Source organism: Glycine soja, chromosome 17 (genome assembly GCF_004193775.1).
Source record: "Glycine soja cultivar W05 chromosome 17, ASM419377v2, whole genome shotgun sequence".
NCBI classification, from domain to species: Eukaryota; Viridiplantae; Streptophyta; class Magnoliopsida; order Fabales; family Fabaceae; genus Glycine; species Glycine soja.
Window position 1 is genome coordinate 11,069,806 of NC_041018.1, and position 70,074 is coordinate 11,139,879.

Consider the following 70,074-nt stretch of genomic DNA (forward strand, 5'->3'; position numbering starts at 1 on the left):
ATAAATAGGTTGATAGATAGATCATATCCGGGTTAGGAATTTCAGTCTTCGAGTAACGTACATATATTTGTACAGAAAATCTACATATACAAATTCGCTCACTATACAAATTTATTAATTAGTACAGAGTCACAAAATTAATAGGTTCTTTCACATACAGTGTTTAGATTGATGCATGAAGTCAAATTCATATCACATCTTTTTCTTTTATATCAAGTTCTCTTCCATGTCATTAGTTAAGTATCCAAATCATATATCCTTTTGAGTTACAGCAATGATTGAGTGAATGAATTATTCCAAAGGAAAATCTTATATACTGTGTTTGATTCCTCACATTCCCTACCACACAAGAAACTGCGAGGTAGTTGCTAGTGCTCCCTACGCTCTTAGTTGGTGCCACAACATAGCCGCGTGTCGAATTTCAATTGGATATACATCCAAACATTGCCGAGATGTCGGTTCCGAACTAATATATATCTTTCTCTCTCCTCTCAAACAAAAAATCGCACATAACAAAAGCTACGTTATCGTTACATTATCTTCAGAAAAAAGAAATACAAGAAACAAAAGACAACAGACAACATAACTTAACCGGAGCCAGCCCAAAGATGCTTAAACATGACTTATTAGCTTTTTTTTTAATTAGAAATATCCTTCACATGAGATAGTCATATTCCAATAAAATATAATTATGATTATTATGAAGATAAAATTCTTCCTCCGGCCATATTTAAAACTCAAATTTAATTTTTTTAATTAAACTTAAATAATCCTATCTCAATTAATTTATATATAATTATATGAAAAAATAATCATATTTGAATCAAATATAATCAAATTCTCTTGAGAGACTCTAATCCGAAATAACCATCTACTAGTTATAATAATAAACGGGACATACCTCACAATTAAAGAAAATCAAAAGTCTCTCTAATACAAGAAGACCTATATCAAGATGCTAAAACAAATGTAACAGGTGCTCTTATCTATACATAATAAACTTAATCTTGCTAATAACCTCTTATTACAGAAACTTGATAATCCTCAAAAATCAGCTTGTTCCTAGACAGCCATGCAGTAGAGACTATAATTGTTATAGTCACACAAAGTAATTTTTCTTGAACACCTGATGTGAATCTGTTCATAGAGAATCTTTCTTATAATGAAAGTCCCACAAGATACGAGAAAGAAGCACAAGGTTCCACTGCTTGATATTAAAAAGCCTAAACCCCATTCTTTTTCCAGAGAACAAACTACAGACCAGGACTTAATCTTGTCAATATCCGTTTTGCTACACCGAAAATTACAGATGATCATGCGCTTGGGGTCAGCAATAACAGCTTTGTTAAAATTTAATTCAATAGTTGTAGAAAATAAATTATAAATTATTAAAATTAAAGATTAATGGCGATTATAAAGTTCCCAAAGAGTGAGGTCCACGTAGTAGTAACGGCAAAGAAACCAAACTCCACGCCTCCTCCTTTGAAAGTAATCAATCCATCATCGATCGATGCCGTTGCAACACCCGTCACTCCAAAGCCGCGTGTCGTTCTAGAGCGAAACGGCAGCGTTTCGAGCAGGTGATTTTATTGCAGTGCCTCAACTCGATTAGATCAACTCACCTGGATGCTGGGTGGGAACAGAAGAGAAAAACCGAAATAGAAACATAAAAAGTAGCTGCCAATTTCACGTTCTCATTCTCCGAATTAAAACCTCATTCCTCAATCCGCAAGTTTCTCGTGACCCTTCTCATCATCATCCTCCTCCTCTTCGTCGTCTTCGTGCCCTAATCGGTTCTCACGTTGCGGGTGCAGATGATTGATCGATTGATTGGGCTATAAAACGCTGCCACCGACCATGATCAACCATTCATAATCCAAAAAGAAAAAAAAATTCTTGTTGTGTGGTGGGTTTTTTTTTTTTTGGATTGTTTTGTTTTTTGCATTTCCCGATGACGTATTACGAGACTGATGGTGGTGGTCGGAGAGAAGAGGTCGTGCCGGACGTTACCCTCACAATCCAATCCGATGATGGCAATGGGGACTATGTGAAACTGAGGGCCAACGCCGACGACGGTTCTCCTCCGGGTGCGGCGGCGGAGCTTTCTCCGCCGACGCTAAGAGCCGCCGTGTGGTATTGGGTGAAATTGGTGGTGTTGTTTCTATTCCTGGGGTTTTTGGCTGTGGTTGTGCTCGTCTGGGTCGGACCCTATTTCATAGACAAGGTTTGTGCTTTTTTCTCCCACTAGCTATTATTGGATTTGGGGTTTGTTTTTCCCTTGTAAAGTTTTGATTTTTGGGAATGAAATTGCCGAATTCTGCATTCTTTATGCATTAAAATGTTACTGAATTATAATGGGTACTTCAATTTTTTGTTATTTTTTGCAGGAGATTATTCCGATTATAAATTGGGAGACAGAGACTTTCAGTACTCCAGTGTTAACTGTTTTGGTGTTTGCATCTGTGGCAATATTCCCAACCCTACTTTTGCCATCTACACCTTCCATGTGGGTGGCTGGAATGACATTTGGTTATGGCTTTGGGTTCTTGCTAATTATATCTGCAGCAGCTATTGGTGTATCACTCCCTTTTGTCATCGGCAAACTCTTCCACCATAAAATTGAAGTACATGCTTTGTCTTGAATTTTAGTTGTTTTTTTTTGTTTGTTTCTGTGTGCAGGTGTTTGTCTTGCCTCTACTAATATGAATCCAATGTTTTGTGAATCTATTATGCAGGGGTGGCTGGAGAAGTATCCGAAAAAAGCTTCTATTCTAAGATCTGCTGGTGGAGGGAGCTGGTTTCATCAGTTCCGGGCTGTTGCCTTTATCAGAATTTCCCCATTCCCATACTTAATCTTCAACTATTGTGCTGTGGCAACAAATGTTAAGTATGGGCCTTATATAGTTGGGTCCTTGGTAGGAATGGTGCCGGAAATATTTGTTGCAATCTATACGTAGGGTTCCTCTCTCTCTCTCTAATTCACTCTTTTTTAGTTATACTAGGAAATTGTTTGTGTTTTACTTGGTTGCATACATGCTTATAATATCTAACATTGGCATTTGGAATATGTCATGTATACTTAAAGTAACGAGTGAGGTGACCATTTTTTGCTCACTTTTGGTCCCTTTGGATGTCCATGCCATTCTGTGCATCTAGGTTGTGTAATTGGCTTGAATAACTCTAGCTCCAGCATGATTATGTTTAGCATAATATGATTGTTTCTAGGAACGACATTGTTTACTCTATGCTTTTTTTATCTGGTAAGAACTGTTTTGGTTAGATATATGGTTTTGAATTTTTAATAACTGATACAATCCAGAGTCCTGCAAACTCTCTTCATCTTGCCTTACCATGTTTTCATGTTTCCCATTGTTGCAATATGTTCCTTTCATGATTATTCTTAATTAATTAGATCCAAGATTGATTTGTGAACTGATGAATCTTTAATATATTGGAGAAAGTGAGATATGCCTTCAAAAGTCATTTCCATTTTTGTGGTGTGTTATTGTTCTTGCCTTCTTTGTAAAAAAAAATTCTGGTGGCATTTAGCAGTATAATTTCTTTATGCTCATCAAAGTTTCACACAAGTGCAATTTTTAATAAGTGAGCATCTTCGTATTGTGTCCTCACATTGTGATCTTCTGTTAATTTGACCATGGATAATATAGAGTTGGAGAATTTGAGTTATCTATGAGGTAGATTATTGTTTTTCTTGGAGCAGTTGAGTGTTTAGTTCACTCTTGTTTCCCTCGTTTTAGGAATGCTGTCAATCGCCTGAGCTTTATATCACAAACTGTTCTATGACTTTATATAGAAGTAAGAGATTGATCTGTTTCCATGCATGGCATGTGTGGCTTCTTCTTAAATACATCAATATACTGGCGTTTTGTCTGCTAAATGGTTATGGTTGTGTATTTATGGGACTAATTTACTCAGGAATGCCTGATTGCATACCTACGGAAACTCTGAATTGCAACTGGTTCCACAATTCAAAACTTAAGACTTTCAATCATATGGCTGTCCTCCCTTGTCTAATACCATCTATCACTGTTTGTCACCTATGCTACCATAGTTTCAATGCCACTCTTGACTCGAGAAAGGGCAGCCATAACTGCCATGCCATCAATTCAGCATGCAGTTGTTTTTGAATGTCACTAAGATATTTTCATTATGTCATCAACTCACCATATTTTGGTAGGGGGTTTAAGGAAAGCAAATGTAAGTGCAGCATAGATTATTTGATTCTCACTAGCCAAATACCTAAAGCTCTAACCAACGAGGGTTGTTCAACTGGTAGGATTGGTTTGAAAAAATGGTCTAGGGACTAGGCTAGGGTTTGATTTCTACCTGTGGCCTATCATCAAGTTTCTGTGTAAGCCTTTGTTGTGGCTTTTAGATTGCTCTGACCTTGTACTAGGGCTACTTCCCCTCCTAAACTTTTTCTTACTGGAAGAAAAACTTATGCTCTTATGGGAAGAAAAAAAAGAGGCTTGCACCATAATATTCTTTTTTGCTTTGAGAATGTATCTTTACTTGTTTAGTAATAACACTGTAGCTGTAAATTCAATATTGGATTTTTTCTTTATCTTTAGTTCCTCCTCTCGTTTTTTTGCCCTGAAAATTTGTCTTTCAATGCCATGCTTGAATTTATTTCCTTCAAAAGCGTTTTATCTAATAATGGTAATGACTTTGCCATTAGTTAGTGTTTTTCCTTTTCTTCATCTTTGCATCTGACATGTATTTTATGCTACACCTGTAATCCATTATTGCAGGTTACCCCATTTCAAATGTTGGCTGGTTTAAAAATAGAAACTAATGTTGCAAATTATCTGGACCCGCATGAACTCATTGTATACTTAATTTGGTTATTTTTGCAGTGGAATATTGATTCGGACATTAGCTGATGCTTCATATGAAAAGCATTCTCTATCTGCCCCACAAATTATTCTCAATGTGGCAGGCTTCTGTATAACGGTGGCGACAACCATCTTTTTCACAGCTTATGCTAGGAGACGGCTTGATGAGTTACAAAGGGAGGAGGATCCATTGTTGCAGTAGTCCAGAAATTTTAGTCTGGCTTCGTTCATTGTTTCCTTATATGAAATTGCTTTTATGAGGAAACATTATTCCATGGGAAGAGTTGACCGTCAAATGTATTATAACTAGTGGGATGGGTTGACCAAGGAAAGGATATTGGAGGAACAAGCTAACATGGCCAACACCTATTTTTAGTTCAGCATTTCCATTCCTTGTTTCCTTATATTGTTTACAGAAATTGTTTTATTTGTTAGCGCTTCTATCTCATTTATCATTGTATATGAATGAAATTCCCGATTTATATAGCATTTGAATCCAATGCCTCAATATTTGTTGACTTGCTACAGGAATTATGTTTTGTCTGCATGGATTTCTTTTTCTCAGTTTAACATTTCATTTACTGGGGCAGACAAATAAATGCTTTTCGCAAGTACTACTCAACTCATACCATACTCGGCAATAATATGATGGCATTATGAAGGGAACACTTTATTTGGGGGGACACATCGTGGATATGGTGGAGGGGCCTCACCATTAGAAGGGTGGGGAATAGCTAGAGACAAGAATTTGGATATAAATAAATACGATATGGTTTGGAAAATATTATTGGTGAATTTTACAGTTAATCATGGTGGAATTTTACGCAACAGTAATTGTCTTTCTCTTTAATGTAGTTATACATACTATATTATATTAATCAACAACGTAAGAATGTCTAGATTCGCGAAAGAAAATCAAGATGGAGATAGAGAATATTTATGAAAAATAAACTTTACTATTCTTATTCTTATGTTGTCTTCTATAAACAGAGCTGTTAACAAGATTGAAGAGACACCTTTGATGAGATTTGCACTTACAAATTTTCTAAATTACATCTATACTTTGTTAATGTTTTTTTTATGTAGAATGGTAACAAGGTTAGAATCTAGAACATTACGAATATTACCTAAACCTTTTTATCACTAATTCTAGTGGTTTAATACTTTGATAATGTTAAAAATTATATTGAAAATTTTAGTTTTGATAAAGTTCACGAGTTTATTTTGATATAAATTAGAAAGGATTTTGAGCTTTTTTTTTTACTAAAAATAAACTTTGCATATTTAGTAGAGAAATTTCAGAAGCTATTCGATTTATATTCACTTAATTACACTTAATTACAAAGAGTAAAAGTGAAATTACTGATATATTTAATGTAAAGAAAGAAAATGGAGAAAAGAAAAACATGAATAATAATATATTTTTCTATTTGGTTGAAAAATAAAAGAATTATAAAAACAAAATTTTATTTTATTTTTCTATTTCTATTTCTATTTTCCCTTTAAAATAAAGAAAAGTAAAATATGAATGATAAAATATTTTTTATTTGGTCGAATACCAAATAAAAATAATTTATATTTATATTTTTCTCATTTATTTTAACTTTTATTTTGTTGAAACATAAAAAAACATTATTTTTTTTCTTTTTTCATTTATGTTCTACAAAATTAGTTAAAAAGTTAGTTAAAAACTAAAAAATTAACGAATAATAGAAAACTTTTAAGATAACTTATTAAAGTATTTTAATAAAAATAATTTTTAAAATAATTAAAAAATATAAAATGATATATTTAAAAATAATAATAAAATATAAAAATTAGAGACTATCATTTTTTAAAAAAATTACCTTAAATAATGCTTCAAAAAATATTAAAAGTTAATTAAAAAATTTATTTATCAACCAAACAAATTTATCGAGTAATAAACTTTTTTTAAAATAAACTGAAATGATTTGGCGAAGTTTACTCAGAACATAATTCTTAATTCTTCATTGGATTCGCATGTTCCACACTAGCTAGGAGTTTATACTAAAAGGAGTGGAACCCAGCTAATACTAGGGACCTCCAATACTGGTCATCATTGCCAAGGACAAGAGAACCATCCAGGTGCAATAAGACAATACTTTAGGTTCAATTTGACTTCATGTCCAATAAATAAGTTAAAGTTGTCTATTTAAAAAAAATTAAAATTCATGTATGTTGGATTATTTTATTACAGAAATATATTTGTTTTTATTTTAAACAAAATAAAAATAGCTTATTCAAAATATTTTCAAACATATTAAAAGATTTTTAGATTTAAACACCAGTTTAGTTAATTAAATATTTTATATAATATTATTTATTGATTTAGTGTCTCTTTAATTTATATTTTGATAAAAATAATTTTAGAATGTTAAATATAATTAAAATATACATCTAAATTAATTTGAATCATTTGATTTTATTGAAATATGTATTTTTTTTTATTAAAAATGTGAGTCTAACTTGTACACAATTAGACTCATTTTAGATATGTTATTTTAGTTTTATCAGGCTTTCAAAAAATCTGCCACAAAATTGATATACTAAGTAAATTTTATATTAAAGAAAGATATTAAATTTATTTAAGCTAAACATTATCAGGATACGATGTAATTGTAGTTATATTTTTAAGCTACATTTTACTACTCAACCGTAAATTTTATTACTTAAATTGTTTTTTCGTATTTTATCATTTTTCAATTTTTTTTTCACATCACAGCAAATTTCTTTTTTTCACAAGAAAGAGGGTTATATATGGACAATATAATTTTTTTTACACATTGTTTTAATTATAATTATCATGTATAATAAATTTATTAACTTTTAAAATAATTATTTTAAAATAATTTAAATAATAAATTATGATTAAATAATCATGTAATTTTTTTATACTATTTTATATTTTTAATACATGAACATTAATTCTTTTTTTCATATACTAGTTTATTAATATGTTGGTAATAAAATAATATCATTTTAAAAAAATAAAAATAATGACAAAATAATATATTACTTAGATGTGTCTAGACTTATAAGTGATCAATAAAATATGAAAAATTGAAATAGCAAAATGTGTAAAAAAAAATTGAGCGATAAAATTCAAAATATAATAATAATAAAGTGATAAAATATATAATTAAATTTAGTTTTAAAATTAGAGTACAAGTAACCAAGAACAAAATATTGCAAATTTTTTTTTAGTTTGAGGAAAAAAAGATTACAAATTGATGTAACAGAAAGGCCAAAATGAGCAGGCGCCGAAATTGCAGAGTCGTCTCGTGGACAGGATCTCGCTGCCCGAAACATATCCCAAATCTTTAATCTAATCCTAAATATCACAACATAATGTCACCCCAGAAGTAGCACATCATAGACAAACACAAATGAAATTCCCCATTTTCTATACGGATAAAAAACTACCAAAATTCCACCAACTTCTTTCCCTTCAAATTTTAAACACCCATAAATCGGTCCTATAATAGTAAAAACCAAACTCTTAATAAATTCAAATTTTGGACCCTTTCTCCCTCTTCACACACATTGTGTTTGCAGCACAAATTTCAGGTCCTGGGGCAATAAAAAAACAAAAATTGAAATTGAAAAACAGTTGAAAAGGCTGCAAGAGCTCTCTGCTTTGTCTCTTGCTGGCTCCTTCCAAGTAAAGAACGGTACCTTCCTCTTCACCACGCACTAATTAAATACTTTCCTTTTAAAAAACATTAATAATTAAAATTAAAATCGTGATTTGTGTTAAAACCGCTCAACAAAATCCACCTCACTCTCACTCAGCAGCAGAAACAAATTCTTCATTGTTCGGATACGGAGCTCCATAACATAACCCGCATTGCTCTCACTCCACCTACTCAACGACGCCGTAGAGAGAGGTAATAATGTCCATGACGATGGTGATGGAGGAAGACGAAGAAGACGCAGAAATAGAGCACGTGTTTATTGCTCATGAAATTGACCTCGATTACGAGTTCGACGCTGCAAGGTTCTTCGATTTCACTCGCCCGGAGACTCCCGCGGAAGCTCACGAAGCCCAACACTGGTTTCAAAATGCCGCTAGTTACCCTCCTTCGCGTTAGTCTTCTTCTCTTTCTCACACATTTCTTCCAAGCATTTCGTTTTTTTTTTTTCTTTTTTCATTTATCGTTCTGCGAAACTTGTTTCGTATCTTCATTTTCCCCTTTCGTTTCTTCGTTGCACATATTCTCTTTTACTGTTTCTTCTGAAATTGCACATTTCTTTTGCTTCAGCTTTTGTGAGAAGGCTGCTAGTGGTGAGAGAGGATTTGTTCTTGGAAGATGTTGGCGATTCGCCGAAGTCCGAACACGTGGAATGCGCGAGTAATGTGGATGATGAAAAATCTACTGTTCCGTTAGGGATTGGATTTTCGGACACGGCTTTTGAGAATTGTGGTATGGCTTAATAATCTTACTTTGTAGAACGCCGTTTACTATCTTCATGCAACTCTCGTTCTCATTGAAAGTACACTAAAACGGCGTTGCAATCAACTTGCTGGCTTATTAAGTTATTATATTTGTATATTCTTTTTTTTTTTCTTGAATTCTTGATTTTTTTTTTATTATTTACACTTTAGGTGATCTGATTGAGCTGTAATTAGTTATTATATTGTTATTAGCTTAAAAATTGGGGAAAATCTTTCAGAAGCTCCCTCACCAAACTAGCAAAATTAAATTATTGTTTCTCTAAAATAAACTGAACCAAGCACACTAATATATGGTTTAATGTTTTGTTTTTGTTAGTGTTAAAAATATCGGAATATTTTTTCTGGCCCTTGGATGTTCTGTATGTACATCTGCTCCCGTAGGGTCCCTCTGTTTGGATAATTTGTTTGGCCTGTAGATTGAGATGTTTCCATTTTTAAATGAAAAGTTATGACTGTTTGATTGTGGTCATGTTTTTGCCACCTGCTACAGAGAGCAAAACTGTACCAGGATTGGATTTGTACAAGTGTTGGCGTAATTTTTAAATTATCATACTCTCGTTGAGGACCTTCTCAAATAACTGCAAGTACATATGTCTATTCCTCTGGAAGCGATAAGCTGAAAACTTTGTTATGTAATGGGCTAATATAGTAATCCTGTTGTCATGTATCCAAGCTTTCTATGCTCAATACATACTCTTGACTTGTTGGTGATGCCTTCTCTGTAATTTTTAGGTCCAAAAACACTTGGTGAAAATATCTCTGGCTTGTTGGCTGGAATTCTACAAAATGATGGTGCAAGGTCCCTACAAGTACCTACAGGTAACAATCTGATACCAATACCATGATCCAGATGCTAATATGAGGACTGTAAATTTGTTTAGTGGCTTAGCATCTTATAATCCTTGTGTCTATCAAAGTAGTATCAATTGATTAGTTTCATGAGTGCAATTTTGGCATCATCAATTTCTTTCTAGAAACTCAATTTACAATCTGAGGTGCTCATAATATTGTTTGATATGTAATCCTTATTTATGTTGCAATTGTCTCTTGTGCTATGGTAACTCCTGGTATGACCTGTCGTTTCATTTTATGCCAAGGATTAACTCTTCCAAAGCTTAAGGTGGAGACAATGTATGATTCCACTTTACCTTTTGCTGATATTTGATTTAATTATGATGAATGATGGTGGAAGGGATCACATTCCTGTAGTCATTTAGGTTCTAATACTATGTCAATAACTTCCTCTCCCAAAATTTTAAGTTGTTAGGTGGAAGTACTTGAGTGGTTTTATATCTTTAACACATGACATTATTTTTTACTCTGCTTCTGTTATTTATAACTTTATGTTTTTGTGGTTCTCTCTCATTTTCTCTATCTATCTGCCTTAATCCTTTTCCCTCTGCCTCAGCTTGTTTATTCTATTTCTGCTTGACATGTATTTTTTTTCTTTTTCTAGGACTTACCTTTGGCAGTAAGACAATTAGCAACAATTTGAACTCTAAGGCTAAGTCTGCTGTACCAAAGAGTTCAACACTAATGAAACCTACCGCTAGTCAATTGGCCAAGCAAAATCACCCTGCTAAAAACATCGGTTCAAGGTGATGATTAATTAGAATAATTTTTTGTTTTTATAGTTAAAGAGACGTTTTTTTTCTTGGGTGGGAGAAGTAGAATGACAATATGAATTGCCATTTATTTTGAAATGTAACATTTTATTGCATTGTTCTACATTATCTCTGTTTGCTCGAAGCGGTGCATTAATTTAAGTTCTCACTAACTTGGATGGGCATTTTATTCATTATGAAGTCATATTCTTTTAATAAGTACAGCTATGGGAGTATTATTACTGTATATCTTTGATTTTATTTTTTTCTGTTTCTGGAAAAAACCCATACAACCTTATATCTGCAACTCTTCCTTTCTCAGATTTCAGAAGCTACGAACTCAGAATGAACAAAATTTATCTATCTCTACTGGGGTAGAAAATCAAGCTGCCAAGCGGCAAAAATTAGAGAGTGGTCTCTTGTGTAAGGTTTGCAAGTTGTTTTAGCCTTTCTTCTCTGATATTACAATACTTGAACTTGAAGAAAGTTCATATTTGGCTTCTAGAAGTATATACCAGAAATTGATCATAAAGTTGAATATGTAATGGTGTGAAATTTTATGCAGTTCCTTGTAAGTTACAAATGATGCATCTTTTGAAAAATTTCCTACAATCATTACATTTGTGTGTATCAGAATTGCTCTAAGGAACTTATGAGTGCTTAGTTGATATTTTTCATGGGTAACAGTAAAATACACTAGTAGAATTACATTATGATGTGTTTGAGAGTTGGGTTTTGGAGGAAAAGGAAAGGGAGGACAAGTTTTTCATTTCCAATAAATATTCTCTAAACAAAATGATAGACTAGCATAAACTTATGCCATAATCTTTTGTTGTTTTTTTTACGTACATTACATAACTTCCTTAATTAAAAATTAAAATTTTTGTCCTCCCTTCCCTTTCCCTCCCAAAATGTTACTCCCAAATGTACCATTAGTCTCCAATGTTTGGGTGGTAAACATGGACCGGGAATTCAAATGGAACTTGAGTAATGTTGACATCACATTTATTGTAGACAGGGCATTTGAAATGATTAATGTATTGCCTCCATGACAGGTTTCTGATGTGAAGCAGCAAACCAATTTTTTCCACAAGGCACCAATGATGGTATGAATCCTAATGCAGAATTGTTGAATCTTCCCTTGGTTAATGTAGATTATACAAAAATTGTCAAGTATCCTCTTCATATGAATTGCACGGTACTCATATTTTTGTCCTTCATATGTTATTCCTTATTTGATTTTGCAGAAAGAAGTAAGAAATTCCTTTTATTTTAATACTGTTGTTGAGTGGGAATTTGTAAATGGCTAAGGGTATCCTCTATTAAGTGCCTAAACTGCAATTGGGAACAGCGAGTGTTTCATATCTTTAAGGAATATGATTTTGTTTCTTGAGGTGGCAGAAAAGAGGTTCTCATGAGAATACTCTAAACATTTGTATGTTCTTGCAGGCTGTCACTGTTGAACAAAACTCTGCATGTTCGAAGCTAAGGCTTACTATTCCAAGGGAGCCTGACCTTAGAACAGCACGTAGAGCACATAGGATAAGGTTTGTGATTGTGGATGTGTAATGCTCACTGAAATTTTGATGATGAATTCTCTTCTTAAGAGATAATGGACATTGAGAAATACATGTGCTTCACAGACCCAAGAATGTTGGAGAGGCAGAGCATGTGACAGTCGCTGCTCCCAAATTCAAAGCTCGCCCATTAAATAGGAAGGTTAGTTCTTGCTGTAGATATAATTGCTTTTGTCTGGTTAATTTGGTGCATTGTTGCCATCGTCTCCTCTAAATTATGTTCACAATCTAGATTCTTGAGGCTCCTTCAATGCTACCTCCCAAAAGGAGCACTCCGAGATTGCCTGAATTTCAAGTAAGCCCGAGTTCTGATATTTAGTTTCTTTATTCATCCATATGTATCACCATCCAATGATTATAAAGTAAAAGAACTAAAAAATTAATTAGGATTTTTTGTTTTATTTCTGTTATATATCTTTAAGTCCAGGTTTTCTGTATTACTTTTCAGGAATTTCACTTGAAGACTTTCGAGAGGGCAATGCAACACACATCTGCTATGTCATCTTCATTTCACTATGATGATTCTGATAAGGTCAGTTTAATTTTTGTTCATACAATTTTAAATATTATCATTGGTTATGTATTTTTTTATGATTGATTTGCATTTTCTTGTTTTATTTTCCTGTTACGCAATAGATATGATTAGTATTTCTGAGACCAAAGTTATCTGGTTGCAGGGTTGGGACAAGCATACTAGTGTTTCTGCTTTAGAAAATAGAATCAAGGATTTAAGAAGGTAATCACTAATAAATGTGGTGATAGTGATAAATGTTCCTTCAAACAATGACTGTTCATGAAACAATGGTACTAACTACAGAATACTGTCTCTGTCCATAGACCTGCAGCTGCAGCTGCACCAACTAATGATGGATTGGGTTTTACTCATATTTTTAAAGCTCAGCCTCTTAATAAGAAGGTAATGAGACAGCAATGATAAATTTCGATAAGATACATGGCAATAACTTGTTAGCAAAGAATAAATATGAACCTGAACTATTTTTCTGGCTGAGGATGAGATATATAATTTAAAATTTTTTCTGACTGAAATAATTTAAACAATCTTTATGCTTCAATGAAAACATAACAAAACTTGTGCAGACTGTAGTGTTCTTATACCATGAAACATAAGCATTTATCTCCTTCATACTAGTGTAGTAGTATAAGATTCACTCATAGATATATCATTATTAAGCTGATTTATTATAAAAAGGTATTCATATTCATGGCACATCTACATGACAATAGCAGCATTATTTCAGAAAGTGTCAAGAAAACTTTCCTGTAGAACTCAATATTGTACACAATCCTAAAGGCAATATATGTAAAAATATTGGATGAAAATTGGAAGTATAATGTATTATGAGGTAACTCTATTTAGTGCATCTTTCTTTATTATAGAGGAACTGTTATTCTGTATGAGAGTAATGTGACTTCTGGAAGATATCCCAGAGAATTCTGAAGTTCGGATTCTTTTGTTGTCTGCTATTTTATTTAATTTTGTCTTTCCTTCCAAAATGTCTGGCTACAGATACTTCCAAGTAAAGGAAATGGTGGTGTTTTCCATAACAGCAAACAGGAAACAACAGTCCCCATGGTAAGGCATAACAAAACTTGCACAGACTGTAGTCCCAATATGGTTTTTTCATTGATTTTCTCTTCCCATGATTATTTTTCTGGGTAGAAAATTTCATTTATTGTATCTTGCTTCAATTTATATAGGAATTTGACTTACAGACTGAAAAGGAGGTTCAGCATGACCCCCCAGTTGAACTCTTCAGCAAGGTGAATTAACGCTTTCGTTTTTAATTGATATTTTGGCTACCTTTTTTGCTTGATGCACTTTCTCGATTTAACTCTCAAGCCTTGCAGGGCAATTTATGTGCTTTTTTTTTTTTTTTTGCATTATAAGTTTACCACATGAAACTTCTATTGGTATTGTTACTTACCATAAAGATATTTTTTAACGATTCTCAATCTTTAAATATTTTCGGAATGTTAGCTGTCTCTGACATCCGAAGGCCAGCCAAATAACGGATCTCATTTCAAACTGCCTCAGCATTCTGGGATGTGTAGAAAGGTTTACCCTCTACGTTCTTTTTGTTTTTTCCAATAAATTATTCTCTATAATTTTGAATTAAACGTAATGATTTGGATTATTTTTCCTCTTGGCATTGTATTGAGTTCTTTGTTTCTTGGTGCAAGGACTCAAAAGAAAATATATTTAATTCTTTTCGTCTGGACCAAGAGGTAATAATATATTTAAGTATAACATTGTCCGAAGAGCATGACTTCCGTTGAGCCTTTGCTTTTCATATAACTTCTTTAATTAAATATTCTAAAGTTACATTTCTATCTTTTAGTGATTCGTCATAATTCATAAATGATAGATTTCATCATCTAGCTGACACATGATGCAGGAGAAGGCTTTTATGTTAAGGGCAAACCGAACGTCTCGAGGGAATGGCAGTTGCATCAGTCTGATGGGTGCAAGGAGGTATGCGCAGTTGACACTACTCTTCATGTTTAATACGATCGTTATATCACACCCAGAAACAAAAATTAATTGCTTATATATTTAACATTCTAATTGAAATGATCCAGGAGCTTAGGAATTCGATGACAAAAAACGAGGGAAAATGTGCAACCTGCTTAGTTATGGACATCAGACTTGAAGTTTTGCTGCTAACATGAAGATTTTCGGTACATAGTTGAATCTGACAGTCCCCTAACAACTCTATGCGGATGATAGATGTATATTTTTTTACTGTACACAGAATCTTACTTTTTTCTAGAAATGAACAAAATCCTAGGTGCATAGCTGTAACTTCTTTAACTGCCACTGATCATGATCCAAAAAATATAGTATCATTTAAGGCCAGAGTGTTGCGTTGTCTTCAGCTTATGCCAATTTCGCTTTTCGTAGCATTAACGCGTAGTTTTTTTACTCCTAATTTCTAGAATGGTATATGTAACTGAGCCGAGTTCGGCCTTGTCTCAACCTTGGGTATAAATCGACTGTTCTATTAAAGCTTCATTGCTTTTCATAGCACAAAGCTTGGGACGTTGTGTACTGATCCCTTCTCATATCTCAAGAGTTTGGATGGCTATGTACTGCTCTGCTTCACATCTCAGTTTGAATGGCTATGTACTGGCCGCCTCATATCTCAGTTTGGGAGGCTGTGTACTGTCTTAACCGAGTTTGGTCGTAACTCAACCTCAATGCGACTCACTTGTCATTGCTTCCTTTCTCATCTAATTTCAGCTTAAAAGGCAAGCCCAAGTTGGATGACCTGATGTTTGTGGATCCTCTATTCCGTAAGAGTTTCACGATTTCACATCAATTAATTAGACTATCCCTAATTAGACTTAAAAAGCATAAATTAAAATGTAAGTTACTCGACTTTAAAAATGACAAGTTCCAAGTGGGTATATTAAGAGACATCTTCAATCTTGACTTAGCAATTAAATTTAATAAACTGGGTTTGATCAACAGGAAGGAATTAGAGATAAAAAAAAGTTGAAGAGGAAGTTAAATAATTTTTGTAAACTAAGACATTGTCTATTAATTTGATTTAATCTGTTAAAATTCAAATTGAGATTAATTAAATTTAACTAATAGAATTTGAAAGTAATAAATTATATAAAAAAAAAACACATGATATGAGAAAAGTATCTATTCAAATTTAATATACTAGGCTTGACATGCCTCAGTGGTAGGAAATACATTTCAAGATAAAGTGTAGACCAAATTATCGGCATTGGGCAGCCCATATAGTTTGAGACATCGTAAGGGATGCAGAAATTTTAGGGTTTTTTTAAACCCATATTTTCTATTTGCACCTCCTTGATTTTGTCGTAATTCTCTCACTTAGGGTAAGGAGCGTACAGAAATAAATGTCCGGAATTTTATTCCAATGCATGTTCCAAAGATGACAAACGCGTTTCATTTCATGTCCAAATGGCAGGCATCGGTTCAGAGTGCCAGTGAGAAATTGTTTGAATGCCTTTGGCTGAATGATTTGTGGGAAGTTTGAAATGTCACTGAATCTGGCTCTGGCCGGACTAAGTTTTTGAATTTGTCATACTAACACCTGATGGGTTACATCAGAATTATACCACTGTAAACAAGATTGATCAACTTCAAGCACTATACTCCTAAGTCGTAGGGGATTACAAACAGATATGACAGTGTTGAAAAATAATAATTGCTCAATTATTTTTTTTTTTAAATATATTCCTAAGTTTTTACTCTCGTAATGACTATGGATTAGAACTTCGGTGAGTATTAAGAATGAAGAGTGATCATTGTTTAATTATTCGTTTCATTGCATTAGACTTTGATAAATTGATAATCGGTCACTAAATTGTAAATTCGTAACTAAATGAAAAATCTTATATCCAATTGTGCACATTAGCAGGGAAGTAAATTCTGCTGCTGACTGGGCTGCTAAATTTGGCCATCAAAGAAGTTGGGCTTCCTTCCTTTTGGATGAATTATCCTGTGCTTTAACAGCTATAGTCTCTGATGATGTTAAGAGAGCTGCTGCTATTCCCTTAAGTCCCCTTAGTTTTTCGTGGTTTGTCCCTAGTATTGAAAAAAAAATAATAATCTTATATCCAATCTCTAAAAAACATCCAAATGGTTTTCCTATGCGTTTCCCGTATAAAGGTAAATTTTAAAATGAAAAATGAAGTACTCGCGTAGTAAGTTGTATGTCCGACAAATACACGAATTGAATTTTGATCACATGCTCTTTTATTAAATTTAGTCTTTAGGTAAGAAGTCACATGCTGTTTTAGCGTAAACAAAATAGTGACATTATTACAACACCTAACATCGACCAAGTACACAGGTCAAGTGCATATATATTATTCCTGAAACAACTTACGAATGATAATTTATTAAGCTACATAGATTGTGCCATTAGCAACTTCCAAATGAACGAAGTAATACCTAAATAGCAATTTGACCGGCTTCAAACATGGACATCTCCCTAACCCTTTGACAAGAATGGAAATTTAACAAACCAAATATCTTAAATATCTATATTCAGAAAGACACAATGCAACTTTCAACTAGCTTGACGAAGATAGCATAACAGCAACCAATTTCTGAGATTAGGCCAAATGGATGCAAGGAATGTCATTTTTCAATGTTTTGGACACAAGTGACTGGTGGTGAGTGTGAAACATGACAGTCTTTGAAGAGATGCCACTGTTCACTTAATTTAGCGGCCAAGATACCCTTTGACCTAGCAAGGCAAGCAAAACATAAACATGCACAATCGGGTACAATTTAGGCAGCGAAGAGGCATTGTTACTGACTCACTGTATCTCTTAGAATGGATAGTGAAACCAGAGAACTACATTTATTGAAATTTTGGTGCTATGAGACCATAGTAAAAATTTATTGAAATATCTCAATTGTCACAAAACAGATTTGAAAGAATTATGAATATGGGAATGATATTGAGACTTGTGACCACAACCAAATGAGCTTAAAATGGTATTATGGCAACATACCTAGATATTAATATCCACCATAAGAAAGCCAAGAAATATACTTCCCAATATCAACTCAACTGATACTGACTCGATGTGTTCAAATGTATATTTGAACAAGCATAGCAAATTCCCATACATTTGGAACTAAGCAACGCACAACTTAATTTAGTTGTAGAAAATGAATTCTACTTAGTACTTACCAATGGTTCTATAAGCAGAGAAATATAATCCAGCTCAGATGTAAAAGGTTTTGCGCTGAAAGCATGAAATATTTTTCACTAAACTTGGCTAAGTAAGTCCATCAAGTTTCTGTAGATACTAATACATTCAGAACATGTGACCTTGAAATGTAAACTTCCAATAGTATCCTAAACCGATCATTTGTGACTTGCAAAATTTTGATCAATATTCGCAAGTCTCAACATTAACTAAACTATTTACTAAGACTGATTTCAGGTAGGGTACTCTTGTCTGCTTCACAATTATTTAAAATGTATATAGTAGCCACTGCATAAGTGAAAGAGGAGAAATGACTATATATGTAATGTTGGAAGCTTAAGTTTAGTGATAGTTTCATGAATTGCAATGAAATTCAAAGCAATACAAAAAGAAAGTACAATTCCTTAACACAAACAAATAAACACACAATCGAACCCCATGTTTGAATTCTTAATATTACTCCATCAGTGAAATACTATGAAGCAGTTTGATTGAGGAGTTCAGCCCTAGATACAACACAAGCAATTAGCTCGAAACTCACAAACGAATCAAAATTAAAGCTAATAAAACACCAAATGACAAAAAGCCAAAACCGAAAAAAAATAAAATAGATGATGTGATAGTGATTAACAAAATACAGGGAGGGAGAATTTTCCTCCCTCGCCAAAATACACATAAAAGGTTTCTCGTTCTTCGAACGTTTTTATGTATGTTGCCAAAGGGCATAGAGCGTTTCATATATAAGCTTACACAACGGCCAAGAGAATTTCAGGAACCCAACAACAACACAAAAGTAATAATAATCCCTCCCACCCCTTTTTTCTGCTTCTCCTTCCTTCCTTCCTAATTCCTATACAGTCCAATTGCTGTAATTAATTCGACCCAATTCCACGGAAATACAATAATAAAAATTAAATGAAACTAAAAATAGTGCAATTGTGCAATATGAATAAAAACAAAAGAAAGAAAATACCCGAAGAATAAGGTGTGAAAGCCAAAAAAGAAACATCAATGAGTGGTAACTTTGGACCTCTTTTTGGCCTCACTGTAAAGCACAACCCCCATGATGGTGATTCCGAACCCCGCCATTCCCATAACCGTCACCGGATTCCTGAAAATCAGAACCGAAACCACCGCCGCCACCGCCGCCTTCGCATTCCCCAACACCTGCAGCGTCAACGCACTGGTATGCTTCGTGACAAGAAAATTCGTCAAGTTCACCAAATACGCCACGGTGGCATTCCCAAGCAGCAAGAACACGATAAAGGGGTCACCTTTGGCCTTCTCAACAGTCAAAGCCAACACATTTCCTTCAATGTAGAGAGTAAACGGCAACAAAATCAACGCCGCCAAGGGAGCCATGTAGAGAAGCAAGTTCATGGAGTGAAGCTTCTCGGCCTCCGAAGTCAACAAAATCCCCTGAACAACGGATTTCAAAGCACGACCAGCGGTGGAACCGACACAGACCAAAAACCCGAACAAATGAAACAAAGGTTCACTGTTGCTCGCGACAACGATGCCGAACACCACCGGCAACAGCGCGAGGTAAACCTCCCCGGTCTCTTTCTTGCATGTGATTAAGAAAGCGAAGATAGCTGTGAAAAACGGGGTCGTTGCGCCGATGGCTTGGTTGAAGGAGACGGGGAGGTAGCGGAGGGAGGTGTTGCCGCAGACGACGGAGAAGCAGAAGATGGCGCTGAGCGCGAGGATCTTAAAGAACTGTTTTTTAGAGTGGATGTGTTGGAGAGGAACGAGTTCGAGGAAGTTGATGGAGGCGTAGGAGTATGCGGCGCATGATAGCATGTGGAGCATTGTGAGGAAGATGGGGTAGCGGTAGCCGTAGAAGCTGAGGAGATACTTGTTTAAGAGGAGGACGCCGATGTTTGAGAGGTACCAAGATGAAATGATGAGGGCGGTTACTAGGGTTGGAGAGAGGTTGTTGTTAGGGTTGGATCCGAAGCTGTTCCGAAGCTCCCCCGGCGGTGTCGGGGGAATGTCCAGTACTGGGTCTGTGGTGGTCGTGTCAAGACGAGGGTTGCTCATTCTCCGCGTCGTCCATGTCTGCGCCTCCACCATCGCCGCCGCCAAATAGTACTGTAATACTATGATGTTTTTTAGGTTCGGGGTGGTGGTGCCAGATCTGAAGTGGTGTTAGGAAGAAATGGGGGGATGATTTATGATCGTGCGGTGGGTGATGAGATTTGGGGCTTGGGGGATTTGGGGCCGTTGGATGGGAGATTGGAGGGAACCATGATAGTAATAAAAGAAGAGGGTTCTTGCAGCCTCCGCTTATGACTCTCTGCTGCACATGTCGGTCTTGTGTTGAGTGGGATACTACATCTTTTTTCTTGTTGGAATTTTTAATAACATCTTAAAAATTATATTAATGATCATTTTTTATTGGTTGATAGTATAAATCAAATATCAATGTATGACTAACCATCAAATTTAGTTATAATGTTATACATGTTTAAGATTCACAATCTTAAATCGACATACAACATTGTACACACTCATGTTAGGCGAAAGGAATGGCATGTACTTTGTTCGTAGTGCATGTAAAATCTTAATGGAGACCTTGGTTGAAACAAATATGCGATCACTAGATAGGAATTGGATGAGTATATGGAAAATGAATGCTCTTCCAAAGGTCAAACTTATCTTTGGCGCATTTGCAAAGATATCATTCTTAATTGGCTCAGGAGTAAAGGTATTGATTGCCAACTATATGTTCCCTGTGTGATTTTAGTCTAGAGAATATTTGTCATCTTTTTTTCGATTGTGGAAAGAGTCAGGACTCTTGGCGAGAATTAAGATTATGGGAAACTACCAATTCAGTTCTGAATCATTCCCAATCTGATAAAGAAGTTACATTTATGGATTCACAATCTCAATTTAAGATTTAAGCTGGGGATGTGATTTGTTTTCTCCCAGTCATGAATATGAGCAATTAAAGGTCATCAAAGAAGGTTAGTACGTATATTTTTTAAGAGGAAAAAAAATCAATTATTAAAAAGCCTGTATTGGTCCACACATTTATAGTAGTAGTACTAACTACTAAGCAAGACCTTTGACTGCTGCTCTATATCTCAGGACTCTTTCTCACAGAATATAATGTGATTTTGTTTGATTCCATGGATTCACAGAAAATCCGCGTCTTCCGACTCCGGAGAGAAAGGAGACTAAAGTACTAGACTTTAGCTTAGCATTTCTATTTTTTTTTTTTATCATTTAGGAATGTAGTGGTTGAAAATGATTTCTAAAAAAAGTATAAAATATACTTAGTTATAACTATTTTATTATCTTGAAAATAATATATTCACCGTTAATTATCGTAAAAAAGTTTAACTTTTTTATGATTAATTATTTTTTTAAAAATCGACTATCAAAATAGAAAATAATGATTCTTATCTTACTTATTAATGATTTAATATTTCAAAAATAGTAATAAATTAATACTCTAAAAAAAAGTATGTGTAATCTTTTTCTTTAATTAAATACGTAACGTTTTTATTTCCATATCACTATCTTTAAAATATTTAAACATTTCTTTTCTTATATGTAATTATTAAAACATTTCTTACGCGGTACACTTAGTATATTTGAGTTACTGACTATATACTGTCATTCGGTAGCTTAAGATCGAATCTGTGGAGAATTAATTAATCAATAATTTAGATACTGTATGGCTGGGCCAATGCGGATGCCATCTTGTTTAGTTTAGTCGATATAAAATTTCTTGTAAGCAGTGCATTGCTTACAAATGCTAATGCTGCATCGTGACAATTACAGAACAACCTGACGAATAATCGGAATATCGGATCTGTGATTTTAAGCATATTTTATACAACTTTTGATCGATTAGATGCAAGCCTCAAATTTATTGTTGTTCATTATGTAGGATAAAGTATATTTAGGCCCTTGTGATTTTATTAAAATTTTTGTTTTATGATTTATGGCCTTTTTCACTTGTGTGTCCGACATTTTTATTTATCTTTGCTAGTGATGTAACTATCTAAAACTATACTTGATTTCTTGTATTTATGACTTTGATAGGTTGAAGAAGAGATCGGTCTCAAGTTAAATGTAGAAGACATAGTTGACCTCACTGCTTTCCTTGACTCTACAACTGGATGCAGAGTTTTCCCCTCTGGAGTGTGTTTCTGACCCTTTTTGCCTGAGGGCCTTATTTCTCCTTTTGCCTTTTCAAATTTCAAGATCCGTGCTGTGCATATTTTTGTAATAATTTGGCATGGTAATATGAGTATAGTTTAGTGTCATGTCATTGTTGTTTTATGTTAAGATGTTGCATTTAGTAATCAATTAGCATGCAGTTCAATTTCTGGTCATTTGAGGCTAATCTAACTACTATTTAATAAACTTTGTGCATCTACATACTGAAAATAGTTTTTCAGTCCATACAAATGATTTGATAGGAGTAAACTTTTTTATCAAATTAATTGACTACTAAAACGTTTCAGAATTATATGCGTCAGAAACTATTGAAACTATACAATTCTTTATCCATTTAGCTGACACAGTTTGTCCTTATTGCTTTTATCACTTGGACATCTAATTTCAAGCTTTTCTTTTTCTTTTTTGCTCTAAGGGAGGATGTGACGAAGAACTCAGTATTTTTCTGTACAGAGGGCGTTTTGATAAAGAGATAATCACACAACCACAAGGTAAAGAAACTGACAAATAATAAAAAGGGTACAAGGTGGAAATAAATAGCAGAGAGAACAATATCCCATGCAATAATATCATTTCCAATCTTCAACCTGCAATACATATACATATACCTATATAAACAAGTTCATTGAATCTATGTAATTGTAGAAAAGAGAAATGCTAGCAACATAGTATCCGACACACTCTTTTGAACATAATATAGCAAATATATCAAGAATCAAGTCTTACTGATAAAGCATTAAAAAAATGTTGAAATGAAGTGTTAAAGCTTCGAATTTTGACTTTTTGTTTTTATTATATAACGGAATTGGAACCAAAACGTGAAGAAAAATGCAAGAGGAACCTAAGGTTTGATGAGAAGGCAGTATGTATGAGAAATGCTTTCCATGTAAATGAGGGCTACAATATGAGCCATTTGTTGTTTGGATACAAATGTATCAACATCCATTTGACACTGGAGAAACTGCTTAATCATATCTTCTTGACTGAAAGTAATCACACGTAAATGATAATGGGAATTGCTTAAGGAATATCTTATTAGGTGTAGAGGTTGACCTCCTTCATATGTTCTCAGTTTTCAAAGAAAAGGACCTTATTTCTCTCTCTGAGACAGCAATAAAAGGATGAGGGGAAAGGAAAACTAACTACTGTGGCGGAGAAGCAGTTTAAAGGAGCATGCAAAGTCAAGTTTTAAAAGGTGATATCAACCACACTAAACATCCCACTTAATAATTATCACATTCATTCTTCCAAATAAATAAATAAAGACTAAACCCCTAACCTTCAATTTTGCGGATTTTGCAATCCCATGCAAGATGATTAACAAAGAAAAGGCCATTCTCATAGTGTCCATTTGTTTTAGATTTTAGTAAAATTGATTTTGATAAAATTCTACATTAAAAGGATCGGCATATGTGTCCAAATTAATCTTGCTCACAGTTTTTACATTAAGGAAATATTGGTACTGTAAAATTTACAATCAGAAATGATGACAAATCAAGCAAGAAAACTTCCCCAGAACACTTACCATTTATCTCGTTCAACTTATTTTTGACAGCACTAACACAACCTTCGCATTTCATCATATCCACCATGTACTCCGTCTGAAATAAATAAAAATGAGATAATAAGGAATTAAGTAAGAATTTTATTTAACGGAGCCAAATAGTGAAGAGAGAACTGACAAGTAACAGTAACTCGGGAAAGACGGCGTGAGCCTGCGAGAGAAAGGGAATGAAAATGTAAGATTAGAGGCTAATTAAGTAATTGCGAGAAAAGTGGGAGAGAAGAAATGAATGGCGAACCATGTGGCGGAGTTGCTAATGTTTTGACAAGACCTAATCTATTTGGATTATGGAGAAAGGAAGTGGGTGCACATTATAAGACTTATAAAGGGCATATTTGTCCATTTTGGGTTTTATTATTTCTTATGGGTGCAATTACTATTGGCTCAAAGAACAACATAAATGCCCATACACTAAGGCAATACAACAATGTGGATAGAGAAGTCTAGTAGTTCACCTAAAAAAACAAAAACAGAACACAAGTACAATTTTAAGTGAGAAAATAATTTTTCTTTGGACGAGTCAGAAAATCAAACCCACGATTTCATACATTATTACTAGAGATGGTATGAGCATGTATTGGGCTTGTACAATGTATAGGAACATATGCCTTCTTATTCATAATCTTTGCTAGAATTGCTCCTTTGTGTATTCTTGATTGTTAGGGAAGTAGTCATTAAATAATCAATTGTGTTCTTCTTCGCTATTACATTCCGTGTTAGTTCTTTGATGTTCACACACAATGGAGTTACTAGCTTGCATCAACCCCATGTTTTGTTCTTTATAGTAGTCATTTGTGAAATATTGGTGAGTTCTTTCTCTTTCATTTTTTTCATAGTCTAAATTGTTAAAACTTATTTGAAAAATAACAGAAAAATTTGTGTTTGATTTTTACTACGTATAAAAATTTTTTAAGCAACCAACAATTACACATTACGAGCGAAATTAATCTTTGATCTGATAGATTGAAAGACATCTATGATTTCAGATATATGATCAAAAAATGAGATACACAATAATAAGTGAAATCAAATTATATTTACAACCTAATTACATGTCTGAATTAAAAGGGAATGAGTATCCTTCAAAAACATAAATTTATTCTTTTATTGACTCCTTCAAATAATATATTTGACCATTTCGGTTCATTTTTCAACATTGTGAATGTGTTAAATTTTTCCTATAAATCCTCGTGGGTTACATAAATTGACTTCTTGATTTGCAAAAAAAATGCCCAACAGATACATTATGAGTATATTTTTTTTTCTCACTGAACATTATGACTATATTGTTAACCACTATATTATTAATTATTAATGATACAACTATATTGTCATATTTGATTTAAAAAAGATTTCAGGTTGGTTGCACAAAACTCATGAACTTGTGCGTGATATACTTCATGAAGTCATCCATTTTATTATGTAAGATAATAATCATTTGAAAATAAAATATGTTAACAAAACTCATGAACTTGTGCGTGATATATTTCATGAACTTGAGCTCGATATTATTAAATAAAGATTTCATGTTTAAGTCTCATAAATAAAAAAAAAGTTATTAAAAGAATTTTTTTTTTATCAAAGGTGATCAATCATTTTTAGATAAAAATTAATCATCAATAAAATCAAAATACTCTATATTAATAATATCGGAATAAAAAAATACTTTGAGTGTCTTTGGCAAAATCTCCATTTAATGGTTATTATGCGATTAAAAAACAAGGAAAGTCCACGAACTATGCAAATCTCAAGAAATAAGAAGCATGTTGAGTGTTCATTCGCCGAACATTAATTTTTTTTTTAAGAAAATGTTCATTTGTATAGAGCACGTATTTATTGACTTTATTAATAATTAACGATTTTTTTTATTATCATGTTTAACGACTTTTGTTCAACTCCACAAATTACTTGTCTTTCTCTTTCCTACTGTATTCTCCGGTACTGGACATGATTTTTCCCCCCTCTATAGTCCACAAACAATTTTAGCATCACTGCATATATAAGCACTTGATGCATCACCCCCCACTTATTAATAACTCTCCTCAATATTTTGGTCTAGTTAAACAATTTTAGCATCACTGCATATATAAGCACTTGATGCACTCAAATTTCTACTTTAATATGTTTTTATTAGCTCATTTTAATTTTAAAATAAACGCACATTGTTTCGGTACTACCTGAGAAAACTTGGGAAGAGTTTGTGAACATAATAATAATATTTCATAAGAACAACAAACCACTTTATATAAAGGGTGCAACCAAAAGCACCACAAATAACTCTACCAACTAAAATTTGACAATGAAGAATGTTCGTTTAAATAAACTTTTTACTCAATTGAATCAGAGGTCTCTAAAGAAGAAAAAAAGTGAAAAGAAAATACAATCATATGATCACCGAATAATCAACGTGTGGAAATACAAAGATAACTTCAACATAGTAGAGGCTCCGAAGGATAAAGAACCACCTTCCTAATTAAACAGCATAGATACCCAAAATAAGAGGAGGAAAGAAAGCCCGGTGAATGTGACTCTGCCTGCTCCTCCTTTGTCACCTCCAGGTGTGACTGCAAGGACAAAATTATGTTTATGAAGGAAGAAATTGTACTTTGCAGATATTGGGAATTTCAACTATTTACGGTGGATATTTGTTATGAACTATGTGTACATTAGAAATTTATAACATATGTGAAGCTCACATGCACGTTGACTTGACGCATGTTTATTTATTTTTTGTCTCACGGAAGGTTCATGAATCATGTCACGCATGATAAGGAAAAAGACAAAATGTATTATGAGAAATCGAAGTTGCCTACTTACGCTTTATGTTTGTAACTTCAATTGAGGATGACCTATGGGTACTAGCTACATAAGTACATGCTAGCATACACCACCTATTGTATTATAATATAATCTTAATACCTATTGACTATTGTATTAAGTTAATCTCAGTTCCCTCTTGCAATATCTTTTCCCATTTGCCACTATTGTATTAAGTTAATCTCAGCTCCCTCTTGCAATATCTTTTCCCATTTGCCATTGCATTTACAAAAGTCTATTTGGCTTAATTGATATGCGAAAGGAGAGGAGAGAAAGTGTTAATAAAAAAACCGAGAGAACTGGTAAATGAGAATACACGTCCTTTATAAAAATTCAACGGTTGCGGGAATTAAAAATAAAATAAAATAGGAAGACGATCGACTATCTGATTTAATTAAATTTCAATATCTATCAATTCAAAACTAAGTCTAGTATCGAAAAAAAAAGAGCTAACTAAACTAGTGATTAGCGGGACTTATCAAAATGATCAAATTCGGAGCAGCAGAGCAGGAGATTTTTCTTCTTCTTTCTTTTCTCAATAGGACAAATCTCATTGAATGATTTTTTTTATGCTAATCATCAAATGATATTTTACAACAACTAAATTTTAATAAACAAGTTGATTGGCTACTTATATATGTTATATTATAAAAAAATTAAATCATTATTTAAAATAAGATACTAATTTGTTTTCATAATTAACATTAAACATAACGAATGATATATTTGTAAATTTTCAATAAAATAGAGATACTTTTAATTTAATGGAAGCATATGATATGAAAATTTTGTTCTGAAATTTAACCTTGAATTTTTTATTTTTTTTGTAATAGACTAAAATTCTTCGAAAAATTATTAAAAGAAATTAAATAAACTTATCTGAAAAAATAATAAAACATTCTTTAGTCAGATTATTGGAAATGTTATTCATGAGATTTTGGACAGGTGATGAAAGTCTATCAAATGAAATCTCTGTTACTATGATCTATCACTGCATAAATGAAGCTTGATTAAATTTGGGGATGTTGAGAGGCGTCTTACCTGGTGGTGGCCCTGAACCCGGAGCTGGAGCTGACCCTGAAAATTCGGAAGAGAAAAAAACAAACAGAGCAAAATTAATTAATATTTAACAATGTGCACTCAAAACAGGGATAATCATCACGAAACAACCATAGAAAAGGAATATAATAAGATGGGGTTTGTACCGTTTGTGCAGCTGGTGATACCATTGGTGACGCCGCAGCGGCGACTGAGAGCGAGAGCCTGATCAACAGAGACGTTGAAGCTTTGAAGCAAGCCGGGGCTGAAGAAGATGTTGCAGAGGCAATCCAGTTGGTTTTCCACGGTTTGTTTGAGAGGGTCACAGCAAGAGCTTGGTGGGGTGGTTGTCCCATTCAGAAAGTTCACACATGGAATTAGCTCCTGGGCGCAAGTGGTGCTGGTGCCCGATTGCGCCTCCGCCAAACTCCTCATCAACACCAAAGCCAACACCAACGATACCAAACACTTGCACCCACCACCCATTTTCATTTTCTTTTCTTTTCCCACTACAACCAGACTAATTGATTTCAGCGATCCCCTTTGCCTTTCTCCCAATCGATTTTGTTAGATGTTCACCAACAATATCTTTATATTTATAGTAGGAATCAATGTAAGAAAATATTTAATTAATTAAAATGTAAGAAATAAAAGACATTCATAAAGATGATTTTGGTTGTCTTTTTATCTTATTTTGATCCAATAGTATCTAAATATAAGATATTCGTTTAAGGTACAATCAATAAATGATTTAATCAAATAAAATATAAGAAATAATAAGTTTAAATGTAAGTAAAATAGAGATTTTGATGAAAATTGTAAATTTTTAAAATTTAAATATTTTTATTTTGAAATAGAAAAATAAGAGGACTAAAATTACAATTAAATAAATATTATTTGATTTTACAAATTGAAGAGTCAGAGTTCACATATTCAAGCTAGGCTGAATGATTGAATTTGAGAAAATAATTGGATTAAGACTACTGTAGCAGCCGGATAATTCAATAGATCTCAACAATAATAATTAAGGAAAATATTAAATGAACATCCCATATATATCAATATACGCCTAGAAAGAGAAATGAATAATAAAGAAAAATAATAAATATTTTAACGTGATAAGAAGAGATAGATAAATGTATATAATAGGTGACGATAAATATCTAAAATATTTGTCTTTCTAAATATCACTACTCAATAATTATGTTTTTTTTTAAAAGGTACTCAATGATTATAGTTATTAATTATTAGGATTCCAGTTAATTTTTCGAACCACATTGCTGCTGAACTGATTACGCGTTGAGATTTCTAACAATTAATCCCTTTTTTCTATCAGCAAAAAATGGATTGAAAAGGATAGCAGAGGTACCAATATCCGGTTACAGTATAATGACAAAGGTTGGTAACGTAATTGAATCATGCAAAAGAAAAATGGAAGTGGTTCTTTGAATTTGATCATGTTGTAAAGTTCTAAAGATGAAAGGTGATATCATAGAGCGGAAATTGATCCAAATGCCATTAAATAGCTAGGAAACGTCTTAGAGTCTTACACTCATACTTTTATTTTAGATGCCCATTCAACAACTTTATTTTGAATCCGTATAATCTTGGCTAATAATAATTGAATAAAACAGGGAGAGATTCCAGAAGCCGTGAGACGTGGAAATCAAATTAAAAATATATAAGATGAATTCTCCCACACCTATTGTTCTTATATGGCTATGGCTCGTAATCAGTTAGTTAGAGGAAACATTTTCATCACAAATCTGTCATGTTGCAAAGGTCTCAATATAAGAAGTTTGATATAATAGATTTTATAGGCACATATAGATTGATTGAAATATTAAACAAGAAAATTATCGTCTTGTATTCTTACTTTTACAAGATGAACATTCAACGCTTTGTTATGATTTCCGCAACCTTATCAAATTATATAGAGTTGAATAGAATGAGGAGAGTTTCCATTGTGGAAGGCATGACATCCTTATTAAATGAATTCCTCACGCGTATCTTCCACCAATACAGGATATTTTATGCTTAGTTTGGCTAGCTCATAAACCGCCAGAGGGACATTTCTTCACCAACCAACCAAGAATAAAAAGAACAAAAACAATATGAGAATATAGAAAAGAAAGAGATGGAATGAGACTACATCACATATACTTTTTTTTTTCTTAAAAATGTAAATGACTTATATCAAGATGCTAAAACAAATACAATTTATTTATACAAAAAAAACTTAATCTTACTAATAAAAAATTGATAATCTTTAAAAATCAACTTGTTCCTAAACAGGCAAATATAATATATAGCAATTGAACAAGTGGGTCGTTTTCACTTAACGCGCAATGCTATCTGTCTCTCTCTTGCATCGTTCAATGGTCAACACGGAATGCTGCTGCACGTCACCAACTACGTCCAACCGTCCAACTTTCACATCTTCAGGTTCCAAATCTGAACATACACACTTTCAAAAAACTACTACAAACTCATTTTTGTTTATTGTTTTAAAAGTTTAAATGAATTAATATTATTTTACTAATTTTATCTTTCTTTTCATTTAATTTTCAATCATGAAATTAAAGAATAATAATAACCATTAACAGGAAAAAATTAACCAATTAATAAGATAGATAAAAAGTATAATTGTAAATATGAAAATAATTTCAATAAAAACAAGAATATTAATTATGTTTCTGAGTTATTATGTTACCCTATTAAAAGACACTCAAAAGAAAATGGATATAATATTATACTCATATACCAAAAAATGATAATCAACTTATTGAATGAATGTGTCATTTTTTGTCCCCTAAAGTGTTAAAGTGTTGGCGTTGATCATTTTTAAAAAATATTATTGGAAACGTCTTAAGAAATATATTATTCGGATCATTTTGATTTTTATGATGGCAATTCTTACTAAAAAATTCAATTATCTAATTTATTATAATTAAAAGAAAGTGATTAACTTACTTGATAGTAATAAATTTATCTTAATTTATAATTTTTTTTAAAAATATTTTTATTATTAATACTTCTCTCCCTTCTAATGATTTGTAGTCTAAAAAAATTAATATGAAAACTGAGTTTTATAAATAAAAACAAACATCATTGTAAATTTAAATCGTATAAATAAGACGGAAGTATTAGACTTCCTCACTTGTCAAGTTAAGTGGGTTGTAGGATGTTTATTTGCCACTAATTAGAAGTTTTAGTTCGACATTTCACTTCTTCAAACTATAATCTTAAATAATGTTTTGTACATTAAATCAAAATAAGGTTACATGTGCCTTTATCTTGCACATTGATGGATCCAAATGTCTCAGAAGCCAAGACAAAATCATTTGCTGTAACCTATTTGTCACAAAATAACACATGAATCCTTGGCAGATCGGATTTTCTTCTGCCCAATAATGAAGTATAAATTTTAGTAAAATCAAACTCTAAAACATCCATCACTGATTAGCAAAATTTGTCGAACTAGTTCAAGATAAAATAACTTAAAACTTAAATTTTAGGCCTATTAATAATTAATAAAAAATATTTTTATTAAATAAAAAAGGTCACACACTTAAAAAAAATAATGAGACAAAAAGAAATGAAAGCTACTATTTACTGTCCACTTTATTATTAATACAATTCGTTTTGTAATTCTATTTCCCGAAATATCCTAGAATTTGCACTCCTCCCTTTTGTAATTGGCCTCTTCAGGAGATTATTTTGCAGTCCTCTGCCACTGCAAACTCCACCCCCCCCTTCGACTTCTTACCAAGATGCTTCAATCTATTTTCAAGTTATTGCCGCAATGAAATCACCCTAAAAATTACCAAAATAAAAATAAAACGTAATGCAGTGACAAAATTGGAGCTATTATCCTCATCAATAGATGAAGATTTGCTATCCTTAGCCCTCTGCATTTCTGCTGCTTAAAAAAATAAAATATACTACAAATAAAACTCCATTTATGATGAGAAATTGAAATCCAAATACAAGGAATTAATGAAATCCTACAAATCCCATCGAAACGTACAAAATAGCTATCACCGCTTATTGAATGCTATGTTATTGTGAATTTGTGATACTCCATTCGGTCTCGGTCTCAAATATATATATATATATATATATATATATATATATATAAAGTTATGATAACTAAAAAAATTAATTAATCATATTTAATTGTATCAATTTCAATTAAAAAATATTTTTTTAATTTATTTTTTGTTGAAATTTGATATTATGAATAAGAAAAATTCATTGAAATTAATATCTCAATTGAATGAAAGATATTTAAAAAATAATAATATTTAATAAGATAAATATAGTTAAAATTTTCTTATATTTAATATCAAGAAAAATATATATTTTTATATATATTTGGCCAAAGGAAGTACACTGAATCAATTATAACATTGTGGAAAAGCAAGAAGAAAAATGTGGTGGTGAGATGGCGCGGTGGGGGAGGAGTGTGCAAGAAGGGGAATGCAAAATTATTTGTTGAAGAGACCAATTACAAGGGAGGGAGTGCAAATTTTAGGATATTTCGGACAAAAAATTATATAGGGGAGTGCAAATTTTAGGATATTTGGGACAAAAAAATGATAGGAGAGTGCATTAGTATAAAGCTAAGTGTAAATATCAACTTTAAAAAAATTATCTTTTCTTTAGGCCCCTCACTCGTCGTTGGGTCCAAATCAAGCAATTTGTGGGTTGATCTTCATCATTCGGCTTCCATTGCATGTGAGATGCAGTGGCTTCCTCTTTTGCTTTGAGACTTGACCATTTCTCCAAAATTTACCAGCTCAGATGGTACTAAACTCGTTATTAATTAGTTAGAATACTCCAAAATTTATCACACCACTTTTTTATTAGTTTGCTATAAAAGCTATGGTGGTTTACAATCATTCTATATAAATCATTTGGGGATATTATTTAAATCATTCTATTTCTCCCTCATTATTTCCTCTTTTTGTGTCTTCCTTCTAATAAGATGATATTACTTATCATACATACTAAGTGAATTCAAAGTATACTAAGAGCCCGTGCATAATCAACTTTCCCCTCCCCACATCCCCGTTATTCTCCAACCTCACTCCTTCTAAATTTTTTCCTATCTCTGTACAACACCTATCCCTTTCTTAACTTTTCTTGTTTTTCTTCTCTTTTCACAAATTTGGTTGCACTTGCAATTGAGCCAGGAAAGAGGGATCACCAGCTGCACGAGAGGAGGAAGAGGAAAGAGAAGAAAAAAAAAAACAAGAGTGTAGAATTTTCTAGTGATAAAAAAAATTATAGTAAAAATTTAACACAATAATAACAACATTGATTTATTTTATTCTTGTAAAAAAAATATGATTTATTTTATTGCCTGGTGCAATTGCGCAGCAATTGGCGCCAAACTGGGATAGCAAGGGAGTAGACTTTTCTTATTCTTCTGTGGAGGCGGAACAAAGGAACACTAGCTAGGTATCACGATCTTCTATCAATAAAAAAAAGTAATTGCAAAAAAAATCATTTAATTAGATAACGATTTTTGTCTGTGGCTCTTTTGGTATATTGATTTGTCTATGACTAAAGAAATGTATAAATGCAAAATCTAAAATATAAAAAATTCTATCACAGTTTTCTTTTTTAAAAGAAATCTCATGGTGTGTTGTTTGGTTTGTAATTTCATTTTCAAAGAATTAGAGTTCATAAAATATTTTGGTTTGACTTTTTATTTTCTGTTTTTAAAAAATTAAAACACTGAAAATGCGTTTAAAAAAGAATATATTTCTTGTCATCGCACTTTCATTTTACTCAAAATGAAGTTCCTGGTCTAACTCAAAATACTTAAAAATTAGATTTTATTGTTTTCAATTTGTTCGGAAAATATTTTCACTGAACATAAAAATAGAAGTCCAACCAAACACATTTTCATTACCATTTTCTATTTTCAATAAAAATAAAAATAGAAAACAACCAATCCAACACTTCTTAACTATCGTGATAATGTATACTAGATTTCCATTTCCAATTAACTTAATGAATCTCCAACGGACTTTGTTATTGCGTGATGAACTGATGATTACTTGCTTGCTTCAGGATAATTAGAGAAGAACTAAAAGTCTAAAATTGGGCGATTTACCGAACTACAAATAAATTTAATAGCACAAAATTTACTGATTATTTTTATATGTAGCAACAGTATAGTATAGGTAAAACTAAGGTCTAAAATTGGGCTATGTACCGAACTATATCTAATTTTGATAGTTTACTTCTTTTCCAACGTGTTTTTATCATGTTCAAATCCCCAATGGACTTTAGAAGGTACCCACCCATTTGGTGTGTCTTTGACACGATTAAGGTTATGCTTGTTCTCATGTATTTGGACTTTGGAGGCGATATACTTGCAGACCACGTTGACGATTGACGTTGGTATATGATTTTGTTAGTCTTTTAGTCTGAAAAAATGATATAAAATAACCATAACGTGTTGAAAATGAAAAATAAAATAAGAACATGTGTTTTCTTATTCTTTTCACATCTACATCTTGAAAGTTTTCTTCTCTCCTCCAAATTTATATATTCGCATCATAGGTTTTTAAATGGATATTACATTTATTTTTATAAGGATCTTGCGCATTAGAATGCATATGACTTATTGTTCACTACACAAACGAGTTAGGATAGAAAAGATACCTAATATAATCCACATTACTCAAGGAGTAGAATAAGAGTATGTTTAATAAAATTATCTCATAAGATAATTGAAAGTTATAAGTTACAAGTTAGGAACTGAGAAGTTAAAAATTAACTAGTTTAAAACTTATGAGTTAGTTGATTTAATTGAACATGTTAAGTAAAATTAGTTGTTAAATTAACAGATAAATATCAAATGACATAAAATGACTTATTAAATATTTTTAATATTTGAATTTAATAATTATCATGTTAAAAAATAGGATAATAATTTTTAAAATTTTGTATTATAAAAAAATTTAAAATTATATTTTTTTGGAAAATTAAAATTAACTTAAATAAAATTTATTAGAATTATATTGTTTATAATATTTTTTAACATTTAAATACTACTATTTTTAAAAAAAAAATTTCTTTATAATTTCTTAATCATTAATTTTTTATTTGTATAAAAACTTCAATATGTATCTCACTTGTTGAACTACAAAATAATTATAATAGTTAGATATGATTTAAAAAATTTCTAACATTAAGGAATCATGTATTGATGATAATTGACGGGTTGATTATGGTCTGTGTCATATATGACTATGTGAGTAAGAACATAAAATTAGATGATAATTTTTTTAATTTAGATGACAAAAAAAAAAGGAGGATTTTTAAATTAAATAAAAGAATAAGATAAAATTTCAAACAAAATAATAAAGATAAAATTAAAAGAAGAAGAAATTAATAACTTATAAGCTAATTTATTTTCTATAAACCACCTCAAGTATGTTTGTGTCTTCTTTCTTTCAAAATCTTTCCGCATGTAATACACTCGTAAAATCGTAAACGTGTGATGTTTATAAAAGTTCAAATATATATATATATATATATATATATATATATATATATATATATATATATATAATCCTTTCAAAAATATATTTAAAAAAATTATAATCTTTTTAAGAATTAAAAATATATTTAATCTTTTTATAAACATGGGTAAATATCAACTGACACTAAATCTCAAGTTTTTACTCTTACATAACTTAATATATATATATTTTTAAATACAAAGTTAATTAACTTAATTATTGAATCTTTAATCTTATTTTTTTTTTCATTGTGTATGTTAAATTTCACATAATTTTCCGGTTTGGACATTTATTAGTTTGTTACCTAGTAATAGACATTTACTTTTATTTTGAATAATATTTTATCTATCAAAATATAATAAATTTGAGGAAATATAAATTAGCTTTTTTCCCTGAAATTTTATAAAGATATTCTGTTTAATATAAAAAAAAATCAATTCAACGGTTAAATTGAGTATATTTATATTCTACATCTTTTTCCTCTCAGGTATATATGAATCAATTGATCTGATATTGTTTACTTTATTAAAAAGTTTTGGATTTAAATTTTAAGTATGTATACTTAAAGGAATTTTATCATTTATAATAATCCTATATTATTAAGTTTCAATCTTTAAATTTTCATTAATTAATTTTATTTTTTTATAAATTTAATTTGTCTAAAAATAATCCCTATCATTATTTAGTTATATATCATTTAGTGATGACATGATTAACATAATGTCACCTTATATATCACTTATTCATACAATGCTTTCTGACCTGGCATGATGATATTAGTTTTTTTTTAATAATTTGACAATTCATAATTGAATATGTATATTAATACTAAAGTCTTGATTTGAATAGATAAATATAATGTGATAAAGTGTAGCATATATGATCAAAATCTCAGCTATTATCTATAAGCTAGATATCATCATGTCATTTCATATCTTCATTTTCATTCCCTTATATATAATGGGAGTTCTATTCAAGTAATATGAAGGATTAATTATTTGATTCATTGCGCAGAACCTATTGATGAAAATTAGGTTTTGTAGGGTGAATTGTATTCATACTTGATCAAAGCTTAATCTCTTAGGATTTGCTTTGAGTTAGTAGTGATGATTAAAATGCTGACCATGGTCTCAAGTAGGGTGGAGATGGTGGCCGGGTACCTACAAAGCAGTTAAATGTCCAAATTAGCACGTGAACCGGCAGAGTAATACATGTTGATACTTTTCTAGATAGCTTATTAAATTTATAGAACTTTACTGCTGGTGAATCATAGTCAGAATACAAAAGTGCAACTGTGAAGTAAGCTCTCTGCCTGCATGGATCTTCATAACTGTTAAATGTTTTGAACGATCTTCATGTGAAATATATGAGTAAACATGGGATCCCCTCAAGTTCAAGTATGGAAATTAAAGTAGTGAGAATTGAGTCTCAAATTAATGGCCAATGCCTCTATTATTTAATATCCAGATTCCAGAATAATACTCCATATATACCTATGATACAGTTGGTTATTCAATTGGAATCCCGTTGATGAATTAATCCGCAGTTTTAAATTAAAGTTCACATTTGCAACTAGACTTGTCTGCCAAATTAATCTCACTTTATTCCTAGCTTGATTAGTTGATTTGGTTCCTATCCAATTGAAAACAGTCAGTCAATGCCGTGGAGGCGTGGACGAGAGACGTAAATCAGCATTCGGCAGAAACAATTAAGAACTGTGAGCTTCAATTTTTTATTTCGAATTTGTTGGAACTGTTTGCCTCACTATTAATTTAGAGTTGGTATAGGATTTTCAGCAACAAATCTTAAAGTTACTTTGTTAGTATTTGTTATTATTCTTTTTTTTAATCTTATATATACAAATGTGTTATCTTAATTAGACTTTTTTTTTTTAATAAACACGAATAAAAATGTAATTTTAAATTTTCACAGAAAATATCTTTTACTAATAGCTCATCCAAGCGAGCCTCAACAGGAACATAAGAATATGCATGTGGATTCAAATAATGGGAAAAGAAAAAAAAATTATATAAGTGCTGGCTTTACCGGTATTCACTGCAGATGGGGTACAATGAATCAGAAACTTCTTTCAATCTTAAGAATGGAAACATGGAAAAAGGAATTCGATGAAAACACAGTATAGCTGTACGTGCCATGCATATCTCTTTGGTTTCCGCTTCTAATTTTTATTAAGTTATATATATATTATTAATACAATATTTTTTAAACAATTGAGATAAAATTCATAAAAATTAAAAAGTTGAAGGTCTATTTTTTATAAAAAAAAATTTGTAACAATATATATATATATATATATATATATTATCTATGTAGTATATTGTTTATTTGATCTCACACAGCCCCACGCTTTTTATGTCTTGACTTTCTATCTATTTTTTTATTGCACAAAATTATACATGATTTCTGACCTGAACTTTTACAAGAAAATATATGTAAAAAACAAATTTTGGCACTCCTCCAATATGGATCCCTATATATAAGTGAGCACCACATTGGCATATTTTACTACATCACAATTCACATCACAAACCAAACTTGCCATTCTTCACAAAACCACAAAGCATGGCATCAAAACTACTACTAAGCCTTTCTCTGCTACTCCTAACTCTCACCCTCCACACGTCTTGCACCACCGCACTTGCCAAACGAACCAACCCAAACCCAACAATAACAACAACAACAGACTTCATCAAGTCCTCATGCAAGGCCACGCGCTACCCCGCCGCGTGCGTGCAAACCCTCTCGGGCCACGCCAGCGCGATCCGCCAGAGCGAGCAGCAACTCGCCGTCACGGCTCTCTCCGTGAGCGTGTCCAAGACGCGCTCATGCGCGTCGTTCGTGAAGAGAATGGGCTCCGTGAAGGGAATGAAGCCCAGAGAGTACAACGCACTGCGTGACTGCGTGGAGAACATGAACGACAGCGTGGACCGTCTCAGCCAGTCGGTGAAGGAGCTCGGGCTCGTCATGGGTAAGGGCAAGGGTAAGAAGGACTTTACGTGGCATGTGAGTAATGTTCAGACTTGGGTTAGCGCTGCCATCACTGATCAGGACACGTGTCTTGATGGGTTTGATGGGCCCCACGTGGACGCCAACTTGAGGGCTTCCGTTAGGCCCAGGGTTGTGGATGCTTCTCAGGTCACTAGTAACGCTCTTGCACTGGTTAATCGCTTTGCCTCCAAGTATCGTTCTGCTTCGCAAACTTAAACTTCATGAGTCTTAACTCGTCATTATGTGTGCTTAATGGTTTAATTTGTTCAATTCTATCTTCGTGGTTTAGTACCCCAATAAGTCTGCATGCGGTTTAAGCTGGTTCTATGCTACTGTATTAGACTGTGGCGCATGTTGTGTAAGTGTAAATGGGGATTATAATTTATTTGGTTTAATTGTCTCGTGTTTAATAAATTTGTGATTTGGAAGGCATTTTGAATAACCAGAAAAATAATTTTTATTTTGAGTAATTCCTGTGTATCTTGTTTGTGAGAAAGAATTTGACTTCGATTCTCATATAGTATATCTTTGGAGAGGAACCATATATAAACTTTAAATGTTGCAATTATAATGGTTAAAATAAAACTTCTAGTTCTGGTGCTATCTTTACCTCTGAACCCATGAGATTATGTACATAATTCAAGTGAGGCCGATTGGTTATTGAAGCAGATTTGTTTTGATTTACGTCCAGGAAGGGCTCATTTGTTTTGAAGTCATAAACACAATATTGTTATGAATATTCCAAAATAATGCACACTTCAATAACTACAAATATGCTTGGATACCTAGTTTGGTAACACACTATCATCATATTGGGATTAAAAAAATCATTAAATTTGATGATCTTTATACTTAAGAAATTAGAGTGTCTTTATAAAAGATTTAACTCCAATGCAACCAACATAATGCATGGGAAAATTTCTCTCACATTGCTTTGATTTTTTTGTCTTAAAAAGATAATTTTTTCCATGATTTAGACATGTTTTTAAACACACTCTTAGTTTGATTGAGTAAAATGTAATGGAAATGAAAAAAAAAGAGAAGAAAAATTTGAATTAAAACAAAGTAATAGAGGTGTGGGATTCATAGAATTTTTTTTAAAATTTTCTGTTTTTTTCTTCGTCTTTTGAACTCAAACAAACCACCCCTTAATCTTAATCACATGGCTTTCAATTATAAAAAATATCCTGCAAGATTAAATATTATATTAAGTTCTTTAATTTATTTCTTCCATGGTTTTCTCCCTATAAGTTTACATATGGTTTTAGGCAGTGACGGGTCCATTCATTGAGGGTGTGGGAGCAATTCTCCCCACAAAATAATTTTTTTTAGCTCTCTTGCTACTGTAATGCATGTTGTGTTAATTGTTGTGTAAGTATATGGGCATTATAATTTGTGTGCTTTAATTATATCGTGTTTAGTAAATTCGTGATTTGGAGGCGATTTTAAAGTGACTAGAGGGATAAATTATAGGTGGGCATTATCCCATGGCTACTTGGGCAGTTCAACCGGACGAGTAAAAGTATAACAACAACTTATACATGGTGAGCGTATATACCAAAGGGTCTAAATTATTGCTTAGCACCATGGATAAATAACCAACCACACCAAGAATTTAAGCATGAGGCTAAGACCAAGACTTGGTCCACCATGATTTGAACACCACATGGCCAGCGTGAGCCCAGACCCAGACAAACAACACATAGAAAGTGCTTCTTTAATTTTATTCTTAAATAAAAAATTAAAATCTTAAATAAATTAAAATTAAAATAATACAAATTTACATAAACTATTTTTTTTATAAAAACCAAAATTAAAAAAATTACAGATATAAAAAATAAATAAAAAATCTAACGGGGAATAAAATTTAAAAAAAATACAAAACTTGCAGGAACACAAACAATAAAATATACGTGCAAAAGGTGGATCTTTAATTTATTCTGTAAGCCACTTGACAAACTTGTTGAGGTTCTCTGAAGATGGCCCTTTGTTGTTCATTAACTCCTCCTTTAGCTTCAAAGACCTTGATCGTATGTTCTCAATTCTCATCACCAAGTAGTTTGTCCAATTTGTTTTGAATCTCCCACCTTGACACAAGTCCACTTTCATCTGAATTCAATCCCAGCCCAACTTTCCACTCATCACAAATGTATGTTTTGTTATAAATTTGGTCTGCAAAATATGGCCAGCACAAGAAGGGCACACCACTAGACAAACCTTCTATGGTTGAATTCCAACCACAATGGCTAATGAAGCATGCTAGGGCAAGATGGCTTAGAACTTTCTGTTGAGGTGCCCATTCAACTATCTTACCATTTTGTCCTTTGGAATTCATAAGGGTATGCCATCTTATTGTCTTGATGCACAACCCAAAGAAAAGGTCCATTGGCAAGGTCTAGTCCAAGAGCTAGTTCATTGAATTGGTTTTGGTAAAAAAGAGTGACACTACCAAAGGCAACATATGTGACAGAACAATGAGGTTGTTGGTCTAGCCAACTCATGCAGGAGAGATCTTCTTCTTGAAATTGTCCCAATGATCTTGCAGTTGCAGTATTCAACAATAGGCCAATTGGGAGGATCTTTGAAACAAAAGTTAATACCCCAGGTTCAAGATCATGTGTGGTGTTACAAAGCCACCATTCTGTCAAATTTAAAGTTCGTGTAGCATGCATCATATTCATACCATCTTTTGTGCCAGGCAGGCATATTTAACCAAAAAAAGGTTCCTGGGTCCATCTCTGGCATATTTTTGGTGATAGTCGAATTCTATTTTTAGTGGTTAATAGTAATCCTGCAACGAAAAATGTTGGATCTTTAGATGATTTTATAATGTCAAAATTTTTACTTAATTGTTTTCTTGGTAAATTTTCGCAAACTTTGACTAGGTTTGTCTATTTCATGGCTACTAGAAAAGATAAGCACAATTTGTATATGCAAGCCACGTAAAAATCTAAAACAGATGAAAATTATTCTCATTGTCATGAAAAAATATCCTCATTTATGTTAAAACTGTTTTAACTTGACCCAAAAAGTGAATCTGTGGCAAATTTCCCCAAAAGGAGTGCTTTTACAAAATATTTCCCCAAAGGGGGTCCTTTCGAAAAGTATTACATGGGGGCTCTTTTCTACGTACTTTGCATGGATAATATAGCAAACCGTCACTCCTAGTGACGAGTTTGCTGGGCACAGCCACGTGGCACGGAAAACGCCACTCGTAGTGGCGAGTTGTCCAGCCTGCAAGTTGCCACCACGATTGGCGAGTTAGGACAGGCTTTTGGTGCAAGCTTTTGCAGCCTTTGCAGGTTACTTTTCTAGGGTGCAGGCCTAAAGGGGAGTTACAATTGCAACTTGCGATTTGAGTACAAGTTACAACTCCCATTGGCAATTTAGGGTAGTATAAATACATACTCAAATATCAGTTTTCCTGACGCTGTTTTCATTGTATTTTTGAGATTTTTTTAAATTTATTTGTGTAATATATGTAATATAATTTAAATTTTATTTATTGGAAAATAAATTGGTAATTTATTTAAATTTATTTTGATTTGTAACAAAAAATTATCAATATCAGAAATTTAAATTTTTTTTACTGGAAAATAATTAAATTTAATAAATAGTAGACATGAATAAGAATAAACACTAGACGTATATGGTAAAAAATAGTAAATTTTAAAATTCCCTTCATATTAAGTGTTAAACGTGAATGATAACCGCAAAATTAGAATAACTCTACGAAAAGTTTAAAATCTTTTTCTCCTTTCAAATATAACTCAACGAAGAAAACAAAAGTTTGAAAAGAGTTTTATTTTTTATATTAAAATTAATCAAGAAGATTTGTGACATTTGTTTTAGCTTTGAACTTTGTTTATCGGAAAATAAATTGGTAATTTATTTAAATTTATGTATGTATTTAAAAAATTACTTGAAAGCTGACATTTAGTTTTAATTAATAATTACTTAAAAAAAATTATCATACAAATTATTTTACTGGAAACTACAAAATAAAATATAAAACTAATTTAATTATACAATGAGAGTTGCCAATGGGAGTTGCAACTTGCACTCAACTCGCAAGTTGCAATTGCAACTCCCCTTTTGCAGCCTGCACCAAAAGTCTGCCCTAACTCGCCAGTCATGGTGGCAACTTGTAGGCTGGGCAACTCGCCACTACGAGTGGCGTTTTCTGTGCCACGTGGCTGTGCCCAGCAAACTCGCCACTAGGAATGGCGGTTTGCTATATTATCCATGCAAAGTATGTAGAAAAGAGCCCCCCCATGTAATATTTTTCGAAAGGACCCCCTTTGGGGAAATATTTTGTAAAAGCACCCCTTTTGGGGAAATTTGCCTGAATCTGTGGTGTAAGATTTGACTGTATTCATATGTATGTGAATAATTTATTTAATGAGAAAATTCATGTTAGATTCTCATCGTGTGAAAAAATTTTTGACAACATCTATTACAAATGAAATTAGTTTTTTATCTAATAGGTTTAAGAGCACCCATAGTGAAAAAAAATTTTACGTCATTGACAACATCTATTACAAATGAAATTAGTCTTTTATTAATAGGTTTAAGAACACCCATAGTTTATGATCCTGGAAAAAAAAATCTATTTTAACTATTATAATATGAATTTAGTATATTTCTCTTTCATTTAAGATTTATGTATAAAGTATTGATAATTAGGTAGTGATAAAGCGAGAGGGTAATGCTGTCTTAAGGTTTCAAAGAAATACACAAGTAGAAACAAAATTTTCTTTTTTCATAAGCAGATAGTTATTGAAAAAAAATAAAAAAAGAACAAAAGAAACACAAGTTAATTTACATGCTTCATTAATCAATCAAGTTTTCTAGAGTAAATAGAATGAGACAAATTAATATGAATAGTAGTAAAGCATGATATTCTTACCATCAGAATTTATGATCCCATCATCAATAAGCTTGGGGCTGTTGCATAACAAGGCAAACATAGTTGCTGCTATAGGACAGAACGCAGCTCCTTTGATTCCAAATTTACTCCCAACCTCCAAATCTGCAACAATGAAACCAATTCTATTGTCACCATCCCCATGATGAGTATCCTGTATGAGCTTCTCAAGCATCCTAGGCATGGTTCTTACAACAGCATCATATTGTTTTCCGGGCTCCTTTCTGTCATCATCGGGTCCTAAACCATCGGGGACTGAGACCAACTTCATTAGTGATTCATCATCATCAAGCTTATATTGTTGTTGCTCATCCACCATGATGGAACTCACCACTCGCTTGTGGTTGAAGTCTGTGTTCACAAAAATGACTCTGCATCCATGCTCAATTAACTTTTGTGAGAGGCTCATTATGGGATTGACATGCCCTTGACCTGGAAATGGTAAAACTAGCACGGTTGGAACGCTCATGTTGTGCTTGCTCTGCTTTTTCTATTTTGGCCTAGACTTCACTTGTATGATTCGTTCGGTAAAGTGAAAAGAAATAAATTAAAATGAAAATTTTAAATTAAAGTAGATTATAGAAATATGAATCTCATATTATTTTACTGTTTATTTTTTCATTTTTCACTCTTTCTCTGCAAACGAATACACCCTCAAAGCATCAACTTTATTACTAGTGGATGTGTGAGTAGGAGCCTCTACTATTATGGCTGCAGAAATTTAAGCCATTCTTACAGCTTTAGAGCAAACGTGGTCCATTGGTGAAAGAAGAAGAGTTTGGTTTGAAATGTTGAATACTTTAATTTGATTCGTTGGCAGCCTGCAACATGATTAACAAATGAACCTTGGCCGGTCATTCTTATTCGGTCTTTGATTAGATATGGTCAGCCTATTATTTGTTAATTCGTTGACTAGGAGCTTGCAACATGATTAACAAACCATTCCTTCTATGATTTCCAAAAACCCAACTATGCTCTACTAGGATACAAAAAGAAAGCACCTCTTTTCACGACTAATGTTCTTAACCCAAATCTTCACAATCTAATTCATAGTTCATATACCAAAGAAAAATCAAAACAATGCTCACTACATTTTCATTTTCAAGCTTTTTTTTTTCTTTTTGGTGGACAAATTTTGGGGTGAAAAGAGGCTTTCTCTGTCCTAGCCTCCTAACTGAAGCTTTTCAACATAACATAGCCCATCATTTTTGGCATAAATATAATCATAGGTCATTATAAACTTGCCCGCTGAAAAAAGTTAAACCATATGTATCAGCATTTTGAAATTTTGCAGAATTGAGTCTGGTGGGTTTCTAGAGCAATAGAGGCAGGTTCTTCATTTCTCTGTTCATCTTTAACCAATCCAAGAAACTTTAAAGCCTTACTAGCTAAATATAGTACAATAATTACAAAACATACAAAAAATAATTAGATTTCTAAATAAGAAAACAAAATTGTCCATTAAAAAAATGTAACATAAAAGACCAAACAAAACACATAATTATATGATTCCTTTGATCATATTGTATAGCAGTCCAAGTCCATATTTTCATACGACCTCCCCCCTAAAAATCATAAACAGAAGAGAAAAGAAATATTATGAAAGGAAGAGGTTTTGAGGAGCCTTTCAATCAACATTATATCAATAAGATTAACATAAACAACCAAAACATGAAATTGGGCCTCTGCATCCATACCTATATTTTTTAAACAATTAAAATAATACTTTTATTTCATCTGCAGAAAATGAATTTAATATATCACTTGTCAACCCACTATTCATAATTCCATATATTTGAGTTTAGTCACACAGAAACACAATTGGTTATCAAAAGTCAAAGTTTAGAAAGGAAAATTGATTGATTAAGATCCAGCACGTGATAAAGATAAGAAGACTAATCGATCAATAACCAAAACATGAAATCGGGTCTCTGCATCCATGCCTATATTATTTAAACAATTAGAACAATTTTGCTTTTATCTGCAAAAAAAGAATTGGATATATCACTTGGCAACCCACTATTCATAATTTCGTATATTTGATTTTGAGTTTAGGCACACACAAACACAATTGGATTATCAAAAGTCAAAAGTTTGGAAACCAAACCAATGGTACAATAACGATTACAAATGACTCATGTCAATAGTCTTATGAGATCAGAAATTGAAGCTTTCAAACTCTTTCCTTCAGTAAAAATAATAGAACGATTAGATAAAATAACTCGTACTAAACCTTTGTTAAAATGGGACGTGGATATTTGCACGGGTTGCCATGACTCAAGATTTATTTATTTGTATCTAATACTTTGACATGTCTATGGATACACAGTAGAAAACCTTTATTAAAATAAGGTTATTGTAAGCAAATATTCTAAGAGTGCATAGATTATTTACTTGTAACCAAATGATTGGGTACACAAACAATTAATGTATTAAAGTTAATGTTAAATTATCTGGGTATTACTTAAGTTTGATCCGTGGTGGAAATAATTCTTTATTAAATTTTACTTGTTGTTAAACTTCAAATTAATCAGAATTCATTTTCTAGGTAAATCGTAGTATTAAGAAAAAAAATAAAAATTATTCACGTCTCATTTTAATCCTTTTAAAAGAGTTTGCACTAATAATTTCCTCTAATTATGCAAAACTTACCGATAGAAGAAAAAGATGGACCATATATCAGACCCAAGTCTAGTGACTTATAAACTTACAACAAAAAATGAGCAAGAGTCAGACGCTTTAAAAATATTTTTTAAACACTTGGAATAAATGATTAATTGAGTAATAATATTTTGAAGAGTAGTTGTAGGGCTAAGTAAGTTTATGGATCTGTAAATTATTCCACTCACAAATCTTATAAATAGACAACTCTTTTTAATACATGTCCTATTTAGCTCCTTTCACTGAAGAGAATATTAGAACAATGTTAGTTGATTATTAGGACTTGGTGTTTTTAAATTAGTTTTATATTCACACCCAATTTTTCCTTTCAATTTTGTGAGAGATAAAAGAAGCATTTTATCTTAAAAAAAGTCATTACAAAAAAAGTTCATAAAAATTGATCTTATTCAAGTAGTAAAATATGCAGTAAAAATGAGCATGACATGGTTTAGGAGGAATGAACTGACCATCAAAGCTACTCGAATAGAACCACTATGCCATAAGAGGTTCTTGAGACTAAATATAGATTGACCCTAGTGGATCTGGAATAGATAAATCAAAAGCAAATGAGTAAACAATGATTAAAAACATAACCTCAAAAAGTGAAAGTAAAGAAAGCAAGATTTACAGTTATTTCACTGAGAAGAGTATGCATGATAATAAAAACATACATATTTACATGATTAACATTGCATGATACTCCATTTTTCTCCACCACCATTTAATCAAAATATAATATTAGGCTGGATATAAGGCATGGAAACAGAAAATTTGAAATTGTCCACTAGAAACAAACTTAGAGATTATCTCATGGACCAAAGATCCAGGAAATGCACATGAAGCAACTTTTCGACGAGCAACTTTAGTTTAAAGCAACTTAAGTTATTTTTTATTTTATTCCTTAGTTTCTTGCCTAACCTCTAGTATTGTCCTTTACATTAGTCAATTAATCAAATAGCATACACAATTTATCAAAACAAGCAATAATCTAAGAGTTGAGACTCTGCCCAAACTAAATTGACTAAAACCTGCAACATATAACAATAAGGAGAGCGTATTTAATTAGGATTTTAAAGAATTTAAAAGATTTTTTTTAAAAAAAACTCGAGGTATTTAATAAAAAAATTTAAATAATAGAAATAATTATTATGATATTCAACTAAGACTATTAGAATTTTTTAATAAATTTAATAAAGTCAATTGGTATTCAGTTAAGATTTTTTATAATTTAAAAAGAGTTTTCTGATATTCAAAAGTATATAATTTTTTATGAATTCTTTTTTAGGATGAATTTTTTCTTATGATGGATTTTAATAGATTTTACGAGACTTTATATGAGAAAATACACATTAAACAATCTCACTCAAACCATTAAGATTTCATGAGACTTTCTTTCTTTTCTTGCAAATTGACATATTTTTTTTCCTGTCACACTTAATCCCTTGTCTCTTTGTTGAAAGTGTTAGATATTTATAATTCTTTTTTATTCTTTTGACCAATGATTAATATGTCATGTGTTATATGAGACATTTTTTCAATTCTTTGAATTTGGAGGACATATTAACTACATGTTTATATATCTAAATGAACGTAAATATATAGGAATACGAAAAATATATAATTTTAATAAACATGATAAGTTTACTAATGTATAAGTGGATAAATATATATTAGAGGTTTGAAACAATTTTTGGATATGTTTTTTGTTTGGTGGGATTATTATTGTGAAAATGATTACAAGTATCCATATAATTAACATGATTGATGATTGAAAAGGGAATAAACATATTGTGCTTCTAAATATGCTAGGAAAAATTCATTTGTGATGTAACAAGTTTAAGGTTCTTTTGTATTAGATGAGTTTTATTTTAAGTGTTAGGCCGACAAAATTTATGAATCTTTATCAATAATTTTGATTTTTTTAAAAAAAAATTCAAGGAGTCCTTTAAAATCTTAAAAATCTATAATGTCTTTTCAAATCTTATCAATTCATGTTTTGTAAATCTATTAAAATCTGAAGTACAAAATCCTAATCATAAAAGTCTTTTAAAAAAACACTTAAAAGTCATTATATTCTTGCAAAGTCTTTTAAAATTCCCTAATTTATTATGCCAAAATAGTCTTTTAAAATTTTAATCCAATATATCCTCTAAGGTTCCAAAAGATAAAGTGCATTGGTAAGTTTTAGCAAATAAGATGGTTATGTTTCTAACCCACAAGTATGAGTTTTAGATTTTCTCTATATTATGTGAACGTGTTCAAATAAAAAAGGTGTTTGTATTTCTTGAATTCAAAGCGACCATGGAAAAGAATTTGAAAATGAATGTTTTCAAAGTTTTTGTGAAAAAAATGGTATTCTTCACAATTTTTTGACATCTCAACATAATAGTTGTTGAGAGAAAAAAAAAAGACCATGACAAGAAATGGTTAGAACTACATTGAATGATAATTCTATTCTCAATTACTTTCAAAACAGAATATATATTAAACATATTGTGAAAATGTTCCTTATGAAGCATAGAAAGGACGAAAACCTAACATTTCATATTTTTAGCCTTTTGGATATGAATGTTTCATTCTCAATACTAAAAACAATCTAGGAAAGTTTGATCCTAAGTTGGATAAATCAAATATATTATTAAGCTATTTTGAAACTTCTAAGGCATATAGAGTTTATAATTCTAGAAGCTTAACAGTTGAAGAATTCATCTATGTTAAGTTCAATGACGCTAAGCCTAATAGAAAACTATCAAAGTTGGACGAATTTTTTGCAAATCTCATTCTGGAAGGCACTAATGAGCTAACATCTAACAAAGATAAAGTGGATGAAGCTGACCTAGAACAATATATAGAATGAGCCCACTAGATACAACTAGCAAATGAAGACTTCTCATCCAAAATATCATATCATAAGAGATGTACAAGATAGAGTAAAAACCGAATCAACCTTCAAAGGTCAAACACATCTAGCAATACTTTAAGGAAAGAAACCAAAGACAACAGACGTGAAACACTAATGGATGAAGGTTGGATCATGGCAATATGATCAACTTGTCATGAATGCAACATATATGCAATTAACACTATCGAGTTTATTGCAAATTCAAGAACTTGATGGGAGAGTGAGAAAAGATAGAAAAAACATAAGTAATTTTTATCTTGGTTCAATCACTCTACTATGATCTACGCCCAGTCCTTATCAATCTAATTGAAATTTTTCACTAAAAACTTCAATTGTTTAGAAACACACGACAATAATCAAGTACCTATTTATCCCTAAGATTTGAACCCTTCAAGAAAGCCTTGAACCAAACCTTATAGAATTCCTCTACAAAATGTATGAGAAAAACCTTTGTATTAAACATACAATAAAAAACGAAGAAAAGTTTTAGATTTTACTTGATGTGTGATAAACAAACAATTTGAAACAAAGCCTAACTTCTTTAAGACTCATTGAGACTCTTGAAAGGATTTCACAATTGAGCTCTTGATCTTTAATTCTGTTGTAAAATCATAGTTGAGCATCATCCTTCAAGAATTTTGTCTTTCTCTTGTTTTCTATAGGCTAATCCAAAATTTTAGAATAAAATCTCATTTCGAAAGAGAGAGTAGAGTTTATTATTTATAAAAACAGCTTATATAATTGATTAATTTGTTCATAAAGATACTTGAATTTGAAAAAAATATATAGTAATTGATTATTTTAACACTTAATCAATTATTACAACAGGTGGGTATTTTCCAAAACATGTTAACAATCACTGTGTTGTAAAGAAAAGAACAAACTCTTTTTCACAATCCAGAGAATATATAATCAATACAATTGATTAAATATACCATATTTAAAAGAAAATATTCGGGTATACAAAATTACAAATAACGTGAGATTTCTTTAAATGTCTTAAAATATTATTGACGTGCTATTACTCATCAACACAAGAAGAAAAGAAGAAACATATATGATATTTAGTGTTTTGATAAGTTCAATCCTTTGGAATGACAGCCCTACTCAAAGGGCAGGGCCAATTGTTATCCACGTTGCGTTTATTTTCCAACCATGCAAAATGGATAACTCAAAACTCAAACCATGTAAGCTAAACGCATATTTTGCCTCAAACCACCGGTCATTATTTTTGCTAAATTTATTTCTGGTGAAGCATAAATTCTTAAAATTAAAAAATACCACAATTTTTTACGTATACATTAAATGTTTATTTATATTTATATATAAGTAAAACGGAAAACATAACACTATCTGCTGCCTAGTCCTTACCGAAAACTAGAGGCCAGGGTCTCGGAGTGTTTGGGTTTGTTTATCTTAAACACCACAAACACAGAACAGAGGTGTAGAGAAGAAAGCTCAAAAATATGGCGGCAGAGTCATCACTGAGGGTGGCGACTCCCACTCTTTGCAACCTCAATGGGTCTCAGAGACGACCAACCACCACCACTCTCTCTCCGCTTCGCTTCATGGGTTTTCGTCCTCGACCCTCCTCTCACTCTCTCACCTCCTCTTCCCTTTCACACTTCTTCGGGAGCACAAGAATTCACTCCAATTCTTCTTCTTCTTATTCTTCCATTTCACGCCAACATGCTCCGAGAAGAAACTTCTCTGTTTTCGCCATGTCTGCTGATGGTATCTATCTCTTTTTTCTCTAAGGTTTTTTTTTTTATGTTTTTCTAACTACGCTAATGTTATGAAAAAAAATTATTTTTTTCTCTTTAAATTCTGTTTTTTGTTTTTTGGGTTTGGTTCATTTTATGCATCATCCTTAAAATTTGTGTGTTATGCTTGAATTTTGGCTTGAGTTATCATATTAGGGGGAAAAGGCATCATTTGTCTGTGTCATGTTGAGGTTTTAAATGAGATAAGGTGTCTTAAAAGATAATGATTTTTGTTTGGTCTTTATATTTCCTATGGTCCAATTTTATTCCATGACTATGAAAAGTAGTTTGCTTTCTTTCTTTCATCCTTTTGAAAATGACCCTTTTCAATTTTGCTTCCAGACGCAAAGCGCAGTGTTCCATTGAAGGATTATCGCAACATCGGTATCATGGCTCACATAGATGCTGGAAAGACTACTACAACAGAACGAATTTTGTACTATACTGGAAGGAACTACAAAATTGGAGAGGTGCATGAGGGAACAGCAACCATGGACTGGATGGAACAAGAACAAGAGAGGGGGATTACCATTACTTCTGCTGCAACCACTACATTTTGGAACAAGCACCGGATCAACATTATTGATACCCCTGGTCACGTTGACTTCACCTTAGAAGTGGAGCGTGCTCTTAGGGTGTTGGATGGAGCTATATGCTTGTTTGACAGTGTTGCTGGCGTGGAGCCGCAATCGGAAACTGTGTGGAGGCAGGCTGATAAATATGGAGTCCCGCGAATTTGTTTTGTCAATAAAATGGACCGTCTTGGAGCAAACTTTTATAGAACAAGAGACATGATAGTAACGAATTTGGGTGCTAAACCACTTGTAATTCAGTTACCAATTGGTTCAGAAGATAACTTTAAGGGAGTTATAGACCTTGTTAGGAATAAGGCTATAGTTTGGTCTGGAGAAGAGCTGGGTGCCAAGTTTGATATTGTAGATATTCCAGAAGATCTTCAAGAGCAGGCTCAGGATTACCGTGCCCAGATGATAGAAAACATAGTTGAGTTTGATGACCAGGCTATGGAGAACTACCTGGAAGGAATTGAACCGGATGAGGAAACTATAAAAAAATTAATTAGGAAGGGAACAATATCAGCCAGTTTTGTGCCAGTGATGTGTGGCTCGGCTTTCAAAAACAAGGGAGTCCAACCATTGCTCGATGCAGTAGTGGATTATCTACCATCACCACTTGACTTGCCAGCAATGAAGGGCAGTGACCCTGAAAACCCTGAAGCAACAATAGAGAGACTAGCAAGTGATGATGAACCATTTGCTGGACTAGCTTTTAAGATCATGAGTGATCCATTTGTAGGTTCCCTTACGTTTGTCAGGGTGTATGCTGGAAAGCTAGGTGCTGGGTCTTATGTACTCAATGCAAACAAAGGGAAAAAGGAGAGAATTGGTAGACTTTTAGAAATGCATGCAAACAGCAGAGATGATGTTAAAGTGGCTTTAGCTGGTGATATTATTGCTCTTGCAGGTTTGAAAGATACTATTACAGGTGAAACATTGTGTGACCCTGATAATCCAATCGTGCTCGAGCGGATGGACTTCCCTGATCCTGTTATTAAGGTTGCAATTGAACCGAAAACTAAAGCTGATGTTGACAAGATGGCAACTGGTTTAATCAAACTTGCACAGGAAGACCCTTCTTTCCACTTCTCCCGTGATGAAGAGATAAACCAGACAGTAATTGAAGGAATGGGAGAATTACATCTTGAAATCATTGTTGATCGGCTCAAAAGAGAATTTAAGGTAATATATCTCATTCCATTTTTAAGAATTTTCAATGATCAGTTAGCATGGTTGTGTTTTATTAGCTTTTTATGTTTTCCAAATTTTTAACTCTCCAACCTTGATGCCGTGCATGAAAATATTACAATTAGAAATAATAATAGTTAATAAACATGGACATGATCGTATTAGATTATAATGGAATCTGTTTGCACTTTGAATTATCACTTATTACCTGGATAAAGTCTATGTCTATCATCTGATAAAGCATTAGTATTTGTTAGGTATACTATCTTCCTTTCCTTTTTTTATATGATTATTCCCTTTGCATGACCTTTTCCTTTCTCCCCCATCTCCTTTTCTCTCTTTCCTTCAGTAGTTTTATGTTAGAGTGTTTTTATATATTTTAATGATTATGTAGTAATAATATAATTTTATGAAGATCACATTATCTATATTTGTTAATGCAGGTGGAAGCTAACGTTGGTGCCCCCCAAGTAAACTACAGGGAAAGCATTTCCAAAATCTCAGAAGTGAAGTATGTGCACAAGAAACAATCAGGTGGACAGGGTCAGTTTGCAGATATCACTGTCCGGTTTGAACCCATGGACCCAGGTAGTGGATATGAGTTCAAGAGTGAAATCAAAGGAGGTGCTGTACCAAGAGAATACATTCCTGGTGTGATGAAAGGATTGGAAGAGTGTATGAGCAATGGTGTGCTTGCTGGCTTTCCGGTCGTTGATGTACGAGCAGTACTCACAGATGGTTCTTACCATGATGTAGATTCAAGCGTGTTGGCTTTCCAGTTGGCAGCAAGAGGAGCTTTTAGGGAAGGAATAAGAAAAGCTGGACCGAGGATGCTTGAGCCTATAATGAAGGTTGAAGTTGTTACTCCTGAAGAACATCTAGGTGATGTAATTGGGGATCTCAACTCAAGAAGAGGACAGATCAACAGTTTTGGTGACAAACCTGGTGGCCTTAAGGTATGTCAAATAACTTGGCTTCTCCTTGTCATATCATATTAGTTAGTCTATTAAATTTGAATGTATGACTTGAAAGTACTTGTTCTGTATTGTTTGTCTGAAAAATGCACAAGTTTCCAAATTGTTAAGTTTTATACACAATTCTAATTTCTGGGGAGAAACACTAAAACATGAAAGAAAGGAAAAGTAAAATATTTTTGTTCTGTTTTTCCTTTTCTTGAATATTGATTTTATTATTTGGATTGGAGCTGGACTGATTCTTTTCTTCTTTTCATGGCGACAAACACAGGTGGTTGATTCCCTGGTACCTCTTGCTGAGATGTTCCAGTATGTCAGCACACTCAGAGGGATGACAAAGGGCCGTGCATCCTACACAATGCAATTAGCCATGTTTGATGTGGTGCCTCAGCACATTCAGAACCAACTTGCCACCAAAGAGCAAGAAGTTGCCGCTTAATGTACTTGCTTGGTCTCCTAACAAGGAACTTTTTACCTTTGATAGTTGTATTATGTCCATTGTCAAATAGTTGGGTTTGTTTTTGGTATTTTTTTTATTGTAATTTTCCTTGTACTATACAAGGTTAGCCAACAAAAAAAAAATTCTGAAGAAAAATAGGAAACGATTTTTCTTCCCAAGTTGGAGAAAATGAACTGCTATGGAGAGCAGATAATACTGCATTTTTGTTGTTTGGGCGGGGAAGACGTGGAAACTTGGATTTGCAAAACCATATTGAGAACAAAAATTTATTTACCTATCTTTAGTTTTTAATACAAACTACAAATCGAATTTGTTCACATGATGATGATGCTTATAAGGTGAGTATAGCAGTACGTGCTGAATAATTTTGCCAACTTATTCACCGAATTCTGGTAGCACTATCCCATTTGATGCAATAAATGATACAGAAGCAACATTGATTAACTAATATAAAAGTTTGAATTTGAATTTGAATTTTGCAGGCATTGAGGATCTATTTTTATTTTTATTTTTTTTGACAGAAATGATCTATTGTTTACTATCATAACAAAAGCATAAATAAACCATAAAAATAGTAGTATAGAATTGAAACAGGAAAAATTACTGAAAAACCCCATCTTGAATTGTAAAACTAAATGACAAACAAATTCCAAATTACAAGTTTTTACTTTTTACTCAGATTTCATTTCCCCTGATTTTCCCGTTCAAACAACTAAAACGGCAGAAATGACTCTGTTCTAAGGTTTCCCAAAACTTACTAGACTCTGCAAGCCAAATCAACAATCACCATTACTCCAAACCTACTTTATTCTAAGTAAAATGTACACTTGAAACCAAAATTGTAGTCATTCTCAAAGAAAAACAAAATTGTACAACCCTAGACAATAACTAATCCACGATCGCGCTCCACAATTTAACTCAACAGAAAAGTCACAGCAATGACAGCATGCAGGAAGCACCAGTAAAGAGTATAAATGGACTGCATTTGACATGCTCAAATAATATGAATTCACCAAGACAAACGAATGCAGAGAGCCACACAAAATCTCCAAATAGCAAATTCTCCTTCTCTTTTTTCTAATCCAATCTATTTAAATTATATAGTTACACTGAAAAATACAATTGTCAATTGTTTCTCTGCTTGATTGCCACCTTCCATCAAATTCATCTCATCTGGACAATCCCGGCACTGATCAGCTTTTGAATCTTGTTCATCACCATTGGATTCTTCACATGTTCCTCTGCAGCTCTGGGATTTTCCTGGAAATCAGTCAATACCTGCATACATGCCCAACTCTCGTTAGCACAGCTAGTTCCTCTATTACATTGACACAACACACAGTAACTTTCAATCAACAAGGGAGCATACTTGTGTCATAACAGGGTCTTGCAGAATGCTTTGTATCTCTGGGTCTTGCATTGCCTTGGCCTGCAAAAACATAAAATTAAATATTTGCACACATGAATTGCCCATTTCAGGTGATTTAGTCAATAGAGTTCAAAGATTATCAGAACACAAGTCACACCTGTCTCTCCTTTAACTCCTCAGGTGTAAAATCTCCACGGCTAGCCTTATTAATTTGTTCTACACATCTGAAATGTATGATACTATGGTGATTAGGCACTTGCATTGTCATGGTGCATATGGAAAGTGGCAATATTCAACCCAAAAATAGCAGGAATGTAGCACGATACCATACCTTCTTATGCCATCAAGCAATTCCTGATTGTTAGGATCATGTTTCAAACCCTCCCTGTATGTTTCCAAAGCTTTGTCATATTCTTTCATGGAAAACTGCACTGCACCTTTCCTAGTATAACCCTTTGAAAAGGTTGGATCAAGCTCAATGCATTTCTCTGCATCTTTTAAGCCTTCGGGCATTGCCCCCAGTTTTGTATAGCATGCAGCTCTGTTACTATAAGCCTAAAAGAAAAGGGATATCTAAACAGATCAGGATTTGCATTCACTATTGAACACGAGGATTATCACTGCTATTCAACAGGTATTATTACCTTAGCATCTTTTGGGTTCCTTTTTATAGCTTCTGTATAATGCTTCGTAGCCTCAGGATACTTCTGCTGCTTGAATAATTCATTTCCTGCATTTTCAAAGTTTCCAGTATTTAGAAAGTTAGTTAATATTTTAAGCAGAGATAAGAAACTTATAGTCATGAAGATACATAGTTAAAGAGTGTTTCTTTTACAGGAGAAAAGATGCTTGCACGAGATGGAGAACCCAAGATTGTAGACAAAAAGATAATACCTTTTTCTCTCGCCTCATCAGCTAATTTTGGATCAAAATATTCTTGTTGCTCTAGTTCTTTCTTAGCCTTTTCAGCTTCGTTCAGTTTCTTCAAGGTGTCTGGGTTGCGGTTCTCTGTAAGTGCTTTCTGGAAAATCTCAATGGCAGGTTCAAAATCCTTAGAGCATTTAGCCATTTTAGCCAATGCAGTACCTTTCCTTGTCAAAGCTCTTGCTATCATCTTGTAATCTGATCTTAGTTCTTTTCCCCTCTCAACAGCCTTTTCACAATCCTTTATGCAGTCCTCAAACTGGTACAAAATAACAAAAGAAAAACCTCATCAATCAGATTGTGCATGAAATATTAACCAAAAAGAAAAGATTGAACATGAAAGCAAAATGCATGACACCCTCCTCCTGCCCCACCCAAAAAAAAAAGAAGAATGATTCACTAAGGGCCTGTTTGATTCATCTCTCACTTTTGTGCTTTAAACTGTTTTCTAAAACAATTCCACACAACTTGCTACTCAGATATCAAATTTTCATCCTTATTTCCTTTTTGAAAATTGTTTCCGAGGGAAGCTTTCTCATCTTCTTTTTTCATTCGTTCAGCCTCTCCTTCTACCCCACACTCTACTTCATGCCTCTCACCACCCTCCACCAACTGTCCGAGCAACCATGTTTAGTTGCTTGCATGTTGAAAACGAAAAACACTTTTTGAAAATAAAATTCAAACACACCCTAGGTTTTTTACACAAATCCTCATGTAATACACCAAAATACATAGAAAATGAAATAAAACCTTGTTTAAATGCACAGTCATGCCACGACCAGACTTGATCAAATTCCTTATCCAACAAATAGGCTTCAACGAGAATACAACTGCGAAGTAATCATGGCACGTGCAATGAGATAGATACATTGACTAAAGTCTAACCTACATACATTAATCCAATAATCCTTCCCCTAGTTCATCACCTAATCAATTCTCCAATCCAAACATACCCGTTCCCTAACATCAAACCTTGAATATCATTTTCATTATTAAAGAACACAACGTATCCTGCATACACGGACATAAATAACGCATAAAGATATAAAAACCCCAATTTTTGTTAACAAGCATTAAATTTTTAAGGCCTTCAACTGCGTGCATGGCCATATATAAATAAATATATATATTTTTTTTATCCGCAAACGTTAGTTGTTAGAATTCTTAGTTTTCGTTAGCAGGGGATTTAAACTAGCAACCTCTCCCCCCTTCCCTTCTACCTTCACCACTAGACCAAGCTTAAATCTCCGCGTACATGGCCATATAACACATAAAGACATAAAAATTCCGACTTTTGTTGATAAAGCATTAACACAAACGAATACTACATACCTTTCCCATCTCCAAGTAAACTGCAGCACGATTAGTAAGGTAGGAAATATCCTCATCATCCAACTCCAAAGCCTTGCTGTAATGTCCAATCGCGGTTTCAAAATCCTTCTTCTTGTAAGCAGCATTGCCAGCTTCCTTCTCCTTCTGAGCCTGCCCTTTCCTATCCCTCGTCTCCTTCTCCTCCTCCTCCTCCTCCTCCTCCTCCTCCGCCACTTCCACCGCCGCTTCAGGCTCGTGTTCAGATTCGGGCTGGGAAACAACCTCATCCTCGGACACGTCATCATCGGCATCGTGGTCGTTTTCGTCGTGGTTAGGGGTTTGAATTTTGACATTGAGCAAAACCCCAATGGCATGCATGACTCTCTGATCACTCAAATGCAGGTTGAACTTGTTGGGGTCCTTCTGGATGTCCTGCATGATCTTGACGAACTCGGGGTCCTGGAGGTTGGCACGTGCGGTGGGGTCGGCGGTGAGGCGGGCCCACATGTCGGGGCCGGAGAAGGCGGTGGCGAAGGGGCTGGTGGGGGGAGGGCGGGAGGCTGCGGCCTGGGCATCGGCAAGGCCGGATTTGAGGGCGGCATTGTCGGGGTCGAGTTGGAGGCCGGTTTTGTAGGCGGAGAAGGCGTCGCGGTGGCGGCGGAGGCCGAGGTGGGCGGCGCCGAGGCGGCTGTAGGCCTTGGGCCAGTCGGGCTTGAGGTCGACGGTCTTCTGGGCGTCGGCTAGGGCCTCCGCGTAGTTCTGGAGGGAGGCGTGGGCGGCGGATCGGTTGGAGTAGAGAACGTGGTTGGAGGGGGAAAGGGCGATGGCGTCCGAGAAGTGGCGGACCGCGGCGGCGAAGTCGCCGGCGGAGAATGCCGCGTTGCCTTTGGCTTTGGCTTCCTCGGCCATCGGATTGAATAGAATTAATTAAGTGGAACGGAGAAGTAGAGACGGATTTCGAAAAATGAAAAAAAGAAAAAGAATGAGAAGAAGGTGTGACTGAGGAGAGTGGCGTGTGGACTATTGACTCTGCAACAGTCCACTTTCTATTTTGTTCTAAATATTATGTTCATTTTTTTAATATAATTTATAGGATTTTATTACAATAATTTTCTATCAAACAATTGTTTAGCAATCTAAGTTTAAAGAATTAAAATAATTTTATTTGAAGTTTTAAGAAAAATAAATTAAAATTAAAAATAATTAAAATTCAGTCCAAATTAAGTTATTTTTTAAAAATAAAGAATGATACAGATTTTTTATATTTAAAAAAGTGACTTAACATAGAAAAAATAAATATAACGATAAATATGTATGTATATATATATATATATATATATATATTAAATAAAACTATTAAAAACAAAAGTAAAAAAAATCTTATCATTATTAAATTTAGAATATTTTTAAATTTATTTTTTTATTCCATCCGTTTTCAAATAAAGGCGTAATTTATTTATTTTATTTCATATCTTTGAAATTTATTTATTTATGGTTAATACTAATTATTCAACAACGCTCCAAACAAATAGATTACTAAAATAAATTTCATTTTTTAATAAAGCATTTTTTCCTAGTTACAATCGAAAAACATACTTTGATTAATATGTTTAAAAGGAAAAAGAAATATCTGTTCAAGGACGATTTATACCACCAAACTAGATGAGGTGAGCACTTAATTTTTTTTACTATTAATTTAATGAAAAATTAGTATGGATAGTTGGTATTAAATTTAGATAAATGAGTTAAAAAAAATAAAACCAGAATGACAACTTTAACTCTATCTTCCCCATCGTTGTTTTCAACTTTCCCATGTGAAAAAAAAAATCAAAATTACCTGTTCACACGCTAACTTATCACTTTGTTCTTCACGTGCGTTAGCACCTTTCAGTCAGAAAAAAAATAAAATAAAATAAAATCACTTTGTTCTTCACTTCTCACCCCGCATTCGGCATTCCCATACTTTGATACTATAACCAAAGTAAATTGATAACATAAGTAGTTTAATCAGCTTGGGATATTCCCATGCTACAGTTTCTACAAGCTCCAAGGATGGTTCAAAAACGATTGAATGGAGCAGTTTTTTCTTTTATTGAGAAATATTAATTAATAATTTTTTCTTTTCATTTTAACTATTAAACTCACCTTATATTCCTAATTGAATGGAGCGGTAGAATATGACAGAATAAAATTGAACAGAACCTAGCTAACCAACTACTTATTAACATACTAATTACATAACTAATTGTATTTTATTTAACTGTAATAGCTCTTCCATTGCTCTGCTTTCATATTAGGTTGTCTTGGATTTCCTAAGGCGTTTGCATTCAGATATACACAATCGGTGCAACAAAATTTTTGGGCAGGGTGATGGCTGCAGCTTACCTAACCTAACTGTGGCAGCCAAGGATATAAAACATTGGGCCTACATAAACACTAACTTAAGCCACATAGAAAATCTAATGTCTAAACCACGTATTAAGACCATAGATTGAATAGTAAATAATTTTCTAAACAAATCCCAGTGCCGTGTTTGGCCTTATATAGCCACTTGAAAGTTGAAACATGAAAGACGAAAAAAAATATTTTGATTTAATTATTCAGTCCTAATCAATACTAATTAAAACAACTAAGGATAATATTCTTTGCTGGGTTAGTGGATTCTTTCAATACTCAATTGATTAGTCATACAAATATGTCGTTTAAAAGCCGCAATAGTTATTTCTCCGGAAAGAATTATACAAATCACGACAATTGCAACTTGCAAGTACTAGATATTTTCACCGTCTATCTAGTTTAATTATTCGGTAGAATTCATGAGCTCATAATCTTGGTTTGAACCTTATCACATTCATCAATCGCTTGGCCTAAAATATATATATACAATGCAATACACATCATATATGGGAATACTATGAGTTGCCTATGTGATTAGTTTAATACGTGTTATTAAATTTACAGAATCGTTTATGAAAATACTAGAGATAAAGAAAAAAAATCATAATTTGATTTAAATAAACATACAGATTGGTTACAATCATATTATACATAATTTTTTTTAAAAAAAAATACAAAATGGAGTACGAAAATATATGTTACATACGTTGTATAAGTTTTTTTTTTTTTACCGGAATTAGTAGCACTAACACCTAATAAATGTCTTTCTTGCAAAAGACTAATTCATAAAACTCTACTGTTAGTTTGAATAAATATGCAACGTATGTCGTATATATTTACAGTATTTTACTTAATAGGAGGATGTTAAATAGTCCGTTAATATTTTTTCTTTGTATAAATTGATAGTGAAGTTTGTTTCAATGATTTTCTTTGTAATTTTAAATAGTATTGAACTCAAAAATTTGCTATTTTTTCATTATTTGGTTTCCGGTGATAGTGTTGGACTGTTGGGGACTTCAAATCAAAATAAAACTTTAAAGAATTGTTATTTTTATTATGAGTGATTGATTATTAGCAATTTATAGATCAAGAATTTGAGACATTGAAGGTTATATCTGAGGGGAAGATGATAATCTATTTGAAGGGTTGTTATAGGTGGTGATATAGTTAAGTTGCTGCTTTTTCGTTAGATTCATTAGGTGTGTGATTCCTGAAGGATAGGTTGATGGCTGAAGGAAAATGTTCATTTGAAGAGTTGTCATTTGCGGTGACATAATTAACCTACTCGTTGTAACTTGTTAATTTGGTGAAAAATTTTAAATGTGACTTAAAGATCTATCATAGGTCAAGTTGACCGAATTAATATAAAATATTAGTGCACCCAATCTGTTCCAATTCTTACTCTTTTAATTGGTTTAATTGAGTTTGTTTGTGAATTTAGATGGGTTAGGATTTGGGTAAAATAACTTTCTTTTTTTTACAATTTTGAATATAATTGATTCTTTTGAGATTAAAGGTTGAATGTGAAACAATTTTAAAATAATTTAATTCATTCCTTGGAAGTTATTGATGTCATTTCATTAACAAAGACTTACAATTTTAAATATGTCTTAAATATTAGGGTTTTAGATGAAAAAATCGTTAATTAGTAAGAATGCATAATCTTTATCATTGAATCACAGGCACAACATAAAAGTGAATTTGATATTACACTTCAACTTAAAATTTTAAAGCATTAGATTTGTGGTTTTTTTTCCACTTATAAGTTGTTTAACTTATTAAGTTCTATCCAATGTCGAACTTGAACTCTAAGAGTATGCATGTTAGTAAGAAACTATTTTAATATCTTGTTTGAGATAATTAGGCAGACGATGATTAATATTAAACACGAATCTACATTGTCATTTATGGGGACAATTGTCCCCACTAAGTAATTTATTTTTACTTGAATTTGTTAAATAATTAATATTTTTGTTCCTAGAGAAAAATAGGTGTTGCTCCCACAAAATAATTTTTTAGAAAAATATATAAGAACTTTTAAAAGATAAAACTCATAAAAGAGAAAACAAATTGATATCAAATTTATCCACTTTATCCTTTTAAATTTATAAAAGATTAGATATTTTGATTTTTTTATATCATAAAATTATGTATTTTGTAAAACTAATAATATTTTTCATCTGTGAAAATATTATACATTATTTTCTCCGATCCTACATATAAGCAACATAATATAAATTAATACTACCATAAATTTAAATTTTATTCTAAAAATATCCTTAAATTTAAATATTATAAGTTGGTCTCATTTAATATTAATACTCATAATCCAATGAAAGAATATCTAATAAATAGAGTTGCTAATAAATTAAGAATATAAAAGACATTTAACTCTAAATAAATTTAAAAATTTATCATTATTGCTTATAATTAAGACTAAAGAAAAATATCATTTATTATTTATATATGATATTTTTTTGCCCCACTAAAGAAATCTTCCGGATCTGCCACTAATTAATATAGAAGTTGAAGTCATAATGTCGCCAAAGGTGATATAGGTCGAAGAATGATAAGACGACTTGTTATATTATTTAATTAAATAATCATCTTTAATTTACTTTTTTTAGGTCATCTTTAATTTACTTAATTCCACCGTGCTTGTTTTTTATTTTATTTCAATATAAATTTGAATTTTAGTTCTTATCCTATTGTGTTATTTATATCAGACGCTCTAATTTCTAATTATTCTAAATTTGCATGTCTACGTTGAAATAGAAGTTGGGGGACACATGAATGAATATGCTGTCCTTCAAAACTCGCATTTGGGTTGCTATGCCCTAAGGACACCTCTGGGTTGGTTGTGTTATTGATATGATGATTTTAGTTTTAGTACCACACGGAGCTAGCGCAAGAATACAATTGATAAACGATTTTGCAAAAAAAATTAGTGATGGAAAATAATTGATACAAAATATTTTCGGTGAGAGAGAGGAAAAAAAAAAGAGAAATAATTCCGTTGTATGAAATGATAGAAGAAATATAAAATAATTGGAAATTAAAAAAAAATAAAAATTAGGTATAGATTCATGAATATCAACGTTATTTAAAGATAAAGTCACCAAATCAATCATGAAGAACCCAAGTCCTAAAGTCTGCTTCTCAGTGACAAAAAATATGAAAAACATAGGAAAACCTATTTGTATTCCAACCTTACAGATCATATACATCATTAGATGTTTCAAAATTGAATTTATCTATAAAATGCACACGTAGATATAGGTCGATTTTTAAATTTCAATAAATTAAGACTATAACACGTATATATATTGAATTAAAAATATTTGAATTTTTATATATAAGTTCGCTTTCAGGAATCCTACATAAGTTTGCTCCTATAATAATTAATGTTTAATTTAATTAATCGAAAGCAAAGGTGGCCCAGGGGATATATAAATATAAGTACTCTATACTAAACCAAAGGCAGCTTCCAAAAAAAAATCACAGAATTTTCGCAGTCCAAGAAGACACGCATCCCAAACCGTTTTGATTTGGAACGTGTCACGCTCTAAATTTGCATGGCATATTGTCTTTAACTGAGTCAATTTCGCTTAATAAAACCTCTCTTCACTCCTCTGCTTTACCAACCCAACCCCCTGTTCCTGTGTGTGTGAGTGACCGAGTGAGTTTGTTTTTCTCAGCTGATATATATGGCGCTTGATCGCTCCATTATAAGCAAAACGACGTGGTACAGCGTCGTATTATGGATGATGGTGGTGCTGGTGAGAGTGCACGGTGCAGCCGCGAGGCCGAACCGGAAGGAGTGGGACTCAGTCATAAAGTTACCGACTGAACCGGTGGATGCTGACTCGGATGAAGTGGGAACACGATGGGCGGTTCTCGTGGCTGGTTCAAACGGCTACGGAAACTACAGGCATCAAGTAAGTTAATTTGGTTTCGGTGTTTTTATTTATTTTCTAAAATTAATTAATTAGTTTAATGTTTTGAGTTGCTCTGTGTTTTTGATTTATGGATGTTGTGATGAATTGAATTAAATTAAAAACAGGCAGATGTGTGCCATGCGTACCAGTTGCTGATAAAAGGTGGACTAAAAGAAGAGAACATAGTGGTGTTTATGTACGATGACATAGCTACCAACGAGTTGAATCCTAGACATGGAGTCATCATCAACCACCCTGAGGGAGAAGATCTGTATGCTGGTGTTCCTAAGGTGAGTTTTTTTTTTTTTTTTTTGGTTCATTCTCTAACGTATAATTTAAGCTAACAAAATTAAGTGCTTAAAGAGGGATTTCCTTAGCTGCTGATTAGTTAATTCTGCTACCATCGCATGTCATTCTTTCTTATTTTTGGCTACTCTCTTTTCTTTTCCTTTTTGAAAATAAAGTGGTGCAACATGTCTGTTCGGGAACGTGCGATTTAGACTTTTTTTTTTTTTTTTATGTTTTTGAAGTAGAGTAATTATATATCAACGTTAATTTCTCACAACATCCTTTGAACAGGGATAAAAATAGGAAGAAAATAGAGAGGTATGTGAAATAAAATGGACTATGCAATGGAGAGACAAGGAAAAGAAAAGTATAGAGTAAATACTATCTTTTTAAAACAAATTAAGCTCATCTAGCCCCATTAGTCATGAAAGTTGATTTTATAAAACAAAAACAAAAACTTAAAAAGTATAATATTATGATAAAGTTGTCTTATAAAACATAATAAAGTAACTAAACATTACCTTCTTTGTGTCCTTTTAATGACTAAAATTTATAATTTAAAATTCTTTTATACTTTTTTAATGACTTAATGGGATTAAAATCATTAGTAATGGAATAATAAATAACTTTTATTTAGAATTTTGATAAAATCTTATTGGTGTCAAATATAAAGTATTTTTAGAAATAAATAAATTGGGGGGGTCCATGGCCCCCCTTACACAATACTAAGATCCATACTATAACATTTATGTCATGGTTGGCCTGTGAGCCGGAGCATCTTGTAAGTTGAAATTCTTTTTTATGGAAAGGTACGTTGATATCATATACTTGACTCGCGAATCAACTTTTTTAAGAAGAAAAACAACTCCCTTTGAAACTGTTGTTGCTGGTAATTGAATTAATTAGAGAAATTGTGGTGCGTATCCATCATAATAGAGTAACTTAAAATCTAATATATTTGACCAGATAAAAGTTACTAGAAGAGAACATTTGTTAACACAATTATTGCGTTGTTGATAGACATTAGCGGGGTGAGATGTCTTGACAAATAAAATAGATGTGTAAAAGTTTGCGTTCCTGTTGATGATATTTTCCAAATAGTAATAATTTGATGGTCAATTCATAAGCTAGCACTAGCTACATGGTCTAAACAGATTAGTCATTAATCATCTTAGTATCAAATATTAAAGGGGTAGTTACCTATATTATTAAGATAATTGCTTCTTTTGTGTTGTTCTCTTCTGTTCATTGAATCTGTCCCTTTGATAGGATGCTTTTTTGTTTTTTAGGATTACACCGGTGATAATGTGACGACGGAGAACCTCTTTGCTGTTATTCTTGGAGACAAGAGTAAATTGAAGGGAGGAAGTGGCAAAGTGATCAACAGCAAACCCGAGGACAGAATATTTATATACTACTCTGATCATGGAGGTCCTGGAATACTTGGTGAGTCAAGAATGAATTTTTTTTTATTCCGGTTCTTTTAGTTCAATGATTTAAGTAAAAAACATAAAAATCAGATCCTAAAGACTTTTTTTCTTTCTTGGGTTCTAATTATGAACCTTCATACTTTAGTCAAGAAGGTAAATTTTAATATGAATATAGTTGCATAAAATAAAATTATCTAAGGGTGTAAAAATCATCAATCCAGAACTATGTTTATATCAGATAAAGACATTAATTATAGCTTATTCATTTCCTATCTGATTGTAGGGATGCCAAACATGCCATACCTTTATGCCATGGATTTTATTGATGTCTTGAAGAAGAAACATGCATCTGGAAGTTACAAGGAGATGGTAAAAAATTCATTTCTCTACTATATCATGACTGGAAATGATGCCACTTTACTTATGGTAAGTTATTAAGGAGTGTGTGCTACTATGTTGGTCATGTAGGTTATATACGTGGAAGCTTGTGAAAGTGGGAGCGTGTTTGAGGGTATAATGCCTAAGGATCTGAATATTTATGTCACAACTGCATCAAATGCACAAGAGAATAGTTGGGGAACTTATTGTCCTGGAATGGATCCTTCTCCACCTCCAGAGTACATCACTTGCCTAGGGGATTTGTACAGCGTTGCTTGGATGGAAGATAGGTACCAATATAGTGTTCTTTTGTGTTCAACCCATATACCATGCTTAATATTCTAATCCAAATGATTAGAAACCTGCCAAGATATTATAATCTTAGGTGAACTAAATAACACTAATTGTAGTATTCTATTTTTTTTCTCTGTTTGTTGATCATGCTTTGGCACCCTAAGCATTAACTTCCCCTCTGTTTGAATGATGAAACTGACCTGTGGTACTTGAATTTTCTGTAGTGAGGCTCACAATCTAAAAAGGGAATCCGTGAAACAACAATACAAATCGGTAAGATATTTTTTAATTAACTTCAACATTGTGCATTTTCAATATCAACATGAAAAAAGAACAAAAAAACAAAGCTATTATTGTGCAGGTAAAGCAACGGACTTCAAATTTTAACAACTATGCGATGGGTTCTCATGTGATGCAATATGGTGATACCAACATCACAGCTGAAAAGCTTTATTTATACCAAGGTTTTGATCCTGCCACTGTGAACTTCCCTCCACAAAACGGCAGGCTAGAAACTAAAATGGAAGTTGTTAACCAAAGAGATGCAGAACTTTTGTTCATGTGGCAAATGGTACGGTTATTTTCACCTTATGTCCTTATTTTCAAATGATCAAAACTCTTGCTCAAATACTATTACTCTTGTAATAACATCCATCCATAAAAATTGGTTCTTTTTACAGTATCAGAGATCAAACCATCAGTCAGAAAATAAGACAGACATCCTCAAACAAATTGCGGAGACAGTGAAGCATAGGAAACACATAGATGGTAGCGTGGAATTGATTGGAGTTTTACTGTATGGACCAGGAAAAGGTTCTTCTGTTCTACAATCCGTGAGGGCTCCTGGTTCGTCCCTTGTTGATGACTGGACATGCCTAAAATCAATGGTAATCATAAAGAACTGAATCTTCTTATTCCTTTTAACATTCATTGCACATGTGTTTTTCTTTCACTGTTTTCTTATTGATCATGCACAAGACTAGCCAATCTCTGAAGAGAGATTGGACCAATCCCTGTCCAAGAATTGGATTGATGTACATATTGCACACAAAAAAAATCCATTTAGTGATAATTTAATTTCTACATTTTTTAAATGACCAAATTTAGTTTAAAAAAATGTGTAAAATGTTGTAACAAATTAGTCTTTGAACCTTTAAGTCACTTAGTGTCCGAGTTATTCTGAAACTATACTACTTACTGACAAATTAATCCGTGACTAAATTGGTAATTTCAAAAAATATAGGAAAAAATTGTCAAGCAAACACGAAGCAAACACATAGTTTAGGACTAAATAAGCTATTTACCCTATTAGTTTAACTATTATTGTACATTGCTATTAAGTATTAACTGATTATTGATATACAACTTTGGTTGCAGGTTCGGGTGTTTGAAACTCACTGTGGGACACTGACTCAGTATGGCATGAAACACATGCGAGCATTCGCCAACATTTGCAACAGTGGCGTTTCTGAGGCCTCCATGGAAGAGGCTTGTTTGGCAGCCTGTGAAGGCTACAATGCTGGGCTATTCCATCCATCAAACAGAGGCTACAGTGCTTGATTTTGGGTTTTGTACACAAAAGCTTTAAAGCCCGGTTGATGATGTAATATTTCTCTATTGCATTCTGCCTACTGGTTTCTGCTGCTTGTGTCAAATTTTCTCTAAACTAGAGTAGCCCAATAGCATACGTGTTATGTGCATTGGTCATGTATACAAGTGTAATACTAATACCTTCTACATAATATAAGATTAGTTAGTTTACTTGTCTCTATTTTCTTAAACTCCGCTCCTTCAAATCAAGAAGATTTTGTTAGTTCTTACTCTGATCTGTTACTTTCCTTTCATGAAATTGATTATAAACAATATAGGTCTAAAATTTCGACGAGAATAGAAAAAAAGAGTTACAGTAGATCAGGGTGGATTAGCAGTGATTGTAATGAAGCTTGAACTGTTATTGAGTTTAAATTTTCTCCGAAAATTGGTGTATTAGTGCTTTTACAGTCTGCTATCACTAACTCCATATCCTTAGAATATTCAATAACCAGTGACTTGGTTTTTTTTATTTTAAATATCAAGCAATTAATAAAGGAAAATTTAATTAAATATTTATCTGGATTATTTATTAAAAATAGTACTTGTTAATTTTTTTAGATAGATTTAAAAAAATTTAGAGTTTTTACCTTTTACGGTATAATTAACTTTTTCTAACATTGTTTTTTTTTTTAAAGGATTTCTAACCTTGTTAATCACCTTTGATTTTGCAAAATGAAAAAAGACATAAATGTTATGAGTTGCATATTTGTAAAATGAGGATTTGAACTCCTTCTCTGGTGTGCTTTATAAGCTCTATGGGGTTTCAACCAAGTTCTTGATCTTTTCAAAATAATGATATATTACTGTTACACTAGAGGCTAGAGCATTGCTTTTAAGAAAAAAAATATAGTAATTCACCTGATTTTTCTTTTATCTAAATTTATATTTTTTTCTTATTACTTATAACATTTATCACCTTTTATTCTTCTTTTTAATTATATCACTTATAACATTTATTATTTTTATTTTAATCTTTTATTATTTATTTTTTATTTCTCTCATCTTTCTACCTCATCTCATTTTAGACTGAACGTTAACCAGCAACCTTAGTTTAATATTTACATGACATATCATCTCATTTTAGAGTGAACGTTAACCAGCAACCTTAGTTTAATATTTACATGACATATATGATATCTTTAGTGTAGAATTTATAAATTTAAAATATGCACAATTTTATTATATAAAAAATAGATAAAAACACCCCATTTCATTCAATTCACCTAATAATGACTTCCTGGTTTGACAATTGATCCACTATCAATTGAGTTCAATAACATTACATTTATAGAACAATAGAAAACCTTTTGAGTTACAAACTCGTAAACCGAATCAGAATTCCCTTGGTTCTTATTAGAGCATGGTATTGAGAAAAATTTTCTTTCTACTACTTGATGGAGCAACAAATTCTAAGGCATCTATGGTAGCCTCTAGTGGTGGCAATAATCTTCTGAACTCTCTCAAACTCAGAGACTCTGCATGGTATGGTTATTACACCCGGATGATCAAATCCATAAACTTTCTCAGCATCCTCCAATAGCTTCCCAAGAAGAGGGTGATTAAAGTAAGTAACCGGTACCAATACACGTTGCTTCTCATCTTCAGATTCACCCACATACACTGCCAAATGACCCTTTGGTAATAGCCCTATTGGGCTATGGCCCAATTGTACATACCCATTTGTTCCTTGTCCAAAACACCGCACCAATTTGAAGATCACACACATGGGGTTTTTGTCTGACTTTCTCATCGTTCTCACGGAAGCAATTGAAAGGGGAGAATTTTGAAATGGTCTGTGTATGCGTGTAGTCTTTCATTGGTTTGATTATGCTCCTTTTTTAAAGAAGGGAATGAAGTCGTTTTGTGTATTTTTTAAAAGACTCTGATTTGCTTGGCATGGGAGTTTTGCTCGTGTCATTATATGATTATATGAATATGAACGATAATATAAAAGAAAAGCACTAGTAGTCGCACTTCAGAGATCACACAATGAATAAGTGGCAAGACGGCGAATGGTCCAAATATTTGTCTTGTTTTTTTTTGTATGGAAATATGGCAAATGTGAAAGATTTTTCTTGTTATTGTTGAATTCTTGGTTTTTCTCGACCGGTATATTCCTTTTCCTTCGACATTGCCCAAAATGTTTGTTTTTTCTTGGGAAAAAAAAGGAAGGAAACAAGTTATCCGTCCTTGTGAGATTATGTGATGCGATTTGTTTTCTTTTAATTAATGAAAAGGCCTATGCGGCTGTAGCTGACATAGTATGCGGTGGGATTGGTGTTAAGTTATGGTGGTCTT

At 32.5% G+C, this 70,074-nt stretch overlaps 9 protein-coding genes, 1 long non-coding RNA gene and 1 pseudogene across 13 annotated transcripts; 5 read left to right on the forward strand and 6 right to left on the reverse strand.

Annotated features, from left to right (window-relative positions):
* The first annotated feature begins 1,429 nt into the window (after positions 1-1,429).
* Positions 1,430-5,383, forward strand: LOC114393715 (transmembrane protein 64-like). Its single transcript, XM_028355122.1, has 4 exons — positions 1,430-2,224; positions 2,388-2,624; positions 2,736-2,953; positions 4,878-5,383. The coding sequence occupies exons 1-4, from the start codon at positions 1,952-1,954 to the stop codon at positions 5,056-5,058; spliced, it is 909 nt and encodes a 302-aa protein (XP_028210923.1). The 5' UTR covers positions 1,430-1,951; the 3' UTR covers positions 5,059-5,383.
* Positions 5,384-8,453: 3,070 nt separating this feature from the next.
* LOC114392635 (protein TPX2-like) lies at positions 8,454-15,439 on the forward strand. Of its 3 annotated transcripts, XM_028353839.1 has the most exons (18): positions 8,454-8,963; positions 9,140-9,301; positions 10,066-10,152; positions 10,790-10,931; positions 11,260-11,365; positions 11,993-12,043; positions 12,387-12,484; positions 12,581-12,656; positions 12,747-12,809; positions 12,963-13,046; positions 13,192-13,250; positions 13,352-13,430; positions 14,043-14,108; positions 14,234-14,296; positions 14,514-14,591; positions 14,717-14,761; positions 14,932-15,008; positions 15,116-15,439. In XM_028353839.1, exons 1-18 carry the CDS (start codon positions 8,771-8,773, stop codon positions 15,132-15,134), a joined length of 1,548 nt encoding a protein of 515 aa, XP_028209640.1. In that variant the 5' UTR covers positions 8,454-8,770; the 3' UTR covers positions 15,135-15,439. The 3 variants fall into 3 exon arrangements, with proteins under 3 accessions (XP_028209640.1, XP_028209642.1, XP_028209641.1); XM_028353840.1 differs by lacking the exon at positions 14,717-14,761 and having other exon boundaries at positions 8,459-8,963; XM_028353841.1 differs by lacking the exons at positions 14,514-14,591; positions 14,717-14,761 and having other exon boundaries at positions 8,456-8,963.
* Positions 15,440-16,870: 1,431 nt separating this feature from the next.
* On the reverse strand, positions 16,871-20,564 carry LOC114391440 (probable sugar phosphate/phosphate translocator At1g12500). The gene is made up of 2 exons (XM_028352451.1): positions 19,212-20,564; positions 16,871-17,099 (listed from the first exon to the last, which is right to left on the reverse strand). The coding sequence occupies exon 1, from the start codon at positions 20,312-20,314 to the stop codon at positions 19,247-19,249; it is 1,068 nt and encodes a 355-aa protein (XP_028208252.1). The 5' UTR covers positions 20,315-20,564; the 3' UTR covers positions 16,871-17,099; positions 19,212-19,246.
* Positions 20,565-22,671: 2,107 nt separating this feature from the next.
* LOC114392192 lies at positions 22,672-24,306 on the reverse strand. The gene is made up of 4 exons (XR_003662258.1): positions 24,235-24,306; positions 24,115-24,147; positions 23,958-24,033; positions 22,672-23,019 (listed from the first exon to the last, which is right to left on the reverse strand). It is a non-coding gene; the product is annotated as an uncharacterized LOC114392192 (long non-coding RNA).
* Positions 24,307-26,214: 1,908 nt separating this feature from the next.
* LOC114394067 (lipid transfer-like protein VAS) lies at positions 26,215-28,435 on the reverse strand. Its single transcript, XM_028355623.1, has 3 exons — positions 28,019-28,435; positions 27,855-27,890; positions 26,215-26,560 (listed from the first exon to the last, which is right to left on the reverse strand). Exons 1-3 carry the CDS (start codon positions 28,341-28,343, stop codon positions 26,466-26,468), a joined length of 456 nt encoding a protein of 151 aa, XP_028211424.1. The 5' UTR covers positions 28,344-28,435; the 3' UTR covers positions 26,215-26,465.
* Positions 28,436-37,932: 9,497 nt separating this feature from the next.
* LOC114393114 (21 kDa protein-like) lies at positions 37,933-38,874 on the forward strand. The gene has a single exon (XM_028354376.1). The coding sequence runs from the start codon at positions 37,979-37,981 to the stop codon at positions 38,618-38,620; it is 642 nt and encodes a 213-aa protein (XP_028210177.1). The 5' UTR covers positions 37,933-37,978; the 3' UTR covers positions 38,621-38,874.
* Positions 38,875-40,278: 1,404 nt separating this feature from the next.
* On the reverse strand, positions 40,279-43,800 carry LOC114392651 (annotated as a pseudogene).
* Positions 43,801-50,241: 6,441 nt separating this feature from the next.
* LOC114393274 (elongation factor G-1, chloroplastic) lies at positions 50,242-54,853 on the forward strand. 2 transcript variants are annotated; one of them, XR_003662521.1, is made up of 5 exons: positions 50,242-50,628; positions 51,000-52,414; positions 52,864-53,376; positions 53,666-53,951; positions 54,763-54,853. XR_003662521.1 is itself a non-coding variant. In XM_028354548.1 (4 exons), exons 1-4 carry the CDS (start codon positions 50,361-50,363, stop codon positions 53,831-53,833), a joined length of 2,364 nt encoding a protein of 787 aa, XP_028210349.1. In that variant the 5' UTR covers positions 50,242-50,360; the 3' UTR covers positions 53,834-54,173. The 2 variants fall into 2 exon arrangements, 1 of the variants encoding a protein (XP_028210349.1); XM_028354548.1 differs by lacking the exon at positions 54,763-54,853 and having other exon boundaries at positions 53,666-54,173.
* On the reverse strand, positions 54,817-58,490 carry LOC114393276 (hsp70-Hsp90 organizing protein 1). The gene is made up of 7 exons (XM_028354549.1): positions 57,480-58,490; positions 56,118-56,406; positions 55,868-55,953; positions 55,555-55,778; positions 55,381-55,447; positions 55,224-55,283; positions 54,817-55,132 (listed from the first exon to the last, which is right to left on the reverse strand). The coding sequence occupies exons 1-7, from the start codon at positions 58,365-58,367 to the stop codon at positions 55,019-55,021; spliced, it is 1,728 nt and encodes a 575-aa protein (XP_028210350.1). The 5' UTR covers positions 58,368-58,490; the 3' UTR covers positions 54,817-55,018.
* A 4,835-nt stretch (positions 58,491-63,325) lies between these two features.
* Positions 63,326-67,954, forward strand: LOC114394179 (vacuolar-processing enzyme). Its single transcript, XM_028355812.1, has 9 exons — positions 63,326-63,793; positions 63,919-64,083; positions 65,371-65,527; positions 65,795-65,880; positions 65,980-66,179; positions 66,408-66,456; positions 66,545-66,754; positions 66,864-67,070; positions 67,561-67,954. Exons 1-9 carry the CDS (start codon positions 63,563-63,565, stop codon positions 67,741-67,743), a joined length of 1,488 nt encoding a protein of 495 aa, XP_028211613.1. The 5' UTR covers positions 63,326-63,562; the 3' UTR covers positions 67,744-67,954.
* A 1,209-nt stretch (positions 67,955-69,163) lies between these two features.
* LOC114393565 (auxin-responsive protein SAUR36-like) lies at positions 69,164-69,526 on the reverse strand. Its single transcript, XM_028354918.1, has one exon. The coding sequence runs from the start codon at positions 69,524-69,526 to the stop codon at positions 69,164-69,166; it is 363 nt and encodes a 120-aa protein (XP_028210719.1).
* Between the last annotated feature and the right edge of the window lie 548 nt (positions 69,527-70,074).

Bases quoted from the DNA above. Each gene is read 5' to 3' on its own strand.
- LOC114393715 (XM_028355122.1), top strand. From the start codon at position 1,952: ATGACGTATTACGAGACTGATGGTGGTGGTCGGAGAGAAGAGGTCGTG. The intron at 2,225-2,387 runs GTTTGTGCTTTT...TATTTTTTGCAG, and splicing joins GACCCTATTTCATAGACAAG to GAGATTATTCCGATTATAAA. The intron at 2,625-2,735 runs GTACATGCTTTG...TCTATTATGCAG, and splicing joins TCTTCCACCATAAAATTGAA to GGGTGGCTGGAGAAGTATCC.
- LOC114392635 (XM_028353839.1), top strand. From the start codon at position 8,771: ATGTCCATGACGATGGTGATGGAGGAAGACGAAGAAGACGCAGAAATA. The intron at 14,109-14,233 runs GTAAGGCATAAC...CAATTTATATAG, and splicing joins AGGAAACAACAGTCCCCATG to GAATTTGACTTACAGACTGA. The intron at 14,297-14,513 runs GTGAATTAACGC...TCGGAATGTTAG, and splicing joins CAGTTGAACTCTTCAGCAAG to CTGTCTCTGACATCCGAAGG.
- LOC114391440 (XM_028352451.1), bottom strand. From the start codon at position 20,314: ATGGTGGAGGCGCAGACATGGACGACGCGGAGAATGAGCAACCCTCGT.
- LOC114394067 (XM_028355623.1), bottom strand. From the start codon at position 28,343: ATGAAAATGGGTGGTGGGTGCAAGTGTTTGGTATCGTTGGTGTTGGCT. The intron at 27,891-28,018 runs GTACAAACCCCA...CCGAATTTTCAG, and splicing joins TATCACCAGCTGCACAAACG to GGTCAGCTCCAGCTCCGGGT. The intron at 26,561-27,854 runs GTAAGACGCCTC...TTGTCCTTGCAG, and splicing joins GGGTTCAGGGCCACCACCAG to TCACACCTGGAGGTGACAAA.
- LOC114393114 (XM_028354376.1), top strand. From the start codon at position 37,979: ATGGCATCAAAACTACTACTAAGCCTTTCTCTGCTACTCCTAACTCTC.
- LOC114393274 (XM_028354548.1), top strand. From the start codon at position 50,361: ATGGCGGCAGAGTCATCACTGAGGGTGGCGACTCCCACTCTTTGCAAC. The intron at 52,415-52,863 runs GTAATATATCTC...TTGTTAATGCAG, and splicing joins GGCTCAAAAGAGAATTTAAG to GTGGAAGCTAACGTTGGTGC. The intron at 53,377-53,665 runs GTATGTCAAATA...CGACAAACACAG, and splicing joins ACAAACCTGGTGGCCTTAAG to GTGGTTGATTCCCTGGTACC.
- LOC114393276 (XM_028354549.1), bottom strand. From the start codon at position 58,367: ATGGCCGAGGAAGCCAAAGCCAAAGGCAACGCGGCATTCTCCGCCGGC. The intron at 55,448-55,554 runs GTATGGTATCGT...CATACATTTCAG, and splicing joins TTGCTTGATGGCATAAGAAG to ATGTGTAGAACAAATTAATA. The intron at 55,284-55,380 runs GTGTGACTTGTG...ATGTTTTTGCAG, and splicing joins AGGAGTTAAAGGAGAGACAG to GCCAAGGCAATGCAAGACCC.
- LOC114394179 (XM_028355812.1), top strand. From the start codon at position 63,563: ATGGCGCTTGATCGCTCCATTATAAGCAAAACGACGTGGTACAGCGTC. The intron at 64,084-65,370 runs GTGAGTTTTTTT...TTTGTTTTTTAG, and splicing joins TGTATGCTGGTGTTCCTAAG to GATTACACCGGTGATAATGT. The intron at 66,457-66,544 runs GTAAGATATTTT...ATTATTGTGCAG, and splicing joins TGAAACAACAATACAAATCG to GTAAAGCAACGGACTTCAAA.
- LOC114393565 (XM_028354918.1), bottom strand. From the start codon at position 69,526: ATGAGAAAGTCAGACAAAAACCCCATGTGTGTGATCTTCAAATTGGTG.